Raw genomic sequence first — 72,089 nt, 5'->3', positions numbered from 1 at the left:
GTCAAAACAAATTTTCCACTTTCAAGCCTGCATGAAAACACGTTAGAGTTTTTACAAGACAAAATAGGCAATGGTATACTACCCATTATGATGGTAAGGACCCCCCCCCCCCTCTTTTCCCTTATGTTTGTGTTTTTGACAAGACAAAATAGGCAATACTATACTAGCCATTATGATGGTAAGGCCCCCTCACCCCCCCCCCCCCCTCTTTTCCCTTATGTTTATGTTTTACACCATGCTTGATTGCATTGAAGAGGGAGATGAAGGAAAATTGGAGGAGAAAGAAGGAGAGAAAAATGTGATTTTTCATTGTTTGGTTGGAATGAAGATGGAGGAAATAAAATAAGGTAGATAGAGTTTTCCACGTAGACCTACCCTTTTTTTTTTCTTTTCAAAATTGGGGAGAAAAGATTAAAGAAATTGGCAATAAGAAGAAAAGTACAAAAATTATCCCACTTTTTCATCCTACTACTTCTAATAATAAAGAACTAAGTGAACATTTGGATAGCAATGAAATCCCTAGCGTCTGTGTTTTCCTCTTTTTATTTTTTAATTTTTATATATTTTTTTATAATACCAGAAGTGCATTTCACGTGGGACACAGACCTACTAGTGGGTCCCGTGCACAGCTACCACTTTAAACGTCCACACATTTCACTCGAACGGCACTGTTTGTGGGTCCCATGCGTTGTTCACGGGACCCACAAACATCTTTTTTCACCAAAACTTTAATTAAAAATGGGTTCCACAATACTATTCACACATTTAAAAATTATTTTGCTACAGTATTTTCAGTTTTCAGCAAAATAAACAGTATCTAAACGCACCATAATAGTAATTTACTTTTTATACTTCTTTTTTTACTAAGCATGCACGATGAAAAAACACAAATATTTTATATTAAGAGTCTGTTTTGTAATAAATTTTTAGTAATATTGTTTAAGTTTTGTGGAAATATATGTGGGTAAAAAAATGTGTGAAAATACGTGTTGTGGTGTTTAAACAACAGTTTTAATTTTTTAAAAATGTTACCAAATGGGCCTAAGTTTTAGGAGAAATTATATCGTCCTCGTGGTGGACTACGTCTCTTATTTACCATTCAACTAAAAGACTTTCACTTGTTTAAAATTGCTGAGTCAGTAATAAGTTTTTGTTTAAAAAAAATTTTTGACTTAGTAATTTTAAACAAGTGAAAATCTTTTAGTAAAATAGTGGATAAGTGACGCATTACACATGAACAACTTATAATTTCTCTAGTGTCAGAGTGCCTTGCTAAATTTTGGACTGTAGTTCTCCGTTTCACACTCTTCTAGTAAATATATGTTAGAAGAATTCTGTGAGGGAGGATCCCAAGATATACACTAAAAAAACATAAACCCAAGATCTCATGAATGACCTCATGGGTGACTAGAACCCCAAGTCCCAACTTAACTCACAATCCTGAGTAGGGTAACCAAAAATGTCCCATTTTTGGGGGGTGGTAAACAGTAAAAGACAATGAACTAACCCATCTCTAGGCAAATCCAGCCTGTACCATTAAAGGCTCATGGAAGACTTCTTTATAAACCAAACCAACCAAACTGGTTCGTTACAGTTTATACACCTTCTGAGCTTGTTTGAGCTCCATTAAACATCATTCATTAGACACTGAACATTTATGGAGCTCCATGGATCATGACAGCAACCTGATATGGACCATGTTTAAACACTTGTACCATACCTTATAGGACCACTGGCATGAAATAAGAAGAATCATATAAATGGGTACAGCATATACTTCAAATTCTACGGGCTTCAAACTCTAACAGCCTGCCAATACCCATTGTGTAAAGCACATTGCTACAGCATCCACCACAGCAGTCAACATAAGTTCAATTGCAATTTTGAGCCACACAGACCGACCTTAATTTGCACCTACATTGCTCAGTTGACAGAGGAAGGAGACGATGGACCTTTTGAATAATGTAACTCTCCAACTTTATTGCAGTGTAACAATGAAGCAGCCTAGCTACTAATAGGTTGCTTTTTTTCGACAACAACAATGAACAACCTACAAATGCATATATCATCAACAATGAAAACTACCGTGAGGCCTTCTAGTAGTGGTCCAAAAGCTTAAGAATTATCCTTATGAAGCAACCTAAATATTAATCAGTGTACTAATGTAAATAAACAGTGGGAACAGAATCAAGTGGCGCCCCTTGTTTGATAATTTATTACCACCAGATAATTAGTTAGTAGTTACAATGTGTTTTGGATATAACTTATTGAAATTTAATTTATCATCTATGGCCTATCAGTCAAACTCAGATATGGACAAGGTGTCTTCAAATTTATGGATTTTCTTTTCTTTCTTTCTTTTTCCCCGTAGTTTCTTCCAATGTGAAAACTTTTAGTAAAAGTCTAGATATAGATACACTGAATATGGTGAGCATATTCTTGTTGAAGCTTTTTTTTTTTAAAGTTTTGGCATTTCATGGAAATTGAAACGAGTCCAATCATGTATGCTCCTCAACGTGGAACTCCACTCACACGTGACATCCAAGCATTCTAATTAGGTCTTAATAAGGCAAGCTCCAGGTTTTCTTACAGTTACGTTCAATGCTTAAACTCTTTGTTATCTTTACAATTTAAAGTTTGAGAACCAAAAAGAAGTAAAAGTTAAATGAGTACTATATCTTAGCAAAACTACAAAGAGACCACTACCTAAATTTTAAGATTGCCAATATCCTTGCTGAGGTTCAAAAGGGCTTAGATTGAGGGACATGAATTTGATTCCAAGGTTTGTTCTAGCTAAACTGTACTTTTCTTACCAACCGCTAACCATTTGAGTTCACGTCACCTTGCTCATTTCCTTTGCAATTTACTTTCATCCAATATAACCCCAAAAAATAGCTAAACACAAAAATGAAATACAACATGTAAGGGGAAAAAATAAAAGGGAAAAGAGAAGAAAGAAACAAAATTTGGCCTTATGAAACCGTGATGATGATCATTGGGATTTAGCTTCGATCACAAAGTTAGAGTTACATGCATGAGTGACCCTCTTAATAAAACTCAGACACTCAAAATCCACAGGAAAATAAGTAAAAAACAAAAGGAAAATAAAAAATAACAAGAAGCTTAAATTAGTCCTCCGGGAAAAGATCATAAGAGATCGAAAAGAGTGAGACTTGACCTTAATTTCTGGCCTAACAAAATACCCAACAATTCTAATCTCTCCTTAATTACTCTATTAACTGCATGAACCAAGTCCTTCTCTAGCTATAGCCTGTACTAACCTTCAAACCCAACTTTCTCCCAAATTGCATTCCTCACACGGCGCAAGTCCATGCCTTTCAAAGTCCTACCTTTCCCTTCATGAACAGAAAAAGAAGCACCTCGAGTCCTTGCTAAATACTCATGAGGAGGAAACCTGTAATCTTGATCTTCATGCTCATCATCATCAACAACATCTTCATCGCTGTCTCTCTTTCTATGGTCTCTATAGTCATCTTTAAGAATCTTCGACCAGTCTGGTATGTCCATAGGCAATGATGTTGATGCCACCATGGTCCTGTCCCCTATGTCCCTCTTCCTAGTCACTTTCTTAAGTTGCCGAGGTGTTGGCAATGTTTTCTTGGTCTCAAGTGGTGAGACATGATTGGAATTCCAAACATCAGCTTCATCAAACTCGAAGAGACTGTCGGAGGCAACTGGGTTGTGGTTGTTGTTGTTGTCACTCTCTGAACTGGTTGATGAGTAGATGTTGTAACTGGATTTTGCATGGAAATTTTTCCTAGTTGCCATTGATGAAAACTTTGAAATGGGATTGCAATACTTGCAAATGTTATATGGGTTTTCGTTTGTTTTTCTTTCTAGCTATAGTCTGTGTTTGCTTTGTTGTAATCCTTGAATTGTTCAGTATTTTATAATGGTGTAACGGATAAGCTCATTTCTCTTTGCACAGAGTTCAAACAAGTAAGTTACTAAAAAGCCAAGCAGAAAAATTATAGAAAGTGGGTGCCCTCATGTGTTTAGTATGAGCCCTTTTTATTTTTTAATCAGTTACTTAATCTTTACTGTCTGCTTTAAATTACAAAGGGATCATGCAGCATGGGGTCCAATCCCTTTGGGTTCTGGTCACATATCTATCTTTTCAATTTTATGGGATATGTCCTCGAAAGAACTGTAATCAAGCCAATCTCACTTCTTTCATTTTGGCCCTATATATATGATTGAGAGGCAAGTGGGAGATGAACAAATCAAATGGAGTTTCAATTGTAATTTTCTAGTGGCTCCTCTAACATAGGACTTTACGAAATTAAAAAAAAGGGTTTTGATTAACAAATTTAATTCTTAGGTACATTGTTATGTAAATACCATTTTATCCATAAATTTTAAGTTTGAATGATTAATCATTTGGACATCATTGATTATGCATCACTTTGTTGCATCATTCATTCGTATTTCTCTAATGATATATTATCTATTATTTAAGTTAAAAGATTTGGTTAACAATTTCTTTTAAAGCATTTGTTAATGAGTTATTTTAAGAAAATTTTAATATTATTTTCATAAAAAAAATAAAATTGTTAATTTTTTTTTCTTTTTCTTATAAAAAGTTTTTAAAAATATTTTATAAGTAAATTCTTAAAGATATTTGTTAATTTTTCCTTAAATTAAAAAAATGAAAAATGAAAAAAGAAAAAAGAAAAAGAAAAGGTGGGGTGCAAAATTGATTGGTTAAATTACAATGAACTATAGAATACCCAAAAAAAAAAAATCCCACTAATATACAAAATTAATTGACACAAAAACATAGTAAGTGCAAAACTAAAAAATTGATTAACCCAAGTCCTAACCCAAAAGTCCCATGAAATTCTGAAGAAGTGGTTTATAAAAATCTCAAAATTTTTCTCAAGAAAAAAAAAAAAAAGAAAGAAAAATCTCGAAGTAAAATCCCTAAAATACCCTTCAAATGACACGCGTATGATGTTTGTCGATTTTCAACTACTAAAGTACAAAAATGTCATGTCTAGTTATGACGTGGGCATAATTGATTAGGAAATTTCAAAAAATAGATAACGTAATTAGGCAAATTTCCATTAATCATAAGAATGGAAATAGATAGCAACGAATTTTTATCCATTTCGGAGCGAGTGCACACGTGGGCCAATCAGGTCATTCCTCCAATCAACCACACAAATTCATAATTCATTGGCAGTTAAGAGCTCTATGACACACTTTTTCGTCTAGTCTTTCACCTACTGCAGGTCAAGTTTTTGTGGGCCCACACCCATCACCTTTCCAATTCAGATCAGAATGTCCATATCGTGACACGTCAGGTACGAAAATATTTTCCACTTAGTGAAATGAGTGCATCTTTTGTCGTCACATGTCGAAATTGTCCATATTCTCCCATTCGATAAATCTGATCACACCATTTATAGGCCAAAAGGATTTAAAACTTTTTGTCGTAATTGGTTTAGGTGGCATGTTGTGAGTGGTACAATAAGAATAGTAAATTTATATAGGTTTATAATTTCAGAACTTATAACTCGTGACATGAATAAATGGTAGTAAAATTGTGGTGAAAAATATGGCGAAAAAGATTACAACTTTTTGTCGTGACTTGTTTACGTTGCATGTTGCGAGTAGTACAGTAAAAATGATAAATTTATTGAGAAATTTTAATAAATACTCTTAAGGTATTGGTTAACTATTTATTTAAAGAAAATTTTTATGAAAAAAAAAAGTAATTAATGTTTTGAAAATTTTTTTCATTTCTCATAAAAGTGGTATCAAAACTTTTTAAAAATAGATTGTTAACCAATACGGTATTCATTAGCATAACTCAAATTTATATGGATTTATAATTTTATTATTCACAACTCATCCCATGGATAAATTATAGAAAAATTATGACAAAAATTATGATTCTAGTAATACAATTTTTTTTAAGTGGGGCTAGTAATACTATTTTAACGGCTATTGTAGGTAACAAATTATGACTAATTGAATATTACTTTCATTTTAATTAGAGCAATATTAACTGGTTCAAAATTCCTATTTATTTGAGTATAAAAACTTACTTTTTTCTTCTTATTTTATATTCTTACATTTCTTAATATTCATACCAGATTATTTATTATATATTATATTTTATTAAAATATTATATTTTTAAAAAATTACTTATCTTGTTTTCTCATACAATAATCATCTTTATTTTGAGACATGTAAAGAAATTATAAAAAACTAGATGATAAATCAATAATACTTGTGTAAATTTATACAATTAATTATTGTAACAACCATATATTTTTACACATTTTAATATAATTTTGTTTGAGTAAACTTTGAACTTAATTAACTAAAATATAGTCATTTTTCTTATTATACAAATTGTTGCCCCATCAAAATTGTCACAAAGTAGTATGGTTCTATTTTTTTTTTTTTAATCTTCCTTTGTGGGCCTGGCAGAAACTATAGATCAGTACGGTTCAGTGAGGTTTGCCAGCTGGTGTGTTCTAGGGATGTGTGTTATTTATTGAATATATATTAATTATATATTCATGGTGATGAAATCATCCTAGGACAGTACATGGAAAATTATTAGTCACACTCACGCGTAAATTCCAAAAATAATGCATATAATTGAAATTTTAGAGCGTGCAATGTCGTGTAAGAGAGAGCAGCTATTAATTAACTTAGCAACAGTTGCTACCTTACAATTCCCACAGTGTATATATACAGGATTGATTGATTATTCAGTATAGGATGATCGTAGATTTCGATATATTAGCGTAGCATTCCAAGGTCAATGATTTTTTTCTTTTTAAGGAAACAGGAAAAATACATTAGAAACTAAACAGCAAAGGTCAATAATGGATTAGCAACTGTGGAATTCTATTATTATTAGTCCTCGATTCACATAAACAACTCCAACTCGTGTTTCATGCTGAGTGAGAGTTGCTGTCCAAGCATGGGTTTATATAATTTTTAACAAACCTTTCATTATGTCTACTTACTACTACCTTGTTTTGAGGTTTCTTTTTCTCCATTTTATCGGGAGATGTATGATTTTATAATCATAATTGTTTTTAAAATAAAAAATATGGGCTCGTAAGTATGTGGGGGCGGCTACGCAGATATTGTCCACGCATTACGTTATAGCGTGAGATAACTTGAATGATAATAGAGTTTATAACTACTCAAATTCATAACTCCTGAATTTGCAAATATAATGAGTTATAATAACTTCCTACTACCAGGTCATATTATAATCATGAGTGAATTAGAGTTTTTGGTTCTTGAATTATATGTCATAATTTAATTTTATCCATGAATTATTGTTTGTTGAATTTAATTAGTCCATAAGGTTTATAAACTTGTTAACATCTTTACTCCTATTTCCATTTTAGAAATGATTTTCATGAAATTGCTTTACAAGTTAAGTGTTTCAAATTGTAATTTAACTTAATTCTTACTATAATGGCAACAAAGAGTGCAAATCATGCACAATTTTGTACGATTTCAACAATAAACTTTGATGACAAGCAAGAGCAAAGGTAACATGAAATCTTATTTAAGAATTTTAAAGGTGGGTTACAGTTAGCTCAATTGATAAAGTTTTTGATAGTTGAATAAGAGATCTGGGGTTCAATCCCTACCTACACTAAAAATGATTGGTGTCTTAGTTTGATGATAAAGAGCTATCATTAGGAGCGAATACCATAGGTTAAAACTCTCTCTAAAAAAAAAGAATTTCAAGGACTAACTTAACATAATTGACACTCTTGGCAATAATTTTTTAGGTTTATAGGTGAAATTCTTTTTTTTGGGGGGGGGGGGAGTGGAAATAATATTGTTCATTGTATTTTCTTTGTAGCTTTGTTCAAAGCTATTATCATAAAAGTGTACTTTTTTTTTCTTTTTTATACCATATCATAAAAGTGTCCATAGTCAAAAAGAGTTAGATATGCTCTATACAGTTGTCAATAATATATACATATAATGTACGGTCATTTACTATTAAAGGGCACGCATTGTCCTTAGAGTGTTTTTTTTTTTTTTTTAAAGTCTCTTATAAGACAACTTTTACTATGCATAGCTATACCCATTTTGTAAGAGGGCAATGAATAGTAATATAACTCTTTCTTCAAGTTTTTTGAAATCTATATATCCAACCCCTAAGGGTAGGAAATCCAATTAAATTTTCCACATGTCTTGAAATTTGATAATCTTATTGCTCGAGTATGATAGACTATTTACTCATTAACTTTCCAAGCTTCAATTTGGCTAATGGTTGTTGATAAGTTGGTTTGTTATAGTGTAAAAAAAAAATCAATTTTTTTTCCATGAGAAGTGTCTCATTTTATACTAGATTTATTACGCTATACCATATGTTTGATTATTTTCCTATTTTGATAATTCTAGTAAAAAAATGACATATGTCATGTTGTGCTATTGTGGTTGGTGAAATATAAAGGAGAGTACTAATAATTATGTATGGTTGAGGAAAAAAGTCCGACCATTTAATTTGGAAAAAAAAGGAAACGAAAAGACAAGGAAGGTAACTTTTAACTTTTTTTAGAAAACTTTTTACCTTTTGACGTTTTAACTTTTCTATGTAGTGATCCATAGCTATTGCACTCATTGCAATATCTTAGACATTGCTCCTAATTTGAATACAGATTGAGACACATGAATTTTTTTTTTCTGAAAATCCAATTTAGTTTTTATTGAGTCATACTAGTGACACAATAAAAGTTTATAATAATTTTACAATATTTTTCAAAAAGTTAAAAAAAATTGTACATTAATGTACAATTTTTTTTTAAGAATGTTATGAAATTGTTATAATTTTTTTTGTTGTTTTTATAATTTTATCTATTGCATGTTCTCTTTTTTCCTTTTCCTTGAAGGATATTCCGTGTTAGTTTATTGCCAGTGTCAGATTTATTCCAAGCATCACTTCCCATCAAATTTGTTATCTTAATAATGTGCAACATAATCAAACAAAGAGAATAGACATATTTTTCTTCTAGATTTGACATGATGATGCTTCCATTTACCTCTCATATTTTGAGCTTATGGACAAATTTTTGAGAAAAAGTAAATATAAATAATGATATCATTAATAATTTCTTAGACCACCCCATGCGACCATTTTGCATTATTTTGACTTCTTAATTGCTTAGGCCCTAGGTACGTACGTATCATTGGGTAAAATATAATAAAATACTCTCGAGGGACTCAAAAACCATTTAGAACAAAAAAGAACATGGTTTGCGCCAATAATAGTGTTCTTGATAGTCATTTTAAAGTCCATGTATAATGCAATTCTGCTCATTAGTGTGGGGCACGTGGCACATAAGTTAATTAGAGAGTAGAATAAAGGCAACTAGGGGTTGGAAAAATGAAATTGTAATTGATCTTGATTGTTAGAAATTATAGGATAGCAAGGTTACTATGGATCATGTTTTATATAATATCATAGCTACCGTGAATTTCTAATTTTATATGTTACAATGACTTTTGGGTTGTTATATCTGTCATATTGTATACCTAACATGTTTCATTCAATTAATGAGTGCATTATAGGGCAAATATGAATTTTGAGGATTTGGTTGTTTATGGCCTGTTTGGATGTTTAAAAAAGGAGGGGGAGTAGAGTAGAGGAAAGGGGAGTAATTCAATTACTTTATTTGGGAGTTTTTTAAGGAAGGAGGGGGAGGGGTTTGGAGGGGTTTGAAGGGGTTTCAACTACTTCCAACCCCCTCATTTTTAATTCCCCAAAATTGGAGAGATTTGGAAGGAGAGTGGAGCACATAAAATTATTGATAAAGTAAATTACCTAATTTACCCTTATTATATTTATAAAATTACAATGTTAAAAACAAGGGGAAAGGCTAATTACTCCCTTCCCCCTTACTAATTATAAAAACATCCAAACAAGGTGGAGGGTAATCATTCTCCTCTACTCTCCTCCCCACTACTCCCTTCCCCTCTACTCCCCTCTACTCTCCTCCCTCTCTAAACTCCCAAACAGGCCATTAAGGTTTTATAAGACACATGTATAACTAGTAAACAACTTACAAGAGAAACTCTTTACTGCTCTTAAGTATTTGACTCTTCAACCATAAGGATGTTTTCACAAATTACACACTCACGGTAGGATTGCAACCTCCAACTGACTCCAAGAACTTCTTAGAGTGTCTTTCCCCCCATGGCAACAAGTTTGTGGTAACACATTGACTTCAACTTATTCACCAATTGATTTCTAGATCTACGTTGATATCTTTAATATGGTGAAATCAAGAGTGTGGGGGCAGAAGGGTCAGAATATGTTTTTGGGTCTTGGGCTTGATCCGAGGGTATTAACTTGTTTCAAGAAAGTCTTAAAAGCCCACAGTTGGACTATTAAGGAAGAAGTTGATGGGAGTGGTCCGAAGAGGGGCATCTCCTCAGCTAAATGAAGTGAAGATCATATGATGCACCGTGATGTTTAGAAGGAACTTCTGGAAGGCCTGGTGGATGCAGATATGTTCCACAAGGGCACAGAGAGGAAGAAAGAATGAGAAATATCTTAGAAAAAAGCTGTTATCACCGCATTAAAGACTCAGCATCTACTTCTCTGGCCACATTAACGAGGAAATGACATCTGAACAGTGAGAATCAGCCCTACAGCTATTGTTTGAAGACTTCAAGAGGGCGATGGATGGGACAAGTATCTGTTTTGGGGTGATCTGATCTATACGTGGAAGATGGTGGGAGGAAGGAAGATGGTATAAAAGGGAAAGGAAGGCCCTCAAAGTGGGGGGATAAAGAAAGAAAGAGAAAAACTACTGTACACACCACCTACAATTGTAATCTATCTTTAGAACAAGGAAAGACAATACAAATCATCATTGGCTTACGTCCGAGGAGAGTTTTTTTTACCTAGACAGTTCTTTGCATGTAAATTGGGAATCTAGCCCGTCACTTTTGTTATCCAACATCCATTGAATCTAGGCTTCAAGCCCACACTCTACAAATTTCATTGCATAGGGCTTTTGGGGCCTGCACCTTTCATACTGTTGGGCTCAGGTACGAATTGTGACCTTACAAAGAGGATTAGGGCTTGGAATCTTTTTATGTAACACACTTCTTTATCTTTGTTAAAAGTACCAAAAAATGCCAATTAAGTTATAATTTTTTTTTTGGCATCTCTCATTTCTTTAGTAGATCATAATGCGTCCTTATGTAATCTAGCAAGTAGGGCGTGAATTACTATTGAAGTATACGTCTTAATGGGCTTGATTAAAAATCAGATTTCGGCACGTGTGTGGAGTCTCTTATCAGGCAGGTAAGGTTCTCATAATGCATTTCCATGTGCCTGAAGTCTTCCGACATGTTCACGTCCAAATTCATCCCCTATCAAGTTGATAAAGACTTTTCATTTTTGAGCTGATATTGAATCCTCTTCTTGATCTCAAATTACAAGTTACAACTCTAAGTCGCAGAAAGATTCACTATTTAACACAAATTTGTCAACACGAATACATATAGACCTCATAATGCATTTCCATGGGCGTGAAGTCTTCCAACGTGTTCACGTCCAAATTCATCCCCCTATCAAGTTGTCAAATACTTTTCATTTTTGAGCTGATATTAAATCCTTTTCTTGATCTCAATTTACAACTCTAAGATGCAAAAAGATTCACTATTTGACACAATTTGTCAACACGAATACACATGTAGACCTAATACGGTGAGGCCACATTTATCTTATTTTTTTGTCCCTCTCATTTTTTATTATTATATAATATTTCAACATTCATGCATTTAGAAATAGATTTGTTTTGATAGAATGACTTAAAAAGAAAAAGAAAAAGACCCGACCTATACAATGATATCCTAAAATTATCCTAAAAGCTCTTTTCAAACAAGATTTATTTCATTTTCCGAATCCTTTACACCGCTACACTTATACACACGACACATGCCAATTATGATGCTCTTAGTAAGATTACTTTTATTCTTCAATGCTCATTTGTGGTATATATTAAAATATAAAGAAATATGTTAATAAAGTTTAGGCATCTTATTGTGTTGTTATGGATCACTCACTGCTTCGTGAGGTTTAAAATATGCATTTTTTGCGTGAAAGTCTCTTATCAGGTAGGTAAGATTCTCACAATGACTTATCCAGAAGAACATTCCTGTTAAATTATTGACCACAAGAATTGCAGCTTTTATGTTTTTGTTCATTTCACGTTTAGTCCATGATGGTTTGAGATTGTGGGGGCCAAACATGCATGCTTTTTGTGAGTTGTGTGTGAGTTTAGGGTTCATAGGTTTTTTTTCTAGGTTCTGGTTGCCTAACAGATATATGTCAAAGTATACATATCAAACTGTGTAAATGAAGTGAGAATTACGTGTGGGTGTTTATATGGCTGTTAGGTGGGTCAGATTGGAGTGGAAAAATGAACTTTTGAGTTCAAGTTCTTTCTTTAATCCAGGTAGAGGAGAAGTTCGAAGCCGTTTGATTAGTTTAATCATTGCTTTCCAAAAAAGTTTTAGTTTTAAACAGAGGATAATGAATTATATTGAAGGTGGTGCAGCATCCATATTGGCAATTAATTAAGGAAGCGATAAAGAATATGGATTTTGATAAAATGAACTAAAAAGAATACATTTAGTCGATCTTAAATATTTGGATTAAAGTTTGGTTATTGTTTGTTTGTTTAAAACCCCTACAAATCCAAGCACTTAGTGACGACGGAAGCGCCAACTTGTCCAACCAGGCAGTGGTCCTGATCTGTTTTTTAGTTGGCCATACTTATGAACCATTTTTAGAGTGATGGAACTTAATTAACTACAGATTCTGAATTTGGTATAAATAATGTGTAAAATTCATGTTTTATATCATTCAATAAGAGATTGTCATATCTATTTTTTATTTAAAACTTAATATAACTTATCACACCAAATAATATCTCCATAAACTTCTAATTGGTTTAGATTTTTACATGAGTATTTGAATTAATTAAGTGTAGTTATGCATATTCTTTAATATGCGATGAGATGAGGTGGCATGTTAGGACTGGAGGGTGTAAAAGTAAAACTTTTGTAATGATTGCTCTTTACCTATAAGTCGAAATTAAAAATACTAATAAGCTTCTTTTTAGTTTTTAGTGTCGGCGAGATTCAATTCTAAAGTTCTTTATTCAAGTAAATCTAGTTCTCCCAATGGATTGAACTTTCTAAAATATGATTGTATGATTGACAATGGTATGTATCCATTGTAGATTGAAATGTAGAACGGCTAACAACTCATACAAAAATGCATCCTTATCATGATCTTGCTCTTTTTTATTCTTTTTTCTAATGTCATGTGAAGTGTCGCACCATTGTTCATCCCTATCTCTTATCCAAATAATTTCATGTACTTGTCACCCATCCAAAAAAATAAAATAAAAATTCATGCATTGTCACCTTATTCATTGCACTAAACTTTCAATCCAACCCATTAGCCACAACCCAATGGTCCCCAAAGGTCCACTGAAAATTCATGGGCCTATTTGGGCCTAAACAAAAAAGCCCAATAAAACCAAGGACAGTTTGGTCATTTCACAAAACCCTACTTGCAAAACCCTAGCATATATGAACCCTAGAAAACCTCACAGTTTCCTCTGACTCACTTTCACAGCGCCCCCCATAGCTATTTCATACAAGCTCCTCAAACCCTAAGCTCCACCAGCAGAGACCCCAAAAGATGCCTCCAAAGCTCGATCCCTCACAGGTGGTGGACGTGTACGTCCGAGTCACCGGAGGTGAGGTCGGAGCGGCGAGTTCACTCGCTCCGAAGATCGGTCCGCTGGGTCTCTCCCCAAAGAAGATCGGAGAAGACATAGCCAAGGAAACCGCGAAGGACTGGAAGGGCCTCCGCGTAACGGTCAAGCTAACGGTCCAGAACCGTCAGGCCAAGGTGTCCGTTGTGCCCTCCGCCGCCGCACTGGTCATCAAGGCGCTGAAGGAGCCGGAGCGCGACCGGAAGAAGACGAAGAACATCAAGCACAACGGTAACATCTCGCTCGACGACGTCGTCGAGATCGCTAAGGTGATGAAGCCTAGGTCTATGGCGAAGGATCTTAGTGGGACTGTGAAGGAGATTCTGGGAACTTGTGTCTCTGTTGGGTGTACTGTTGATGGTAAGGACCCTAAGGATTTGCAGCAAGAGATCACTGATGGTGATGTTGAGGTTCCTTTAGATTGAAAAATCAGCTATTTTAGGGGTTTGAAAACCTTGAATTTACCTTTTTGTTTTTTGTTTTTGTTGTTTTGGGTTTTGTTGTTTAATCAGTTTTGAGGCATGGAAAGAAAATTTTATCGTTTTTTTTTTTTTTTTTGGTTATGATTTAATGGTTATGTCTTTGAATTTTTAGGGGTTAATGTTAAAATGTTTGGAAACAGAGTAGAGCGGATTTTAATATCATAATGCATTTGCTAATGCAACCACAATAAGAAAATGTGGTTATGATTTAGTTTCATTTTTGTTTTTTTTTTTTAAATTTTTTTAATAGTTTCTATGCTTGTTATTGAATGCTTTTAAGAATCTAATTTGGGAAATGTAGATAGGCTCAAAATGAAATCTTACAAAGAGATTATTATCAAGTAGTTTTGAATGGGTCTTTCGACGATATTGAGATGCATAGTTGAGCTGAATGTTTTGACAACGTAACTTTTAGTTTAGTTTGCTAAGCAACAACAAAGAAAATGTGGTTGGATTTTGTTTCATTTCTGATTTTTGGTTTCTGTGCTTGTTGATGAATTTCTTGAGAATATAATGACATTGAAATGCTCAATTGAGAAGTATTATGAAATAATTCTAATCAAGTAGTTTTTAATGGGTTTGGACGATATTGAAATGATTGAGCTGAATGGATACATTCTTTCTGGTAGGTAGATTGTGATATTTGTAGGTCAATTGTGTCGCACTTTTAGTTTAGTTTGCTAAAGAAAGAAAATGTAGTTATGATTTAGTTTCATTTCTTGGTTTTAGATTCTATGCTTGTTGATGAACGTCTTTTGAATTTAATGACTTTGAAATGATCAATGTGGGTAATGTAAATACCTTGGGTATGTCCTTGGGTACTTGGAAGTATTGCTGAAATGAGAAATGTGAATGGTTTGAAATGGATTCTGATAAACTTTATTAAATAATTCTAATCAAGTAGTTTTGGATGGGACTTTTGAGGTATTGAAATGCATAAAATATCATTTGAGCTGAATGGATACATTGCCTCGTAAATTAAGGTGTTTGTAGTCTCAATTGTGTAGCTTGATAGATTCGTTTCTGGTTGCATTTTGTTTTGGTTATGGTATTTACTCATCAGTTATAGAAATTTGTTTCGTTTGTCTTAGAATTCTTAGGATCTCAAGGAGTTTTATGCAGTATGCTGATTAGGGAGCCCTGAGTAGTCACATTCATTTCCTTCGAATTTTTTAGCATCTCAAGATGCTGGAGAATTCTTTGTTTGTTGCCATGATCTTGAATAAACCAGGTTTTTGCCATGATCTGGAATAAACCAGGTTGTTTTATTGGTTTATGTGAACTGATTTTAGTTTTTAGGTGTAATCTACCATGGTAGCACTGTCTATCACATTGCCTAAGGGTTGACAATGGGGGTGCCTAGAGCTTACTGGTAATGTTTGTATGGTGTTTGTATTTTGGTTTGAAGTTGTTTAATTGATTTTAAATATATAGGGCTCATAATTCTGGTTCACTTGGTATATGCATGTAAATGTACATGTCCTTTTTCTCAACATGTTTATATTCTGAGGATTACTATGTCAAATGTCAATACATGAGCTTGCCTGGCTGGTTGTAGAAATATAGAAAACAAAAATGATCCCTATCACCTGTTCGAAACAAAATTCTGTAAGTCAGAACAGAAGCTATGTTGTCAAACTGTATCTAACAAGCTACACAATTGGATTACAAACTGGATTGCTTTTCCAACCACTTGAAAAGGTCCAAGAAATGGTCTTGTAAACTATTGTGCTTTTTACCCCAAAATGCTTAATTTTGTCAGATTCATTCCCGTCACATCCATGGTTGTCAAAATCGCGATCCGGATCGTAGGATCGTACGATTTTACAATCTCACCTCATTAAAATGTTTAAGATCGCATTAGGATCGTAAAAATGCTAGGATCGTATGTAGGATCGTAGATCCTACCAACAACATAAATTTTTGGTTTTTTTTTTTTTTATCTAAATTTTTTTTTATTAAGTTTGTTTGATCATTTTATAGTTGCTGATTAGTGATAAAATATTTAGACTTCTATAATAATGAGTCTTTATATACTTTCTTTGGAAAGTTCCATACTGTTTAGAAATAGCGAGCAACAATTTTGAGTTTAATCTTTCAAGCAATTTCTCTAGCGGTTGCAAACTCTAACATGAATATATGTGGCTCCCCTTCTGCAACCAAACACTAGAGTTTTATAGAAGACTTGTGAGGTGTGAACTATTATCTTAAATCATCAAAAGCAATAATGTTCATGGCGTGAGAGTTGGGTTTTAGATATATTTACTAGGAAACTGATTCTACATTTGTCATTCATCTCCTAATATTACTAAAATATATATATATATATATATATATATATATATATATATATATATATATATATAATTTTATCAGCTATGCTTGTATTTGTATATTGATCGATTGATTTTTTTGAGTATGCTCTTTAATTGTTATTGAGTGGTATAACTTGAATAGTTGAGTGTGACATTGTATCTTGATGTCTTTTGTAGTTCTAGTATACAAATATATAATGTCTATATAGATGATGAAATGGGTGATGATGATTAGGAATTTAAGACGGTAGTTATAAGAACCTTGGAATGAAAATAATTAAATGTTCACTTCACCTTAATATTCATTTTACTTTTGGATTTCATATTGTAGTTAGTTAGTTTTCATTTGTTAACTTATTTTGGATTTCAAACTTGGAACTTAGAACTTAGAAAATATTTTCCATATGTTTTGATAAATATTTTGATATTTGGTTGCTTATTAAACATTTATTGAAATTTTTAAATACATTAGGTCAAAACTTAAATATATTTATTTCGTTAGTATAGACTTAGTGACGTATGACATGCAAATAATATTATATGATGCAAATCTTAGTTTTTTTGTGGATGAATTTATAATTTATGTGATTATTCAACATACAAAGTCATTATCAATGTGTTTTTTGCTTTAAATCTGAAAATATGTAGATCTTATGATTTACGATTCGATCCTACGATTTACGATCCTACCTACCTTCAACGATTTCACGTAGGATCCCGATTTTGACAACCTTGGTCACATCCCAACCTCATTGAATCTCTCCCGGTGTTCACTTGGTGTTGATATCCGCCTAAAATCAAATCTGCGAAAAAAAAGTTCCTAGCTTTCTAATTTGAAGTATATGGAGCATCTTTTATAATCACTAGAGCTTTTGCTGTGGCTTTGTTCTAGTGCATTGAGCTAATTAAAAGACTAATACTTTCGAATCCAAAAAACAAAGAAAGAAAGAAACTAACACCCAAATGGAGTTATACCAACCCACACTCGAGACCCTCCCAAGTGAATTGAAATTCCAGTTTGGCGATTTCCGAAAGCTATACCAACCCACACTTCAGTTTCCATAGATTTGAAAAATCAATCAATTGATCCATACTTTCTAGTGCAATGAACGTGAAAGACTGACCTCATACTACAAAGTGATCCAAACATCTATTGCTCCAAATACCCATTAAATCACTAGGTACCACTGATCATCACTTTAGTTGCTATAAGATAAATTCCCCGTAATGCAGCTCCAAATTAAAGACTTTCAACGTTGCCTCCGCCTAATATATCTGGAACTCCTGGCAGTTAATTGGGTTATACATAATTTATGTGCAGAGTATCAACAAGAGATAAATAACCCATATTAATAGCATTTGAAAAGACAAACTAGAAAATATCATATGAAAGATGATGAAAAAAATCTATAATTTATAAGGTTCAGTTACACAGTCCACATCATTTGAAGAAACATTACAAAAAGTGAGAGCTATCTAGATGCAATGATTAATACAATAACCCGAACTCCCAATTATAAAGAATGTGTTGCTTACAACTTCTATTGCACAATCAAATGCAAATTCTTAGGGTGTACTTTTGGTTTGCTTTTAAAGCGATCACAAATGCATATGTATTAGACTACCAGGTAGCCTTAAGAGCATCTACATCAGCCTACTCAATTTTTTAACTAAATTAATCCGAAAAACTTCACTTTTTCTAGTTTAACTATCTATTTTTATAGATATACATCAACCTCAATTCTCTATCACTATTCAAATTTTATAAATATTATTTTATTTTATTTTTTATCCATTCACATTTACAATCCAAAAAAAAATACAACCCTCCCCAACCACCCAACAAATCCCTTTCACCATGTCTTGCATCATCCACAAATAATTTTATATAATTAAGATTTCAAAACATATAGTATCGTCTTTATTTTTCCTTTGCAATATCAATTGATATATACAAACAAAACAAAACAAGATTAAGACATTTTTTTTTTATAAAAAATGACTAGTTTATAAAACTTGCAAAGTCTACAAGCTTTTTTCTTTGTTTAATTTTTTATACTTAATAGTAGCATAACTAAAGACCAAAAGAAACAAGGCATGACAAGCTACAAACAAAACAATAAGAGGACCAAGAACAAGAAAAAGAGAACTCCAATCACAATATTATCATTCACTTTTTACTTAATACCAAAAAATGGTGCACACATTTCTATACAACAAAATTTGACAAGTTTAGAAACACCCTAACAACAAAATCCATGCATTGTACAAAAACGTTGCATGACTAGCTTGCTACATTGCAACAATATTCACCAATTACTGTTCTCTTGACGTTGAATGATTTCTTGGTGGAGTTGGCTAATGTATTGTTACTGCTTTGGATCCAAGTTTGTAGTATCCATCATGGTAATTTCTAATTCTTTCGTCATTCGTTTCAATTGAGGCTTCTCTCTTAACATGAATCAACTCTTCAATCTCCATTTTCTTGATCTCCACAAGTTCTTGATGCTTCATTTTCTTAATCTCTATGAGTTCTTGAGTTTGAGAAATTTCCCTCTCAAGAGGCATTTTTTTTCTCAATAGATTTTTTGCTCTTCTTTTCTGCCATGTCATTCAATATCCCTTCAAGATTCAAAATCAAACTATCATTACTTTTTAGTTTATTTAATCGTTCCTTTTCAGCCTTCCTACCGGTGGTCTCTCCAAGTCTACAAAGAAAGCATAGGAGACCTCACCCTCCCCTAGATGTATCAATTGCAAAGTAGAAAAAAGATGTTGTGGTTGATATTCATATTGTTTGAGGCTTATGAGGCTTCCCAATAAATTCCAACCATTTTGGTTGAGGCCTCAAGATATTTCAACAATGATCAAATCGGAATGCGGTATTTTGGACCTTTAAGATACGCTTCCTTTGCCTTATTAATCTGAAAAATTGACAAATAAAAATTGAATTTAATGAATAAATAGTATTGGTGCATTAATTCTTTGATACTACTTTGAGCAACAATTTTTTACCTTGTTTTGCTCGTTTTGCTCATTCACACCACTTGGATTAGTCATCTCAATTGAAGCTAAGAACCCAACAAACTTATTAGTATGGAGTTGAATTGTTGACCAACTATTCATTAGAGAGTTTGCATTACGAGTAGATGCAAATGTCTTCTCTTTATTGAAGCACTCTAAAACTCTATTCCAATATGTTTTGTGTTTTTGTTCATTCCCTCGCACCGCATCTACTGAAATATTGAGCCACGCTGACACAATGAGACAGTCTTCTTATACCGTGAAATTACCACCTGTTGTGTCTTCTTAGTAATGGATTCCATTTGAACTTTAGGTGGAAACTGTAGGGTATGGACTTCATCTTGTGGAGAGTCCATCATAAGTTCATTATTCATGTTAGACCCTTCTTCTAAGAGCTGTGTGAAGTTCCAATCCCCCCTGCATTTGTGAATCCATTCCTTAATAACAAAAACATAATAAGCAGCACTATGATGAGAAGTTAGGCAAATCAACTTTACATACAGCAACAAAATTACAAAAAGATCACAAGATTACCAACAAGTAAGGCAAATCAACTTGTTTATATAAAACCACCCACAAATGACGATTTGGTTATTAAGAATAAGGAAGCTCAGCCTAGTCTTTTAGCTTTATCCTAAGCAAAACTTGGGCACAGCCGCACAAATTAGAATGAAACAATTACAACTACTGTCCCAAATCATATTTCTTGCTAATCATACACAGATGACGCGATCCAAACTATGATCATATTAAGTTTATTGATTCATACTAATAAAGCGGCTAAATTTCAGAATGGCCACTAACCTACCGCTACTCTCCTTTTTCTGGGTTTGTAACAGACCGTGAACAAAATATATAATACTAAGCACAGAAACAGGTAGAGTTATACTAAATTATTGATTCCCTACCTTAAAAACAAAAACGGACATATAAAAGGTAAAACTGCAAACACTACAAATATGAGTAAACAATGAAGAAGAAAACTGGATTGCTCTCCTCGATTGCTACGGATAACTACTAATAAGCAATAATAAAAAAGACAAATAAAAGACTGAACTATATTATCAACACTCAACAGACAAAGATGGAATCCAAAAACCAGAGAGTGAAAATCCACATTATATTAAACCCCAAAAAATCATATTACCTTGTTTGTTTTGGATGGAAAACTATAAACCACCAAGATTTCTGAGCTTTTTTCAAAAAGTAAAAAGAAGTAATCTAGCAATATTGTGCACTTTCATGATTCAGACTAGCAATATTGTTTAGTAGGTTGTTTACAAAGAACAGAAAGTACAAAGCTTATGACTGCTCATCCTGCATTTCAATGAATTGAAAAGAGCTTTGCAGTTGAAGCTCTACTTCCTACATGGCACTATTTTTCCTTCCTTTTCCTTTTGTTTACATTTACTTCTATTCCCCATTTATCAGTTATCAAACAGAGCATAGAGTATGAAATCTATTCATGTTGCACAGCAGTAACAAGTATCAAAACACACAAAACTTATCCATGCCAATTCACACCTACAAGAAAGTGGGTTGTAGTATTCTATTTTATAGTATTCAATTTTATCCTAGGATCTTCCTCATTGACTGTTCTTTATTTAGGTCTGGATCTGAGCAGAGAAGAATGAATATATAAAAAAGAAAAAAAGAAAGTGAAATAGAATCTAATGAAACAGATACTCTAATCAGATGTGAAAATGGGTAATGAAAAATAAGTCATAATAATGGCCTTCAACTTATTTTTACCACCAAAGGACTACTTGGTACCAACTATATGCCTAGGATTATATTAAACACTATGACTTAACTTGCTGCCATAGCCTCTTTCAGAAAGGAAGGATACTCAAGGATTCTGAGTCTATAGTTTAGTGCAAAGTTAATTTTTATTTCTCTCGGTAATATGTTTGATGCATTCTTGTTCTGTTGTCACTTACCTCTCAATAAAATAATGAAAAATCTAAGTAATATTATTCAGCAAATCAATACAAGTTAAGAAACAAAATTATTTTTAGAAATTAACAATAAAACATTAACAATTGGCTTGATGAATAGCATGGGTCAGAAACATCTAGCAAACAGGTTCAATATCCTGAAAAAGCATTTTGTCGAACAGCTTGTGTGCTTGACTTAAATTTAAATTTGAAACAATCAGCAAGCATACTCATTATTTGGTCAAATTGAAGTTTAGAAAATCTTGTACGAAGAAATTATGCACTAGAAGCAGACAAATCAAATGAATTAAAGACATATATTATAAGAAATGAAAATCAAATTGCAAGGTGGAAATGAATATTGGACCTACCAATTACTTCAACAGCAACAGCAATAGCAACTGCATTAAAATAAATTAATAAATTAAATTAAATACTTATTTTATAAATAATAAATACAAAGCCTAGCAGCTTCATGTCCCTATAAATACAGCCAAAGATGTGAATCCAATAATGCAACTAAAGTAGGCATACCTTGGCATCAAGGTTGATTTCAGGTGGAAGAGTAATTATTTGAACTGCAATCAAGATGTTCTTGTCTTCTTTGATGGTGGAAACTGAATGAAGTCAGTCATTGTTGTCAAAGGCATGGGCCACTGAAGAGGAACCCAGATCAAACCCATCACTAAATCCCAAATTTTGCCAACCCAAGCCTGATTTGGACCCATTTGTGGTATCCACTGGAAGCACATCTGATGGCAAAGAATGGTGAATGGTGTCTTCAGGAACCGAAGGAGACCAATGTTCTCCTACTTCTAAGTCACTGCTTAGATTTGGATCATACACACTACTATAATCTGTTGAGTCAGATGTATTAGATGACAAAGAATGGTCATCAGGGACCGAGGAAGACCCACAACCATCTCTACAAGCATTTGAGTCATTATATCAATATTCTGAGCACAACAGATGCAGTCTACATGAACTCCCAACCATGTAATTTTGGGGTCATCAGAAGAAGAGATTATGCGACAATACCTGATTTCAACTGTAATCATAATGCGACTCTGTTCAGAATCATCAAATGTTCCACACATAATGGCCATTTTAGCCATCATGAATCTTCAATCCAAGTGATGCAAATATGTCATCAATTATTTAAGGATTGCCCTTGTGGTAATCAAACACAGTAGTTAAGACCTGAAAGAAAATTTTAAAAAGAAACTATGTGAATATTTATTCGTAGATGAACTTTATTGCAATCATGTTCAAAGTAGGATGACTATTAAATTCCTAAAGAATTTCATTAAGTGAAGAGAAGCAGCATTAGTGACCAAATTTGCTAGTAATTGTTTTCAAAAATATTCGAAGAATGTCATATGCTAAGTTGTAGTTCTAATTGGAGCTGATTCATCATCTAGAACTATATAAAATAAATTAAGAATCATTAGTTGCAATTATTGTTTGGGCTGCTTACCTAAAACGGAAAGGCACGCCAATTCTCCATCTTGAGCAACACTTTACGCACCATTGAGATAGGCGCAAACAATGCAATTACTGGAAATCTGTTATGAGTATTAAAGCTCTTTGGAAACCACAATCAAACCAAGATGAAACCTATGAAGCCAGAAAATTTTGAGGAGGACGAAACTTCAATAGCAACTCGTATTATGAATGACCCAAATATACATATCATAATATGACTAAGGTTCATGTCAAATATAGCAATTTTATTAACCATAAGATAACTCAAGCAAGTGACAAACATCTTTGGCTCTAGGAATTTCAAAGATTGCTCTTGGTCATTTGTCTTTTGTTAATTGGTATGGCATATAAAAAAAGGGGGGCCAAAATAGAGCTATTGAAAAAGATTTGTCTAATATAGACATTGACACATTAGAGCTGCCAAGGAGGAATTAAACTATAGCATTAAAAAACCCAAACAAAGGTTCTCTTTTTACCTTGACAAGTCAATCATTAATCTTCTGTGTTAGTCCTATATATCTGGAAACATTGAAAACATTAAAAGACAACAGAGAATACAGTGGTATCTTTCTGAGGTGCTACTTATTCATTTTCCATTTAGTTTTGGTAGGAAAATTTTTAATAAAAATTTCTGAGGTGCTAACAAACAGAGAATACAAGTAGGAGTACATATGGATAAAACAAAAGTGACTTGATGCACTCAGTTGGAGCCAGAGTTTCAAGGGCTGGCCAGCAAAGCCTTCCCCTACAGAATCCCTAAGATTCTCAAAGAAGAGAAAATTGAAAATTAAGAATGGAAGTACAATTAGTAAAACCCCATGTTTGAGATCATTCAAACAAAGTACGAAGTAGTAAGGGCTTCAATTTCTCAATAGAGCTCATGCCCTCCTCAAAAATACAGTTATTACGCTCTTTCCACACTAACCACATCACTCATGCCACCACCAAGTTCCATACATTTGAAAATTAATTTGACATAATATAAACATTTTTTAATAAAAAAATAATATATAAACAACTACACGGTTCATGATATCACATTGAATGATGGGGGCAAATACACACCCATTCAACCAATGCACTTTAGATAATCTTAAGAAACTGCTCTCTTTTACCCAAAAAACGGAAATCAAGAAATGGACCCATCATATGAGTTTCCAATTATGAAAGATCTAATGGAGCTAAACCATTAGCTTTTCATCTTCATACATGCCTCATATAATACATAGAACCGTAAGAAGCATCCTACAATAATTTTATTTACCAAATTCTCAATAGGTTTTACAGCATCATATAGACATATAATGAAAAGAGAGAGAGATCCACACCTCCAATATCTGATCATGTGCTAAACTTCCAAGAAAAATTGCTGAAAAGTACAGCAGGTGGTTTAAATGCACTGTCCACTTCCCATGTGTTTGCTGCATCCCTACAAATAGAACAGTTATTCCTTCATGCACTACTTTGTTTCTATGTATTAAAATATCCCAAAGAGTGTTGGCAAAGATGACACTGAAGTGATTGCACTGGTCTTGTGACTGATAAACTCTTTCCAGCCACGAAGAAATTTAATTTTGACTTGACTTTGGCTCTAGGACCTAAGTTCTAATGGTGAGTGGTGATGTGAACCAAATTGCACGAGCTAAGTCATTGGAAATAAATAGATGGTCTAGGCATTCCTCTTCTGTAGCACATAAAAGGGCAAGAAACATCAATGATGAGATTCCTAATTGCTAACTCCCTTCTCACTAGAAAACAAACATGTAATAGTTCCCATAGAAAAAATAATGGCTTTGAAATGGGGTTAAATCTTTCACAAGGAAGCCCACATATGAGAACTATATCATCTTCCACAGGGCAGCCCACTTCCAAGAACTATATGTCTGTATCTCTTAATTATGCTACTTCCATCTAAGTATTCATTATGGAGAAACTAATAGGCTCTCTTGATTGTAAAGAGACTTGACTGATCATGGGGCCAAATCAGTTTCCCCATACTTCTGAATCAGTTATAATATTGTATTCCAATGGCAAACGTCGGAACTACTTTGAGAATCGTCTATCAGATGTGAACAGAGGAACCTAAAAGATAGAAAATTCATTTTTAAGCATGAAAATGAACTTAAGGGATGAATCAATTATATCAGCAAGTACAGTTGCGATCCCAACAATGATGAAGTTGTAGCCCTGTCCATCCTCATTAATTCAAATATTCCTACTTAACAAAAAAAATAACAAGTAAATAAAAACACATGATTTTATATTATGTTTCTAAAAATAACTCCTCAACCAATAATATATAAATAATATTCTTCCACCGATCCCAACCAAAGGTTTTTAGACAGCATATATTAAATGATCAATCATGAATCTGAGGGGTTGAAGGGATACTCTAGTGGTTCCAACACCTTTTACAACGTCCAGTATTGGGGTTCCAACCCCCTCCCTAATTTATGATCAGGAAACATGCTCTGGTACATATTAAAGTAAAACAAATGAACTAAATAAATGAATAAGCCAATCTATGACTCCTTATCCTAATTAAACACTCCTTATTGGATTTGCTACCTGAGTAATCTTATGAACGGACTCCATAATCCCAATTCTTCTCAACTGCAAATACCTTCCTTTGGAAGCCCATTCCAAATTTGTAGCTTTCAGAACCTCTAAAATTATTGTATAGCTGTTTGAATAGTCTTATGACAACTTTATACCAAACTCTTTTAAAGTGCAAATCATTTAGTATTATACAAAACCAAAATCTCAACAAACACTTGTTTTTTTTTTTTGGCAACAAAACTAACCGAAGATCATTATTTTGATTAACAATCAACTCATTATCTTAATATGTGATCCAAAAGTTTTACTTAATTTTTAGAACATTAAGAAGAAGGTGCACTTTCAAAGATGCCTTTCCAAAAGTATTTAAATGATTTACCTACCTTTTTAGCTATAAAGAGTACCTCTTGGTGACCTTTAATGACTGCTGCACATTCCTAGACAAAATTTGAAACAATTAATTTGCATAAAAACTATTTAAATCTCTAAATCATAAGTGATAGCAAATAAAAAAAATTTAGTACATGCCATAGCAAAGTAGTCTACTCTTTACTTCCCGTCTTAGCTCTTTTTTTTTTTGGCTATACTCTCCCATCTTTGCTCCTGAAACTGAATCTAGGCATAAAATAAATAAATAAAAAATTATGTATTTTTTAAGAAAATGAATGAAAGGGGAAATTGGTTTATTATATTTTCAAAGAAAATGAGAGAGTTCAGTACCACTTAACAATTATGAAGGGGTTGCAATTTAACTCATCGACCTTGTACGATCCTCCCATCCAAGAATATTCAACAAAACATCGATCACTAAAGTAGGAGACCCACAAAATAACATTTCCATGGTCTTACCTCAGAGGTTTTGAATTCCTGCAAACACTACAAACTAAAAAGTAAAAGGAATCAATACAGATAATCCTTTAGACTAATAGGACCTTTCAACATTTTACTACACTAACCATTACATGATTTTAGCTTGGCTGGATGGATCTAAAGCATTTTCATCTCTGAGAGTTGAACTTGAAAAATCTAAATATGTTTTACAGCAAATTTAATATCTTAAAAATAAGTAGAAAGAAAATATACAAATTGACCCCCAATTAGGGGGAAAAAGAGGAATGCATAGTGCATAGAAACTTCTCAAACGTTGCATATTCTTACGTTTTTCATCCAAATCTAGAAGTTCTTAATAATTAAACCACATTAAAGAACTACTTGGTATCAACCATATGCCTAGGACTATATTAGACACTATGACTTAACTTGCTGCCATAGCCTCTTTGTGAAAGGAAGGCTACTCAAGGATTCTGAGTCCATAGTCTAGTGCAAAGTTAATTTTTATTTCTCTAGGTAATATGTTTGATGCGTTCTTGTTCAGTTGTCAATAAAATAATGAAAAATCTAAGTAATATTATTCAGTGAATCAATAAAGTAAAGTAATATTATTCAGTGAATCAGTCTTGTAAGAGGAAATTATGCACTAGAAGCAGAAAAATAAAATGAATAAAGTACAAATATTACAATAAATGAAAATCAAATTGCAAGGTGGAAAAGGATCTTGGACCTACCAATTACTTCAACAGCAACAGCAACAGCAACTGCATTAAAATAAAATAAAATAAATACTTATTTTATAACTAATAAATACAAAGCCTAGCAGCCTGATTTCCTATAAATACTTGAGCAGATGACCAACAACGTGAATCCAATAATGCAACTAAAGCAGGCATACCTTGGCATCGAGTTTGCTTTCAGGTGGAAGCATAATTCTTTAAAGTTTGATCAAGATGTTCTTGCCTTCTTTGATGGTGGAAACAGATTGAAGTCAAAATTATTGTTGTCAAAGGCATGGGCCACTGAAGAAGAACCCTGATCAAACCCATCACTAAATCTTAAATCTTGCCGACCCAAGCTTAATTCAGACCCATTTGTGGTATCCACTGGACGCATATCAGATGGCAAAGAATGGTGCTCAATGTCATCAAGGACTAGGGGAGAGCAACCATCTATACTAGCATTTGAGTCGAGATATCCACTCCTTGCAAAGGGATAGGCAATTGATAATGAATCCAAATTGTGCACTTCACCAGGAAACGTTGATTCATATCCTTCAAATCCCAAATATGACCCAGCCAAACCTGAGTTTGGTCCGATCAAAGGCCATGAAACCCCTCCACTGTTTAAAACCCCATGATCTAAATCTGAACCATAAGGAGTGGAGAAAATAGCTGGTAAAGGCGGTGGCTCAGTGTTATCACAAATCCGGGCAATTGTAGATGAATCCTGATCATCCAACCCATAAGTAAATCCCAAACTTGGGTGACCCATGGGTAAGTCGAGCCCATTTGTGGTGTCCATTTGAAGCCCCACATCAGATGGAAAAGAATGGTGATCAATATCATCAGGAACCGATGAAGACCCACAGCAGATGCAGTCTACATGGACTCCCCACCATGTCATTTTGGGGTCATCAGAAGAAGAGGTTATGTCCCCATACTTCAATAATTTTTCAACTGTAATCGTAACGTGATTCTGTTCAGATGGATTTGATTCATTCCATTCCCAAAGAATTACAGGACGTAATAAGAGATGCTCTCCTGATATAGTGTCTACCCATGCTTCATCTTTTACTGAAAAACCTTTGGTGGAAACAACGAAACAAGTTGTTACTATAGTTTCGACCTTCGCCGATTGAAAAGCAAAACAGACACTTAATTTTTTAAATTCACGGCCAACCACGAATGATACAGAATTTCCAACGCTCTGATGGTTCAATTTGAACCACTTCGGAATCTCAATTCTTGGTAGCATAAGATTACAACAAAGATCGTCATCAGAAAACGAGGGATCCATGGATATTTCTAGAAACTGCTTGCATTTAGCAAAAACAAGAAATTATAAATTTAGAGATTCTTGTAATATATATCACTTAAACTTAAATATATAGAGAGAAGGGGAGAGAGCGCACCTGATTAAATAGTCTGCATGATGATGGTAGATCCAACGACACGCAGTCTGCTACGTCCACTATTCTTATAGACTGTGGAAACCTTGGAATTTCTCGTAGGTTCTTGCAATTACGAATGGTAAGTATCTGTAATCTAGTAAATCTGATAATGCTTTCCGGGATTGTAACAATATTAGAGCCATCTATTCTTAGATCGTATAATGAGGGGAAGGAATCGGGCTTCATCAAAATATGTGATTCAATTATATGTCTGTCACAATTGTAGACTTCCAGTTTTCTCAAGTTCGTAAACTTACATCCCGAAGTGCTAACAAGAAAATCCCTAGCGTTTTGACAATAACCTAGGTTTAAGTGAATAAGCCCACTACTTAGATACTTCAATGACAAAGGCCATTCTCCAATATTACTACATTGAATATGTAACGTGTCACATTTCATTTTTGGGTGAATATTGGGAAACTTTTCAAGGCTTACGCAGCCGTATAGACTAATATATTCTAAAGATTTCAACCTAAGGGTGCTGGGAAGAATTTGAAGTTTTTTGCAATTCCCGATAAACCACCTCTCAAGCTTATCAAGAGATCCAATGGCCTCATGAACCTCAATTAAATTTTTACACTTATCCATGGTCAAATTCTCTAAGTTTGGAGCACCCAAGTCAGGTAATTTTTCAAGACTTACGCAGCCACCTAGATCGATATCTTTAAGAGATTTCAACCCAAGGGTGCTGGGAAGAATTTGAAGTTTTTTGCAATCCTTGAGTTTCCATCTCTTAAGCTTATCAAGAGATCCAATGGCCTCATGAACCTCAATTAAATTTTCACAATTATCCATGGTCAAATTCTCTAAGTTTGGGGCACCCAAGTTAGGTAATTTTTCAAGACTTACACAGCCATCTAGATAAATATATTCAAGAGATTTCAACCTAAAGCTGCTAGGAAGAATTTTAAGTTTTTTGCAACCCTCGAGTTTCCATCTCTTAAGCTTATCAAGAGATCCAATGGCCTCATGAATCTCAATTAAATTTTCACAATATTCCATGGTCAAATTCTCTAAGTTTGGAGCACCCAAGTCAGGTAATTTTTCAAGACTTACGCAGTCACCTAGATCGATATCTTCAAGAGATTTCAACCTAAAGATGCTAGGAAGAATTTTAAGTTTTTTGCAATAGCTGAGATCCCACATTTTGAGCTTATCAAGAGATCCAATGGCCTCATGAACTTCAATTAAATTTTCACAACCATTAATGTTCAATCTCTCTAAGTTTGGGGCACACAAGTCAGGTAATTTTCTAATGGATATACACCTTCCCAAATTGATACTTTTCAAATTATTATACTGGCGCCCCTACAAGTAAAAAAAAAACACCCCAAAAATTGTTCATCAACAAAATTTTAGAAATAATATTCAGAGAAATCAAAATTCATTAATGCTAATACTCATACCTTCTTGAATAGCTTCTCCAATCTAATGCAACTATGCGGCATCTCGAGTACAACAAGTTGTTGAGGACAATAATTGGATGGCAAAGAAAAAGGATATTTGTGCCATTCAAGTATCTTTAACTCATTGGGAAGATATTTCAGTTCTTTAGAAACGAGTACATTGTGAACCATAAGAAATTTTAGATTTTTCATCTTTTTGAAAGCTTTAGCATGTAATTGCACTGTTATTGGATTAGGTGAATGCCACAGTATACCTCGAATTTTGTCTGACCCCTGATTGGATAAAGAATTAAGTGAAACATATAACACAATAAAATTTGCCAAATCTATAATAATCATGAAATTTTAAGCAAAAATGATATTGTTAAACTTATATTTGCTATAATATTAAAGAGAAAAAATTATCAAAGAAGAAAAAATTATCGCTTCTACTTGATAAAAAAAGAAGTTAAAATCTAAAGAAAAAGAAGTTATACCTTACTTCTGGTTAGTACTTCACGTGCATCCTTATAATACCATAACCTGCTACGTGTTTCGAGGATATTTGGTGATTCTTGCCGAACAATTTCCCTACCCATTTGTTGTACCAAGTCATGCATCCACAATATGCCATCACTAATAGTTATGAGACATTTATTAACAAGGTTTGGAATATCACATGTTGGATATAAATTGCAAGCATCTAATATATTTACAACATTATCCTTGTCCCATCCCTTGAAGAAACATGCAATATTGAGGAAAATATCCTTTTCTGTTTCTTCCAATCCATCATAACTTACTTTAAGTATTTTATGAATATCTCCTATAGGAATTTTTCCATATTTTTGTACTGCACTTTCCCATTCAGATTTTGGTCTTCCACACAAATCAGAACCTATTATTTCTAAAACTAAGGGTAGGCCTTTGGCATATTGGATGACTTGGTTTGCAAGTTTAAAATAATCTTTCTCATGTTTATTTCCTTGGAAGGCATGTTGATTAAAGAGTTCAAGAGCATCATGTTTGGCCAATTCCTTCACCTCATAAGTTGCATAAACTTTAAGAGTAGCTAGCAAGTGATTGTCTCTTGTTGTTACAAGGACTCTACTTCCTAAAGCAAACCAATCACAATTTCCAAACAAATTTTCTATCTGTTTTGATTTATTTACGTCATCAAGAATTAAAAGAATTCTTTTACCATGAAGCACTTCCTTTATCATATTGATTCCACGGGCTACACTCTCCACCTTCATATGTTTGCCCCTTAAGAAATTAAAAAGGAGTTTCTCTTGTAGTTGGATCATACCATCATTTGTCTCAGACTTTTCTCTAACATTTTCTAGAAAGCAACTTCCTTCAAAATGCTTAAAAATTCTGTTATAAACAGCTTTTGCAATAGTTGTTTTACCTATTCCCCCAAGACCATGAACCCCTACCATCCGAACATCTTTTTCCTTAATATCTAAAAGTGATTCTATGGCCTTGGCACGAGAATCTACTCCAACTGGGTATTTAGCAACAAATAACTGTATGCCATTTAATTTGGTATACAATATATCTTCAATAATTTGTTGGATGAATTTGTATTCAGGGCCGCTGCCAATCACAAAGTATATGAGACATTAAATGAGTTGGACTAGTTGAAAATATGAATATGAAAATAAAAGAATCACGATGTCTAGTTTTGTGCATTACATCCTACACTTTGACATATTATCAATTGAATTGAAGGACATAATTCAAGTATTTGAGAAGTATCATTTATTATATTTTTTATTCTTTGGGTATAAGATTTTGGCTTTCCATACTTGACCAAAATAATCAAGAAATTTTGGATTTTAAAAAAATGGTGGGAGAAACTATAACATTATCAAGTCTTCGAAAGGTATATTTTGTTTCTTTGCCAAACCGAAATGACATTCTATACTTTATTCACAACTTTGATTTTGATTCATTCTATTATTTCACTAGTAAGAAATTGTTTTAGGTTTTTAGCAAATAGTTGTATGGAAACTTCACCTAGGTGAGATAAAAGCCTATTGAAAACCCATTTATAACACATTGAACGAAATGATTAAGAAAATTAGAGAAATTTTTTTAAAGGATTATGTGGATGAGGCTTGATTCAAACAACACTTCCTCTTATCACAAGTGTGAGTGAAAGGTGAGGTCATGGGATTAAAGCTCATTAGATGTGTTTGCAACTTACTAATAGGGGGAGAAAAACTCAAAAATATGTTAGACAAACTCTTTAATTAGAATGATTAAATTCTTCTATTTCTACTAACCTAACTGACTTAGTAATTGAAGTGATAATCATAATATATATATATATATATATATATATTTTTTTTTTTTCATATTTAGCATTTGTGGTTGGAACTAAACCATTAGAAGTCTAAAAGTCATAAAAGCACATAACATTAATTATTAGATACATACCCATCCTCATAATGCCATCCCGCCAAACTAGCCGCTTCATTTAGGGCTGCCCTCCACCTTTGCACCTTCTCTATGTTATTCTTGAACTTGATTTCTTGTTTAGCCAGTGCTACTTTAAAATTACCTTCTTGCTTACATACTTCAGATGGATCCACTTTGTAAAAAACAGGTAGAACCAATTGTCCATTTTGCTTACAGTTAAGAATCTCAACAAGTTCATCCAAGCACCAAGTCGAAAATGCGTAGTTTTGAGAGAATATGATAACTGAAATCCTTGATGATCTAATAGCTTTGAGAAGTTCCTCTGAAATTTCTTCTCCTCTTTGGAGATCATTATCAATGAAGGTCTTGATGCATTTCTCACACAAATCATGATATAAATGGCCAGTAAAACCATTGCGAGTATCTTCCAGGGTGGTCGATACCGTACCGGTACCGGCCGTACCGGCCGGTACGTACCGTACCGGTGCCGTCGGTACCGTACACTTCTATTTTGTCCCGGAAAAAATACCGGCCGGACCGGTCGCGTACCGGCCATACCGGCCAATTTCGGGCAATACCGGCCGATACCGGGCGTACCGGCCGGTATAGAAAAAAACCATTTTTTTTTTTTTTTAGTTTTATAATTTTTGAATTTTTGTAAGGACATAATAATAACTTATTTACACTAACTTATTAGTATTATTTGTTTTCTTAATATGCAATGAACAACTAAGCTTTCTATTTTTTTATATTGTGTTTTTTTTTTTCCTTTTAATTGATACTAAAGTTTAAAACTATGAATAATTTATTCTGAATTGAGGTAATATTTTATGATAAACTTTTATATTTACTATAATATAAGTGAAATATTATACGCTTTATAACCAATGGTTAGAGATTTTAGTTTGTGTATATAATATATACATATATATATGTATATATAAAATAACAGAACCCGATATTGACGGTATCCGAAATATATCGTACCAGTGGACAAACCGGTACAGCCTCCGGTACGGTATTGACTTCCTTGGTATCTTCACCTCTAAAACTCAAAAAAACATCATAGTTCCACTGGAGAGTGGAAGAAGAAAAGGAGTCTCCTTGATTGATCGGGAAAGCCATTAGAATCTACAGGCAGAAAATTGAGAAGAAGAAAGATGTGATGAAATGAGAATTATGAGAGATGAGGAGTAAAGTTCCAAGTTTTTTGACAGAGCGATATTTGAATGGAAATGAAGGCCTGGAAAGAAGGGAAGTCCCACTTCCACGAAGATTCCATGGTGCAAACTTTTGACCAGAGGCTCTTTCATTTTTCAAAAAGTGAGTGAGAAAACAGTGAATAAAATGACTTTATCGACAACGCGGAATTGACTAAATAATTGAGTTTACTCGCGCATACATTGGCTCCAATCAACAAATTAGCCAAAAAAAAAAACACACCATACATTCTCTTACACACAAATGAATGAAAAAGAAGATGTGAAAGGAAAAGTAAATAGTAGAAATAAAGACAAGGAATCACGTGGAGGGTAGACTTTTCAATTTTTAAGTTGAAATGAAACTTCTTGGAAGGTGCCTTACTTACAAATGTATGACAAATGTGGACCGTGGAATGTGGTGGAATACAATATGTAAGGACAAATGTATGATGTATGCAATTAACCAATTTTTGCATTTAAAAAAAAAAATATCCATCAATTCAGTTCATTAGAAATTTTGTTTATTCTATTATCAATTTAAATAAGAGAAAATCTAAAAAAAAAAAAATTAAAAATATATTTTTCACTTACTTCTTTGTTGATTCATGTTACTATACTCGTCACTTTTCACTGTTTCAATTCCCTTAACTTAGGGCTATGCATCAATTTTTTCTGCTCTGAACATATTTCTTTCCAATTTCACATGGCCAATTAATAAGTAGGTATGAATATATCAATAAATGTTATATAATTTATTTCTTAAACCTTCTTTTTCTTATTTTGTTTATATTTTTTATGATTTATTTGTTTATATCTTTAAGTTTAAGCCTTTAACATTTTTTTTTCTCATCTTTTGTTTACTTAGTTTGAGATTTGCCTTTTTTTTTTCTTTGTTTAATATATATAATTTTAAAACATGTAACAAGATTTTATTTAGCAAAGATTTAGTTGCAATCTTATGACATTCGTTTATTTTGCTTGTGAATTTTATAGAATTTCTAATGCTATTACATACTTTTGAAACCTTGATTTTGAATTAAAATGGCAAGTTTAATTTAGACATATACTTACTTTTTTTTTTTAATTTACATATTTATGCTATAATTTTTCAAACTTACTTTTATTAGTTTATATATATTTAATTAAAAAAAAATATATTTGATCATGTGATTCGACAGATGAGCTAGTGGCTCATAAATCGAGTCAATTTCCATTTTGAGTGTAATAACTATTGTCTTACCAATAATGGTGATTCACAATTTTTTTTTATAGAAGAAATTGATAATTCACTTGGGAATTGAGGGTAATTTAAACACATCTTAAATAAGTGATAATAAAATGATTATTTTTACAAAAATCCTGCGAAAGATTTTTTTTTTGGTTGAATAATCCTAAGAAAGATAGAGATTGACAAAGGGACAGAGGGTGTATTATTTGTGGGCTCCCATGTCCCATCAAATTTCTCACATGTTAAAAGTTTTGTCTATTTTGTAAAGATTGTTAAGTAATTCTATCATGATACGAATTTTCCTCTGTTCCAACTTCCAAGCCATTCCATTGGCTGCATGGTCTACATGGACCCGTGTACAACCATCAATTAACTCCATGACTGAGAACTTTCTTTGTTTCTTCCTTCTAGATTTTTTTTTCCAATTTGTTTACTTCCTTCTCTTCCTATATTAATATCTACCTCCACTTTCAGAGAAAGAATAAGGTAGTACACAGTTCCATGTGGACAGCGTTGAATAAGGGACCGGACATTTGCCAAGGAAAAGACAAAAACGTTAAACGTGTGAGAAATTTTGTGGGACATGGGAGCCCACAAATAATACACCCTCACCAAAACTATCAAATTGTCAATCTAAATCTTTCTTGAGATATTTGTAAAAGTAATTATCACTATATTCATCACTTATTATATAAGACGTGTTTAAATTACTTTTAAAAAAATGATATAATTAATTTTCTTTTAAAGAAATGATAGAAAATTTTATACCACTAAAAAACAAAAGGTAAAAAGTTAAATGATTACAAAATTTTTAATCTCATTATGGCTAAGATTAAAAGTTTTTTTTTTTTTTGTAATTTTTAATCTCTTAAAAACTATTGCACAATGCAATAGCTCATAATCCCATCACAATTATTCCCCTTTTTCTTGTACAATTAGGACATTTACAAAGTGTCCTTTGCCATTTTAGGCTTCAATTCATAGCTAATATGCACGTATTCTCTCTATTTCACCAAACAAACTTTTGAAAGTCACTTCACCAAAAGGCCTCGTTACAAAGCAATTATTGAGTTGATAGATTATTATTGATTTTTATTTAGTTCCATCACTAATACTATTTTATTATTTATCATTAATAACTTGCCACCTCAAACAATTGTGAATTTTTTTATTGCTCTAGATTTATTGTTAATATAGAAACATGTTTATTTCACTAATTTCTTCTCTCCAAAGTGAAAGCATGGGTAGTATTAGACTATTAGTACCTAAAATTAGATAGCCACTAGTGGTATCTTGTTAGGTTAAGGAGCATCAAAATCTATTACAATTACTCAATTAGTACTTTAACCAAAATTAGTGAGTTTGAGAAATTTCCCTCTCAAGAGGCATTTTTTTTCTCATTAGATTTTTTGTTCTTCTTTTCTGCCATGTCATTCAATATCTCTTCAAGATTCAAAATCAAACTATCATTACTTTTTAGTTTATTTAATCGTTCCTTTCAGCCTTCCTACCGGTGGTCTCTCCAAGTCTACAAAGAAAGCATAGGAGACCTCACCTTCCCCTAGATGTATCAATTGCAAAGTAGAAGAAAAAGATGTTGTGGTTGATATTCATATTGTTTGAGGCTTATGAGGCTTCACAATAAATTCCAATCATTTTGGTTGATGCCTCAAGATATTTCAACAATGATCAAATCGGAATGCGGTATTTTGGACCTTTAGATATGCTTCCTTTGACTTATTAATCTGAAAAATTGACAAATAAAAATTGAATTTAATGAATAAATAGTATTGGTGCATTAATTCATTGACACTACTTTGAGCAACAATTTTTTACCTTGTTTTGTTCATTCACACCACTTGGATTAGTCATCTCAATTGAAGCTAAGAACCCAACAAACTTAGTAGTATGGAGTTGAATTGTTGACCAACTATTCATTAGAGAGTTTGCATTACGAGTAGATGCAAATGTCTTCTCTTTATTGAAGCCCTCCAAAACTCTATTCCAATATGTTCTATGTTTTTGTTCATTCCCTCGCACCGCATCTACTGAAATGTTGAGCCATGCTGACACAATGAGACAGTCTTCTTCTACTGTGAAATTACCACCCGTTGTGTCTTCTTAGTAATGGATTCCATTTGAACTTTAGGTGGAAGCTGTAGGGTATGGACTTCATCTTGTGGAGAGTCCATCATAAGTTCATTATTCATGCTAGACCCTTCTTCTAAGAGCTTAGTGAAGTTCCAATCCCCCCTGCATTTGTGAATCCATTCCTTAATAACAATAACATAATAAGCAGCACTATGATGAGAAGTTAGGCAAATCAACTTTACATACAGCAACAAAAAGATCACAAGATTACCAACAAGTAAGGAAAATCAACTTGTTTATATAAAACCACCCACAAATGACGATTTGGTTATTAAGAATAAGGAAGCTCAGCCTAGTCTTCTAGCTTTATCCTAAGCAAAACTTGGGCACAAATTAATATGAAACAATTACAACTACTGTCCCAAATCATATTTCTTGCTAATCATACACAGATGACATGATCCAAACAATGATCATATTAAGTTTATTGATTCATACTAATAAAGCAGCTAAATTTCAGAATGGCCACTAACCTACCGCTACTCTCCTTTTTCTGGGTTTGTAACAGACCGTGAACAAAATATATAATACTAAGCACAGAAGCAGGCAGAGTTATACTAAATTATTGGTTCCCAACCTTGAAAACAAAAATGGACATATAATAGGTAAAACTGCAAACACTACAAATATGAGAAAACAATGAAGAAGAAAACTGGATTGCTCTCCTCGATTGCTACAGATAACTACTAATAAGCAATAATAATAAAAAGACAAATAAAAGACTGAACTATATTATCAACACTCAACAGACAAAGATTGAATCCAAAAACCAGAGAGTGAAAATCCACATTATATTAAACCCCAAAAAATAATATTACCTCGTTTATTTTGGACGGAAAACTATAAACCACCAAGATTTCTGAGCTGTTTTCAAAAAGTAAAAAGAAGTAATCTAGCAATATTGTGCACTTTCATGATTCAGACTAGCAATATTGTTTAGTAGGTTGTTTACAAAGAACAGAAAGTACAAAGTTTATGACTATGCTCATCCTGCATTTCAATGAATTGAAAAGAGCTTTGCAGTTGAAGCTCTACTTCCTACATGGCACTATTTTTCCTTCCTTTTCCTTTTGTTTACATTTACTTCTATTCCCCATTTATCAGTCATCAAACAGAGCATAAAGTATGAAATCTATTCATGTTGCACAGCAGTATCAAGTATCAAAACACACAAAAGTCATCCATGTCAATTCACACCTACAAGAAAGTGGGTTGTAGTATTCTATTTATAGTATCCAATTTTATCCTAGGATCTTCCTCATTGACTGTTCTTTATTCAGGTCCAGATCTGAGCAGAGAAGAATGAATATATAGGGTCCGTTTAGATAGAACTTATTGCTGAAAATTGAAAACACTATAGCAAAATAATTTTTAAATATGTGAATAGTACTGCGGGACCCATTTTTAATAAAAAATTGTTTAAAAAGTACGTGAACAGTGCACGTACAGTGCGCGCACAGAACGCGCACTGCACGTTTGTCCCCCCCCCCCCCCCCCCCCCGGCAGCAGAAACAAAGAAAAAAAAAAAAAAGAAGCAAAACGCGCACAGCAAAACGTGGAAAAAAATAAGCTGGATCCAAACCCTCTCATAAAAAAGAAAAAAAAAGAAAGTGAAATAGAATCTACTAAAACAGATACTCTAATCAGATGTGAAAATGGGTAACGAAAAATAAGTCATAATAAATGAAGCTGACACCTTTTCTGAGCACACCCACACCACATGCCGCAGCCCCCCAAACCCACACACCCATAGACAAACAATCCCACAAGCCGCTGACCACTCGCAATATATGGTAGACATACCCACACTCAACTGGGCATCATACCCATCATCAAGCATTGGGGAAAAATCGATCAAAGCAAAAAGCAATAAAAATTGGGGAAGAGAGAGAGAAAGACATCATACCTGAGTCTGTGAGTTTCAATCTATGCCATGCAAAAGCCTCCTTCCTTGCACCGGTGATTTCGACCATCTCCCCCTTGCTGAAAATGGCACCAACTCGAGAGTGAGAGAAAAATTAACGCTTTATCATTTTTTTATTGTAAAGAGAAGAACAATGCAATGCCATTCGTAGTGAGGACACTTTACAATGTTAAAATTGAGGGAGAAAATAATGAGAATGATGCGTGATTGTTTTACTTGAGTTTCGCTAAAAAGAGCTGAAATGTTAATTTAAAGAGACTGATGCGAGTGCTCTAAGCACCATATCTCAATCGTAAGAACATCTTATCTGGCCATATTAATTTAAACAATGCCTAGGAATTTACCTGGCAATCCCTCATCTGGCAATTCATTGAGCATTCTATACAGCCTAAAGAATACTAGAGTCTACAAAGCTTTGAACTGCAGCCCCACCCCCCATCCCCACTAAATAGTAATCAGAACAGGATTATTGAAGAAAATCTTTTTTTCTTTAAACCAGACAAATAGTTTTAAACATATCTTCAAATGAATTGGACATTATTTAAGCAAGATATGTAATAGATGTTTCACTCATCTGATAATATAACTCAATAGGTGAAAGACTTTGGACATATTTTATCACATAAAATTCTACAAAAGACCAGCCTGACCAGGTATACCTTTGTTAATCTTTGGACTAATTTGCACATCCATCTCAAAACTATCATTGTTCCTTGGCAGCTGAACCTGTTCGAGCTTTTCCAGAACCTCGCAATAAATAATCTAAATACCAAAGTTGTATTAAAAAGAGAAATTTAGAGAGTTGATAGGATGCTCATAATAAAAAGAAGATACGGTTAATGTGTCAAATAATATATATTTATTCATTTACACCTGTATCCGGTGAGTCCTGAACCTACTATCCCAATCTTGACCTAATTCTTTCAAAGATATTTAGTTTTAATTATTTATTTATAAGTAAAGGAAATTTTAAGGTGCACTTTCAAAGATGCCTTTCCAAAATATTTAAATGATTTACCTACCTTTTTAGCTATAGAGAGTACCTCTTGATGACTTTTAATGACTGCTGCACATTCCTAAACAAAATTTGAAACAATTAATTTGCATAAAAACTACTTAAATCTCTAAATCATAAGTGATAGCAAATAAAAAAAAAATTATTACATGCCATAGCAAAGTAGTCTACTATTTACTTCCCGTCTTAGCTCTTTTTTTTTCTTTTTTTTTTTTGTTGCTATAATCTCCCATCTTTGCTCCTGAAGCTGAATCTAGGCATAAAAAAAAAAAAAGATTATGTATTTTTTAAGAAAATGAATGAAAGGGGAAATTGGTTTATTATATTTTCAAAGAAAATGAGAGTGTTCAGTACCACTTAACTATTATGAAAAGGTTGCAATTTAACTCATCGACCTTGTATGATCCTCCCATCCAAGAATATTCACCAAAACATCGATCACTAAAGTAGGAGATCCACAAAATAAAATTTCCGTGGTCTTACCTCAGAGGTTTTGAATTCCTGCAAACACTACAAACCTAAAAAGTAAAAAGAATCAATACAGATAAACCTTTAGACTAATAGGACCTTTCAACATTTTACTACACTAACCATGACATGATTTTAGCTTGGCAGGATAGATCTAAAGCATTTTCATCTCTGAGAGTTGAACTTGAAAAATCTAAATCTGTTTTACAGTAAATTTAATATCTTAAAAATAAGTAGAAAGAAAATATACAAATTGACCCCCAATTAGGGGGGAAAAGAGGAATGCATAGTGCATAGAAACTTCTCAAATGTTGCATATTCTTACGTTTTTCATCCAAATCTAGAAGTTCTTAATAATTAAACCACATTAAAGAAAAAAAAAAGCAGTAAATGGAAAAATGCAGTAACCATATGAGCCATGCAATCAATAAAAAAGAAATAGTTACTTTATTTAGAACATTAACATTTGGCTGCAACGGAATTCAGGTTTGAATTCACACTTTATTTGTAGTTTGTTCTTTGTTTGGCATTTGGCTCCTCAAACTTGACATTGCTGTAGAATACATTGGCATTTCTTTCAAGTCAAACATAATAAACCACTACAGACCTAGCAATTTTTTTGGGGGGGCTTTAAAACTTTTGGCCTTCAACTTATTTTTACCCTCAAAGAACTACTTGGTATCAACCATATGCCTAGGACTATATTAGACACTATGACTTAACTTGCTGCCATAGCCTCTTTGTGAAAGGAAGGCTACTCAAGGATTCTGAGTCCATAGTCTAGTGCAAAGTTGATTTTTATTTCTCTTGGTAATATGTTTGATGCGTTCTTGTTCAGTTGTCAATAAAATAATGAAAAATCTAAGTAATATTATTCAGTGAATCAATAAAAGTAAAGAGACACCTATGACAATTAATAATAACAAAATTTAAAACCCCCAAGATAAGAAAAATTAATCAAACAAAATTATTTTTTAGAAATAAACAATAAAACATTAACAATTGGCTTAGGGGATCTTGGACCTACCAAAACCAATTAGTTCAACAGCAGCAGCAACAGCAACTGCATTAAAATAAAATAAACTAAATACTTATTTTATAACTAAAAAATACAAAGCCTAGCAGCTTGATTTCCTTATAAATACTTGAGAAACAATCCTATGAATGATAAAGGCAGCCAAAGATGTGAATCCAATAATGCAACTAAAGCAGGCATACCTTGGAAGTATAATTCGTTGAAGTGTGATCAAGATGTTCTTGTCTTCTTTGATGGTGAGAACAGACTGAAGTTGGAATTGTTGTTGTCAAAGGCATGGGCCATTGAAGATGAACCCGGATCAAACCCATCACTAAATCCCAAATCTAGCGGACCCAAGCCTAATTCGGACCCATTTGTGGCATTCACTGGAAGCACTGACAAAGAATGGTGAATGGTGGTGCCTTCAGGAACCAAAGGAGCCAATGTTCTCCCTACATCTGAGTCATTATATCCAATGCTTGCAAATGATGATGAATCCAAATCGTGCACATCACCATGAAATGTTGATTCAAATCCTTCAAATCCCAAATATGACCCAGTTAAACCTGAGTTTGGTTCGATCAAAAGCCCTGAAACCCCTCCACTGTTTAAAACCCCATGATCTAAATCTGAACCATAAGAAGTGGAGAAAACAGCCGGCAAAGGTTGTAGCTCATTGTTGTCAAAGGCATGGGCCACTGAAGAAGAACCCAGATCAGACCCATTTTTGGTATCCACTGGAAGCACATCAGATGGCAAAGAATGGTGCTCAAAGTCATCAAGGACTGGGGGAGGGCAACCATCTCTACTAGCATTTGAGTCATGATGTCCAATGCTTGCAAAGGGATAGGCAAATGATGATGAATCCAAATCGTGCACATCACCATGAAATGTTGACTCAAATCCTTCAAATCCCAAATATGACCCAGCTAAACCTGAGTTTGGCTCGATCAAAAGCCCTGAAGCCCCTCCACTGTTTAAAACCCCATGATCTAAATCTGAACCATTAGAAGTGGAGAAAACAGCCGGCAAAGGTTGTAGCTCAGTGTTATCACAACTCCAGGCCCTTGAAGATGAACCCAGATCATCCAACACGTCACTAAATCCCAAACCTGGGTGAAACTTGAGTAAGTTGGTGTCGATTTGAAGCCCCACATCAGATGGAAAAGAATGGTGATCGATGTCATCAGAGACAGAAACGATGTCATCAAAGACAGAGGAAGACCCACAACCAGGGCAGATGCAGTCTACATGGACTCCCAACCATGTAATTTTGGGGTCATCAGAAGAAGAAGGGATTATTCCATCGTACTTGATTTCTTTAACTTCAATCGTAAGGAGATTCTCTTCAGATGGATTTGATTCTTCCCATTCCCAAAGATCTATAGGTCTTGAGAACAGATGCTCAGAACCTCCTTGTATCCGCGACAAAAATATTTCTTGTTCTTTTGAAAAACCATTGGTGGAAACAACAAAACAAGTTGCATCCATAATCACCGCCGACACTGATTGAAAAGCAAAACAGAGAACTAATTTTTGAAACTCAGGACCAACCCAGAATGATACAGAATTTCCATCACTCTGATGGTTCAATTTGAACCCCTTTAAAATTCTTGGTAGTAGAAGTCCACAACCACCGTATAATGATACAGATTCAGAGCCCTCACAAAAGTTGGGATCCATGAATATTTCTCCGAACTGCATTTAGCCAATACAAGAAATTAAAATTCAGAGATTCTCGTGATATATATCTCACCTGATTATTAACATAGAGAGAGCTCACCTGATTTAATAATCTACATGATGACGGTAGATCCAAAGACATGCAATTTGTTGCAAGCACAAGAGTCATAGACGGTGGAAGCCTTGAAATTTCTCGAAGCTTCTTGCAATTGCACACGTCAAGTTCTTGTAATCTAGTAAATCTACTAATACTTCTCGGGATTGTAACAATACTAGAATCACGTAGACCTAGATATATCAATGAGGGGAAGAATTCGGGCCTCGTCAAAATATGTGATTCAATTATATTTCCGTCACCGCACCGGGCTTCCAGTACACTCAAGTTCGTAAACTCATATCTCGAAAAGCTAACGAGAAAATCAAAGTTTTGACAACTACTTAACTCTAACCATGTAAGCCCACTAATGAGATTCCCCGGTGATGAAGGCCATTCTATAATATTAGTACGCACAAGACCTAAAAAGTTAGGTACCATTTCTGAGTGAATATTGGGAAACTTTTCAAGGCTTTTGCAGTTGTTTAGAGCAATAAATTCTAGAGATTTCAACCTAAGGGTGCTGGGAAGACTTTTAAGTTTTGTGCAACCCCCTAGGCTCAACTCTTTAAGCTTATCTAGTGATCCGATGGCCTCATCAATCTCAATTAAATTTCTACAATTATCAATGTCCAATTTCTCTAAGTTTGGGGTGCACAAATCAGATAATTTTGTAATGGATAAATTCCCCTTTAAATTGATACTTTTCAAATTTTGGAAAAATAACCCCTGCAAGGAAAAAAAGTAAATAAAAAATTGTTCTTTGACAAAATTTTAGAAATAACATTTAAAGAAATCAAAATTCATCAATACTAATGCTCATACCTGATTGAATAGCTTCTCCAATATATTGCAACTACTACTCGGCATCTCAAGTACAACAAGTTGTTGAGGACAATACTTGGATGGCAAGGAAAAAGGATATTGGTCCCATTCAAATAACTTTAATCCATTGGGGAGATATTTAAGTTCTTCAGAAATGAGTACATTTCTAACCATAAGAAATTTGAGATTTTTCATCTTTTTGAAAGCTTTAGCATGTAGTTGCACTTTTATTGGATTAGGTGAATGGAGCATTATACCTCGAATTTTGCATGACCCCTGTTTGGAAAATGAATTAAGTGAAACATATAACACAATAGAATTTGCCAAAATTATAATAATCTTGAAATTTTGTGCCAAAATGATACTATTTAAATTTATATTTTATATAATGTTAAAAAGAAAAATATATCAAAGGAAAAAAAAAAACTTATTACTTCTACCTAATGAAAAACTAAAGAAAAAGAAGTTATACCTTACTTCCGGTTAGTACTTCACGTGCATCCTCATAATACCATAACCTGCTACGTGTTTTGAGGATGTTTGGTGATCCTTGCCGAACAATTTCCCTACCCATTAGTTGTACCAAGTCATGCATCTGTAATATGCGATGGTTAATAGTTATGAGACATTTATCAACAATTTTGGGAATACCTTATGTTGGACATAAATTGCAAGCATCTAATATATTTCCAACATTATCCTTGTCCCATCCCTTGAAGAAACATGCAATATCAAGGAAAATATCCTTTTCCGTTTCTTCCAATCCATCATAACTTACTTTAAGTATTTTATTAATATTTCCTTTGGGAATTTTTCCATATTGTTGTATTGCACATTCCCATATAGATCTTGTTTTTCCACACAAATCAGAACCTATTATTGTTAGAGCTAATGGTAGGCCATTGACATATTGTAAGACTTGGTTTGCAAGTTCAGAATAATCTTCCTCAAGTTTATTTCCTCTGAAGGCATGTTGATTAAAGAGTTCAAGAGCTTCATGTGTGTCTAATTCCATCACCTTGTAAGTTGTATAAACTTTTCCAAGAGTATCAAGCAAGTGACTGTCTCTTGTTGTTATAAGGACTCTACTTCCTGAAGTAAACCAATCAACATTTCCAAACAAATTTTCTATTTGTTTTGATTTATCCACGTCATCAAGAATTATAAGAATTCTTTTACTATGAAGCATTTCCTTTATCATATTGGTTCCATGGGCTACACTCACCACCTTCAAATGTTTGCCCCTTAAGATATTAACAAGGAGTTTCTCTTGTAGTTCGATCATGCCATTATTTGTTTCAGAATTTTCTCTAACATCTTCTAAAAAGCAACTTCCTTCAAAATGCTTAAAAATTCTGTTATAAACAGCTTTTGCAATAGTTGTCTTACCTATTCCCCCAAGACCATGAATCCCTACCATTCGAAAATCATTTACCTTAATATCTAAAAGTGATTCTATGTCCTTGGCACGAGAATCTACTCCAACAGGATATTTAGCAACAAATAACTGTATTTCATTTAATTTGGTATACGATATATATTCAATAATTTGTTGGATGAATTTGTATTCAGGGCCGCTGCCAATCACAAAGCATACAAGACATTAAATGAGTTGGACTAGTTGAAAATATGAATGTGAAAATAAAATAATCAAAATGTCTAGTTTTGTGCATTACATCCTACACTTGATACATGATTAATTGAATTAAAGGACATAATTCAAGTATTTGAGAAGTATCATTTATTTTATTTTATTTCTTATTTGTTGGGAATAAGATTTTGGTTTTCCATACTTGACCCAAAAAAAAAAAAAATTGAGATTTAAAAAAAATGGTGGGAGAAACTATAACATTATAAAGTCTTCAAAAGGTATATTTTGTTTCTTTGCCAAACCGAAATGAAATTCTATACTTTATTCAAAACTTTGATTTTGATTCATTCTATTTTTTCTTCCCTAGTAAGACATTGTTTTAGGGTTTTGGCAAGTAGTTGCATGGAAACTTCACCTTAGGTGAGATAAACGCCTATTGAAATCCCATTCATAACACTTTGAACGAAATGATAAAGAAAATTAGAGAAATGTTTTTGAAAGGATTATGTGGATGAGCCTTGATTCAAACAACACTTGCTCTTCTCACAAGTGTGAGTGAAAGGTGAGGTCGTGAAATTAAATCTCATTGGATGTGTTTGCAACTTACTAATAGGGGAAGAAAAACTAAAAAATATGTTAGACAAACTCTTTAATTGGTATGATTAAATTCTTCTATTTCTATTAACCTAACTGACTTAGTAATTGAAGAGATAATCATAATATATATATATATGTGTGTGTGTGTGTGTGTGTGTGTGAGTGTGTGTGTGTGTATATATTTCATATTTGGCATTTGTGGTTGTAACAAAACCATTAGAAGTCTAAAAGTCATAAAAGCACATAACATTAGTTATTAGATACATACCCATCCTCATAATGCCATCCAGACAAACTAGCAACTTCATTTAGAGTTGCCCTCCACCTCAGCACCTTCTCCATGTCGTTCTTATATTTGTTTTCATGTTGATTTAGTGCTGCTTTAAAATTACCTTTTTGCTTACGTACTTCAGATGGATCCACTTTGTAAAAAATAGGTAGAACTAATTGTCCATTTTGCTTGCAGTTAAGAATCTCGACAAGTTCATCCAAGCACTAAGCCGAAAATGCGTAGTTTTGAGAGAATATAATTATTGAAATCCTTGAAGATTTAATAGCTTTGAGAAGTTCCCTTGAAATTTCTTCTCCTCTTTGGAGATCATTATCAATGAAGGTATTAATACCTTTGTCACACAAATCATGATATAAATGGCCAGTAAAACCATTGCGGGTATCTTCACCTCTAAAGCTCAAGAAAACATCGTAGTCCCATTGGCAAGTGGAAGAAGAAAAGGAGTCTCTCTGATTGATCGGGAAAGCCATTAGAATCTACAAGCAGAAGACTGAGAAGAAGAAAAATGGGACCAAATGAGAATTACAAGAGATGAGGAGTGAAGCTCTTAAGTGTTTTGCAAGAGCGATATCTGAATGGAAATGAAGGCCTTGACAATAGGGACGTCCCACTTCCACGAAGATTCCATGGTGCAAACTTTTGAACAGAGGCTCTTTCATTTGTCAAAAAGTGAGTGAGAAAACAATGAATAAAAAGAATTTTTTGAAAACGCAGGATGGACTAAATCATTGTGTTTACTCACACATAGATTCGCTCCTATCAACAAATTAACCAAAAAATAGGAAAACATACTATACATTCTCTCACACACAAATGAAAGAAAAAGAAGATGGGAAAGGAAAAGTAAAAAGTAGAAATAAAGACAAGGAATCACGTGGGGAGGGTAGACTTTTCAATTTTTGAGTTGAAATGAAACTTCTTGGAAGGTGTCTTACTTACAAATACCATTCCAGGCATATTTATTTACGAAAGTGCCATTTTTTTTCTTCCCTGTATCACCAATCGGTGTGGACTGTAGACCGGTGAATACAATATGTAAGGACAAACGTATGATGTGTGCAATTAACCAATTTAATTCATTAGAATTTTTGTTTATTCTATTATCGATTTAAATTTTAGCTCAATAGTAATAAGTAATAATACTTTTATCATATATTTATATAATTGTATAATGCACTAATTCCAAAATAGTAAACCGATATCTAGTGGTATGTAAACATTTGGTTCTTGTTACTAAAACCAAGATCAACCAACAGCCAATGGAGCTAAACATTGATTGCCCCCCAAATTTTTTTTTTTTTTTAAATATTAGTATTTGACTTCTCTATCTAAACTTAAGTTTATTATCTATATCTATACTATTATTTAAGGAGCTCTCCTGTTTAGATTCCATATTTTTTAGTTCAAAAATGTCCATATACTCTTATGTTTAAGTAGAGATAAAACTAAAGGACAATTAAGTAAAAATGCAACTCTAACTCCCACTAAAATATTGCCTAAAAATTAGGACCACTCTCTTATTAATTTTTAAATTGATTTATTCACTTTTAAATTAGATTTTCAAAATAAACATTATATATATATAATAAAAAAATACTGTTTTTTTCTGCAAAATAGGACCACTTTAAAAAAAAAAAAAAAAAAAAGGCCTCATCGCACGCGCAAAGCGCGTGTGATGAGGCTAGTCTATATACTACTATTTAAGGGGCTGTCCCTGTTTGGATTCCACATTTTGGATGCCTAAAGTATCCTCATCATATTCACTTACAAGTTTTCAACTGACAAAGATAAATATGTAAATTAAAACTCCTACACTTTAAAACCCACAAACTCACATACGCTTTGCAGTTTCTATAACACTTTCTATTTCTCATTCTTCTTCAAATTGAAGACATTTAGTTTAGCTCTACATCCTCATTTCTTTTTCTTCAGATTAAAGATATTTATTGTCAGGGGCTCCAACAAATTTTCAGGTTCTATTTTTTACAAATTCCTTTTTGTTTTCTTTTGTTTGGTTTATGATTGACTTTCTTTCAGCTCTACTTTTTAAATGTAATTTTGAAATGAATGCTTCCTTCATATGCTCTACTACTGTACTTCTTAATGAATTGTCATTTCATGTTGTAGGTATTGTGATTCAAAGACAAGGCTGCCTTATGCTACAAAAAAAGCAATCAACCAAAAAATTTTCAGGTTATATCTTTTGCAAGTTCCTCTTTATTTTCTTATCTTTAGTTTATGAATGAATTTCATTAAAGTTTTTAATTCTAAAAAAATCTTTATCTTCTAATTCCTCAACTTTTTTTTCCCCTCTACGTTTTTTTTCCATTTTTAAGAAATTTTTTTAGCTTTCTATTTAGTTTTTTAAGAAATCAATGACGTTAAATTTTTTTTTATTTTTTTTATTTTTTCCCTTCTACGTTTTCTTTTTCTTTTTAAGAAAAGCTTTCTATTTAGTCTTTTAGTTTTTTAAGAAAGGAATGGCGTTAAAAATTTTTTTTTTCCTTTTACGTTTTTTTTTTCTTTTTAAGAAATTTTTTTTAGCTTTCTATTTAGATTTTTAGTTTTTTTAAGAAATGAATGGCATTAAATTTTTTTATTTTTTTAATTTAGTTATTTATTTAAATAGTTAATGATGTGGTGATTAGATTTTAAAGAGTCCATAATAGAGTTAAATTCTAACTTTGATTTGTTGATTAAATTTTTTTTAAAATACTTGGTTTAACCCTAATTCTTTTATTTCTCTCAGGTTCACGTACACACAAATTTTTTGGATTGTATTGAGGAGTCATTGGAATGGAATATTAGATAAGTTCGGGTGAGAGACTTTACAAGAATTATTATATGTATTAAACCTCACATAAAGTGGTTGTTATCTAAGAAATTGTTGTAAAAAAATTTCTTTCGTAATAGAAACTATATTTATCATTTGTATAATTTTATGTCAAATTCAATTTAAATTTTTTTCCATAAGTACTAATTTACTACATAAAAAATGCTACGTACCTTTTTCTCAGTTTAAATGTTGTTGATGTCTTTCTCAAAAAAAAAATGTTGTTGATATATTTGAAATTTAAACTACCCACAGTCCTATCTTAAAAAAACTACCACACAACCAAAACTACCCCCACCATCTATCAAAAAAAAAAATCCCACACGTTCCCTGACAGTCCTATCTTAAAAAAACTACCACACAACCAAAATTACCTCCACCATCTATCCCCAAAAAAAAAAAAAAAAAATATATATATATATATATATATATATATATATATATATATATATATATATATATATATATATCCCACATGTTCCCTGACAGTCCTATCTTAAAAAAACTACCACACAACCAAAACTACCCCCACCTTCTATCCAATAAAAAAATCCCACATGTTCCCTGACAGTCCTATTTTAAAAAAACTACCACACAACCAAAACTACCCCCACCTTCTATCCAAAAAAAAAAATCCCACACATTCCCTAATAAGCCAACAATCTTGCCTACAACACAACTTTATCTACATCACCTATGTGGTGCGCATGAAGTCCACAATTGGACACACTGTCAACAAATCAAGCTTGAAACCATCCCACATTCTAAAAAAAAAAAAACTACCCAATTCTCATATCAAAAAAAAAAAAAAAATCTAAGCAAAAACCAATTTTAACTGCCTGTAAAATTATGAAACTAAATTTAGCCTTTTATTTTCTTTCAAAATCAGATATGTTAGTGCCTAAATATAAGGATAAGGATGGAGAAGTTATAGTAGTGATTTTATAGTAGAAGTCTTTTTTTTTTTTTTTTGTCAAAAATATGGAAGAGATTTAAAAAAAAAGAGATAGAGATAGAGAGAAAGCTATTTTACTTAACGGTCAGATCATGTTCATGGGTGTGCCGAACCTCCTTAGATCTCATTGGATTGCATACTCCATTAAGTGAAAGGAACAAATGCCAAATCTGCATGAACTATATTCCGCTTTCCAACTTTCAAGCCCATGCTTAAACTAACTTGGAGAATTGCATTGGTTTACAAAATATTTTTTGGAATTTTTTAATGAGAAAAGTTTAAAGAATTTTTTAGGAAATATCTTTAAAAATATTTATTGAAAACAAATTTTTAAACGTCAATTTAGATGTTGTTTCTACTGCTATGACCTTAAACTACATTTATTTATTTTTATTCTCAACAAACAATCATGATGTTTTTATACAATTTTTTTTCAAGATACTTCAATCATTAATTCCCAATTGTATTAGCCTTTTGTTAAGGTTAAAGCACCATTTAATACTTTATTTAAAAAAATCTCAAAATACAATTGTGGTTTTATACAATTAACATGTATCTCTTGCCATTAAATTTTCAATTTAAACTTTTATTTACTTATGTTATGGATATGTAGTAAATGACTAAATTTTAGGATTAAAAAAACTACATTTTAGGATTAGATAAAAAATGGTAATTGTCATACATAAAGTTTGAAAAAAAGAACAACATCAACAATACTTGAAAAAAAAAAAAAAAGTGGATGAATAGTTACTAAATTTTAGGATCTTTTTAGGAACATTTCCTTTAACAAAAAGCTGATTACTTTACTATTCCATAGAAAATGGTACGTACCTCATAAAATACAACATAAGTATGGATAATGATAGTCTGTCAGTTTAAAACTCATCAGATACTCACTAATATAAAAATTAGTAGAAGCATCCAAATCCCAATCCAAAAATGCAAGCCATGTATTTTTTTTATGGATAATTAATGATTTTGTGAAATAAAGTAAACATTTTGTAAATAATATTTTAGTCATATTGATCTTACAAATCATTACCTAAATTTAAATATATTCTCAAAACTTCTACCTCAAATAATAATTTAATAATTTTAAGAAGTGTAACTTATTTCTCCTATTTTACTAAAAACTTATTACAATTACACATATTATTACAATTCTTACATGTGATTAATTTGTTCAAAATTAGTTCACTTTTTTGAGGTTTTAATACACTCTATTGGTGACAAGGAAAAATCTATTCATTATTGTGTATGTATGTGCAACAACCACTATAAATTTTATTTAATTCTATGTAGGAATGAGTTCGCAAAATACATCGATGGTGGATACCGATGACATAGAATGTCGTCGAGAACAATGGAGATATTATGCTCGCTTGAGAATACAAAGAGAAGACAATGAAAGCAGAAATATTAGATTGGCAAGACGTCGTGCCAATTATGCAAGACAAAGACAACAAACTTTGGGTGGTGATCACATTTTAGTGGGAGGCCCAACAAATTTGAATGAAGAAGATGTTGTACATTCTAATTCAACATCAACAAACCCATCACTAATACCGCCTAATCATGAGGCTGGACAAAGTCGTTGTCTTACACATATTCGTAACTTGGCACGCAATATGCCAGTTGAGCATAGGGCTATGCAAGAAGTTAGTGGTGAGATTATACAAAATTCATATTTTTTGGCATGTTAGTTGTATGTCAATGTATACAAAATTACTAAGTTAATGTTTGTAATATTAAATTTAGGTCTCCCTCCAACCTATCCAACTATAATGGCAAATGACTTTGAGGCTGGACCGAGTCATATAAATTCTGATGTTAATAATGGTAAGTTTTATATAATATATTTATAAAGCTTTCACCATTATTTTTTATATATAATTAAACCAATTGACCATCTTATATTATTACATTGTAGTTACAGAAAGAACTGAAGGAGTTGAAAATATTGTTGAGCAAAACCAAGGGGATGCCTACAGAGAACAAGGTTTATTACTCAATGCCACCATTTTTATTTTCATTTTCATATCCTTCTATAGAGCTGTCACCATAATTTTCTATATATAATTACACCAATTGAGCATTTTCTATAATTACATTGTAGCTGTAGAGAGAACTGAAGAAGTTGAAAATATAAATGATCAAAATCATGGGGATGGCTATAGAGAACAAGGTTCGTCATTCAATGTCACCATTTTCATTTCAATTTACATGTTTATCATTATCAATTTTATTATTTGTTATCAAGTTGCATATTCGAAACATTATTAATATTTTGCTTTTTTCACAACATAATATTTGGTACAATTTTAATATTTTCTTTCACAACTATCATAACACTGTTTATTGCTAATTTTTTCCTCAAAATAAAAATTAGGTGTTGACAACACATTTGATGGTACTACACATGTAATAAATTGTATGCGAGGCAGATACAATTGTGCAAAGGATTTTAAAGAAGGTATAAAGACCATTAGATATCAATTACCACAACCAAAGACATGTCACTTTTGTAATGCCCGTTTGTTCCATTGAGAGACATCCTCAATGTGTTGCAAGGATGGAAAAATATCCTTCCCCAATATACCAATTTGTCCTAAATTTATGGAACTCATTTGTGAGCAAACACCACAGGGCAGACATTTCAGGCAATATATACGGTTTTACAACAACATGTTTGCATTTACCTCAATGGGTGTGCATGTGGATGAAAGTGTGGCCTCAAATAGTCGAGGAATATATACATTTCATGCCCAAGGTGCCATCTATCATAGAATTGGTAGTCTTTTACCACATACACCTCTAAGTGTGCGGCATCTACAATTGTATATCTATGACACCGATCTTGAAATACAACGTAGAATGTCTCAATCTGTAGAAGCTCATGAAGATATTGTGCGACTTATTCAAAGGATCTTAGACATGCACAATCCATTTGTGGAGAAATTTCGTCAATTATCTCGAAGTCCAAATTTACATCAATGTAAACTCCTCATTAAAGAACAACCTCTAAACCAACCTCAATATTGCCTTCCCAATGCTTCCCAAGTGGCAGCTATTATTGTAGGAGGAGAAGAAGCTGGTCATTTAAGTGGCAGAGAAATTTTGGTTCAAAAATTTGGTGGTAATTTGATCAATGTTCAAGATACAGCAGGATTTTATGATCCATTGCAGTACCCAATACTTTTTCCTTTTGGAACATATGGATGGGATATCAACACACGTGACGCTAATAGAAATAAAGTGTCATGTCGCGATTATTATGCATACATATTTCAGGTAACAGTTTTATTATTTTCAATCTATTACTTCGAAATGCCGCTTACATTATAAAATAACTAAACATACGTCTATTTTTACTAATGTCGAAGATTCGCAACGATGCTTTATCAATGATTTGGCTTGGAGGACGCCTTTCCCAACAGTATGTTGTTGATAATTATGTAAAAATTGAAACACATAAGCTTAGGTGGTTTGAGAACAATCAAGATTCTATTAGGGTAGATCTGTACCAAGGCTTACAAGATACTTTCAATGAAGGAGAGAGTGACACTGGTAGTGTAAACTTTACATTTGAAAGTTACATTACTTTATTAATGGCGAATTAGTATCAATATTTATTAGTGCCCCAACTTTTTCATCTTATATATAGGAAATGTTGGACATAGAACCATTCTACCTTTATCATTTGTGGGAAGCCCACGCGATATGATCCAATGATTTCAAGATGCAATGTCATTGGTTCAAAAGTTTGGGAAGCCAGATTTATTCATCACAATGACGTGCAATTCAGGATGGGAAGAAATCCAAAATGAGCTTTTACCTGCACAAACAGCACAAGATCGTCCAGACTTGCTTGCAAGAGTTTTCAAATCGAAATTTGAAGAATTGAAAGATGATATCGTGGTCAAGGGGGTTCTCGGAAGAGTTATTGTATATGTGCAGTTCTTTGAGTTCCAAAAAAGGGGTTTACCACATGCACACATGCTTATAATTCTTGACGAAGATGATAAATTGCATAATCCAGATGATTACGATCGGGTTGTTAAGGCAGAAATACCATGTAAAGAGGAACAACCTCAGTTACATAAAGTTGTACTGAAGCATATGATACATGGCCCTTGCGGGGTACAAAATCCAAGATCACCGTGCATGAAAAATGGGCGATGTAAAAAAGGATACCCAAAGCCTTTCTCATCAGAAACATACCAAGGCAATGACTTATATCCTGTTTACAAACGATATGATACTAATAATCCCGTGCCACTGAATGATCATTGTAGGATTATGGTAGACAACACTTGGGTTGTTCCATATAATCCTTGGTTATTGCTGAAATATAATTGTCATATTAATGTTGAAATATGTTGCAGTATCAAGAGTGTAAAGTACTTATATAAATATGTGTATAAAGGCCCAGATCGTGTTTCTATGGAAGTTAGGCCAAGCCCAAATTATGATGAGGTCCAACAGTACATTGATGCAAGATGGGTATGTGCTCCAGAGGCATATTAGAAGATATTTTCTTTTCCTATGTATCGAATGTACCCTGCCCTTTTTCGTTTGCAAATTCATCTTCCAGATAGACAACAGGTACGCTTTAGATCACATGAACCTATTGCTAATATTTTGGAGCGAAGTAAAAAGACAATGCTTACTGAATTTTTTTATATGAATATGATTGATCATGATGCACGAAATTATGTATATAGAGAGTTTCCTGAGCATTATTGTTCGGATTATAAAAACAATATATGGACACGAAGAAGATCTCATAAAAAAGTAGTGGGCAGGATATATAATGTTTCACCATTTGATGGAGAGAAATTCAATCTGCATGTTCTTCTTAATCATGTCAAAGGGCCAACAGGATTTGATGATTTATTGACTGTTAATGGGATAACCTATCCAACTTTTAAGCAAGCAGCTGAACAAAGGGGTTTACTAGAGAATGATAACAGCATACGACAGTATCTACTTGAAGCAAGAGACATTAGAATGCCGTTAGCTTTAAGAAGATTGTTTGCAACAATATTAGTATTTTGTCTACCAACTAGAGTAAGAGAATTGTGGAATGAGTTTTACCCATATATGGTAGAAGATTATCCATCAACATCTATTACAACAGAGACACGTCGTACAAATAAACTTCTCAAGGATTTAGGGGCGTTACTCCTGCAACATGGAAAGCACATTACAGAGTATGATTTGCCGATATCGACTGGAGAATGTGACAATGATTCAGCTGTACCTAGACTCATTCAAGATGAGCTAACTGTTCCAAATGTAGATGAAGAACTCACTTTAATTGAAAAGTTGAATAACGACTAGAGAATTGCATATGAGAAAATCATGACAGTTATTGATCGTAAGGAAAGCATGATATTCTTCGTTGATGGGCCAGTAGGAACTGGGAAAACATTTTTGTATCGCACAATATTGGCAACCTTGAGAAAAGCATGTCACATTACAATTGCCACAGTTACATCTGGCATAGCAACAACATTACTCCCTGGTGGAAGAACAGCGCATTCCAGGTTTAAGATTCCTTTAACTCCTGATGCTTCATCTACTTGCTCAATAAGTAAACAATCAGACTTAGCTGAACTTATTAGACGTGCCACCATAATTATTTGGGATGAAGCCCCAATGGTAAATAGACGTGCACTTGAATCTTTAGATAGAACATTTAAAGATATTATGGAAGTAAATTTACCTTTTGGTGGGAAGGTGCTAATTTTGGGTGGAGATTTTCGTCAAGTACTTTCGGTTGTTCCAAAAGGTACAAAGACAGAAATGATTGGTGCATGCATAGTTAAGTCTCCATTATGGAAAGATGTCGAAGTGTTACATTTGAAGCAGAATATGAGATCTATCAATGATGAAGATTTTTCTCAGTATATACAACGCATTGGTGATGGGAATGAACCATTTATAATGGATGATTTGATTAAACTACCCTCTTCAATGGCAATGCAATGGGAGGGTCAGCATTCTATATACAACTTGATTGATCAAGTTTTTCCAAATTTGCAAGAACATGCCAATGATGCAAGGTATATGGTTGATAGGGCTTTGCTAACACCTATCAATGATGATGTTGAGCAGCTTAATACAAAGATAATTTCTCAGTTCCCAGGAGATAAGTTTACGTTACATTCTTTTGATGAGGTTGAAGGAGATACGTAACATCTATATCAACAAGAATTTTTAAATTCTATATCTCCAGGGGGTTTACCACCACATATATTAAGGCTAAAAAATGGTGCTCCAATTATGTTGCTGCGCAATATAGATCCAAAAGCCGGATTATGTAATGGTACAAGATTGATATGCCGTGGATATTTTAACAACATAATTGATGCTGAAATTTTGATTGGACAATATGCGGGTACACGTGTTTTCTTGCCAAGAATCCCTTTGAAGACAACAGAAAATGTACACTTGCCATTTGTAATGATCAGACGACAATTTCCTGTACGTTTAAGCTTTGCACTTACAATAAACAAAACGCAAGGTCAGACAATTCCAACTGTTGGAATTTATCTTCCTGATCATGTTTTTAGTCATGGCCAATTATATGTGGCGTTGTCAAGGGGAGTCTCTCAATCCAACACAAAACTATTGGTGCAAAAAGGAACAGTACCTGAGGAGGAAGGTGTTCACACAAGAAATATTGTGTATAAGGATGTTTTGTTCCCTTCCTCATAGGTATTAATTAACAATTGGAAATAATTGTCTTACATATAAATTTATTTTAATAATTTACAAATTTTAATGGTTATGCGGTCTACGTTTTAATATTTTATTTCTTGATCTTTTTTATGTATACAATTAATTGGTAATAGGAAGGATGCCCAACTCAAATGTGAGGATTGAGTCCACTATGCTAAGTAATGGAGTGCATGCTGTTCTTACTACTCATTGGGAAAATTAGAAGGATGATCAATCATAATTAAACATGGAGGCCATTGATAACAAGGTATATTTCTTTTTAATGAAATCTTTAATCAGCATCCCTTTCTATTGTTTTATCAAAATTAATATTAAAAATGTCATGCTGCGTATGGGTTTGGTTCGCAAATTGGAAATTTATTCATCTAGTTGGGGATTCACTATTCGAGCTAACGAGAAAGAGTTTTGGAAAGAAGTGAAACAAGTTTTAAAGTCACAAAAATTGGAAAGGTTTGTTACAGTATTTTTTAAAATAGGAAAATAACTAATTGATAGTTTTAATACACAAACAATTTTTTTCTTCATTTTGAAGTTCCAAGAACAAAGACAAAAAACAAATCAATGTGAAGAAGAGCAATGAGGTGCACAACATCCATAAGAAAAAAGACAAAGGAAAAATTAAGGACGATGTGATCTCTAACACTCATGCCAACAGAGACAAACGAAGAATGAAAATCAAGGACAATGTGGTTTCCAACATCCAGGAGAAAAAAAAGATACGAAGAAAAAAAACCAAGGCAGATGCAATTTTCAAGACCCAAAATAGTAAAGAAAAACAGAAAATGAGAGTCAAGGACGATGAGATAATAAAGCAGGTACAAATCATTACCACATCTACTTAAAAAAAAAAAAACTTAATTACATAGTTTTTATATAATTTTTTTTAAATTTTTGGTAATTAAATGATAGTTCTTCAAGTCCCAAACTGAAGTAGACTATTTCACATACATGGAGCTATGCAATATCATCACAAGGTCAATTCAAATATTTCATTTTACAAGTTTATACTTGATATTTATTGTGCTTATTATTATTATGTACGTTTTAAACTCTTTATTAATAACACAAGCTAACACATTTTGTATCATAGGTTCATGGCAAATGCTGCTGGAAAGCAATAAGAATGTGGAACAAATAGCATTGCTCCACCAACTTCTCTACCGTAGTCGGCATAATATTAATAAGTTTATATATTCATATTTCAGATGTAGTGCATTATTTTACAATTTTACCTAATATAAATATTTCAGTTTTCTACATTGATCCATCAACTTCTTCATAATTGCTTTTGTAAAGGTCATCACATGTATTTTATAAGTAGTTTTATTGTTACAATTTTATTATGCGTTTTTAATATATGCATTATTTATAAGATTTATTCAGAGGATCTTTTTTTCCTCCCCTAAAGGTTAATACTAAATTATTGCATCATCTTCCAATCAATAACATGTTGATTACTGCATAAATAAAATTGGCAAAAATGAATAATAGTTACGGAATACTAGCATGCGCGTGCTCAGAGGCTCTTCTATTTTTTAGGTAAGGATTAATTTAGAGCATTTATTATAATTTGGGATTACTAACGCGCGTGCTCAGAGTCTCTTCTATTTTTTGGGTAAGGATTAATTTAGAGCATTTATTATAATTTGGGATTACTAAATTTTTCAATCACAAAAAAAAACCTAGGGGTGTGATGAAAAATTATTTGAATAGTCTCATCACACGCGCTTCGGGCATGCGATGAGACTTTTCTTTTTTAGTGGTCCTATTTTGTAGAAAAAAACTGTATTTAATTATTATATATATATGATTTTTATTTTAAAAATCTAATTTATAAATGAATAAATAAATTTAAAAATTAATAGGAGAGTGGTCCTATTTTTTAGGCAATATTTTAGTGGGAGTTGGAGTTGCATTTTTACCGAATTGTCCTTTAGTTTTGTCTTTACTTAAACATAAGCCTGTAGGGGCATCTTTGACTAAAAAAATGAGTTTTTACCGGATTGTTCTTTAGTTTTGTCTCTATTTAAACATAAGACTGTAGGGGCATTTTTGAACTAAAAGAAAAGTCTCATCGCACGCCCGAAGCGCGTGTGATGAGACTATTCAAATAATTTTTCATCACACCCCTAGGTTTTTTTTGTGATTGAAAAATTTAGTAATCTCAAATTATAATAAATGCTCTAAATTAACTCTTACCCAAAAAATAGAAGAGCCTCTGAGCACGCGCGTGAGCGCGTGCTGAGAGGCTAGTCTATATTATTGTTTAAGGAGCTTCTCCTGTTTGGATTCCTCATTTTTTAGTTAAAAAATATCCTTGTATCCCTATGTTTAAGTAGAGATAAAACTGTAGGACAATCTGGTAAAAATGCAATTTTAACTCCTACTAAAACATTGCCTAAAAAATAGGACCACTTTCCTGTTAATTTTTAAATTCACTTGTAAATTAGATTTTCAAAATAAAAATTATATATATAAAATAAATAAAAAACACTATTTTTTTTCTACAAAATAGGACCACTAAAAAAAAGCTTCATCTGTTAATTTTCAAATTGCTTTATCTACTTATAAATTAGATTTTCAAAATAAAAATTATATATATAAAATTAATAAAAAAACACAGTTTTTTTTCTACAAAATAGGACCGTTAAAAAAAAAAAAACCTCACTGCACGCACTTTGCGCGTGTGATGAGACTAGTCTAAACTTAAGAGCCTTTTGTGCATAAGTTTCTTCTTTGTCTAAACTTCTCTTTCTTATCTTACAATACTTATACATTAACACATTATATAGTTAAAGTGCTACATTATTCTTTTTGTCAATTGACACCTCGTGATTTTACAAGTTTTAGGTGGAGAGTAAAGTTGTGGGTTCAAGACCTATTTAGTGCATGTTTACCAATAATATATATATATATATATATATATATATATATATATATATATATATATATATATATTTTAAAGCATCTCCTCATTGACTGATTGCACCTACAGGTTGCTTGCCTCAGCAAGCAAATCTAGCCACCCATTAGCAACCTCTTTTATAGTATAATGGAGAATGCATTTATAGTGTCCAATCTTGGTGATCAATTGGATCAAACATGCACAAGACCAAGTCAAAACTAGTAAAATCCAATCGGATTTAAACAAACCATGTGATCTAGCTGGGTTTATGAATTGTGTAAAATTATACTAATAGGTCCACCTCAAAGACTTTTTACTGTTTAATGTGTGATAATATGATAATTTTAAATAAGTTAAAATCTAAAGAAAAAAAAAGCATTTTTCTCTCACTCCTTTGCCGATTCATGCTACTGTACCCATCACTTTTCACTGTTTAATTCCCCAAACCTAGGGCTACACATCAATTTTTTCTGGTCTAAACATATCACTTTTTAGTTTCACATGGCCAGTTAATAAGTAGGTATGAATATATCAATATATGTTATATAGTTTATTGCTTAAACCTTCTTTTTCTTATTTTGTTTATATTTTATGCTTTATTTGTTTATATCTTCAAATTTAAGCCTTTAACATTTTTTTTTTCTCTTCTTTTGTTTACTTAGTTTGAGATTTGCCTTTTTTTCTTTGTTTAATATATATAATTTTAAAACATGTAACAAGATTTTATTTAGCAAAGATTTAGTTGCAATCTTATGATATTCATTTATTTTGCTTGTGAATTTTATAGAATTTCTAATGCTATAACTTTTGAAACCTTGATTTTGAATTATAATGGCAAATTTAATTTAGACATATGCCTATTTTTTTTAATTTACATATTCATGTTATGATTTCTCAAACTTAGTTTTATTAGTTTATATATATATTTAATTTTTTTTTTTTAAAAATTTGATCATGCAATTCGATAGATGAGCTAGTGGCTCATAAATCAGGTCAATGACCTGAATTTAATAACTATTGTCTTATCATAATGGTGATTCACATTTTTTTTTTAATAGAAGAAATTGGTAATTCACTTGGGTGAGAAGAAATTAATGAAATAAATGTAAGTCAACTTATTTCTATATTAATTGAGGGTAATTTAAACACATCTTAAATAAGTGATAATAAAATGATTATTTTTACAAAAATCCCAAGAAAGATATATATATATATTTTTTTTTTTGCTGAATAATCCCAAGAAATATTAAGATTGACAAAGGGTCAGTGGGTGTATTATTTGTGGGCTCCCATGTCCCATCAAATTTCTCACACGTTAAAAGTTTTGTCTATTCCGTGAAGATTGTTCAGTAATTCTATCGTGATACGAATTTTCCTCTGTTCCAAGCCATTCCATTTTCTGCATTGTCTACATGGACCCGTGTACAACCATCAATTAACTCCATGACTGAGAACTTTCTTTGTTTCTTCCTTCTAGATTTTTTTTTCCAATTTGTTTTCTTCCTTCTCTTCCTATATTAATATCTGCCTCCACTTTCACACTCATCACAATCAATTTCTTGTGCTCTGCGTTATACAAAGCCTATTATAGAACAATTCTAAGGAAAATCCTATCTCTCTAATCTTTTTTTTGATACAAGGAAGAGAAAAAATCATCTACATTATTTGTTTTTCGTTATATCAAGCTTCAATTGCCATGGTGTTCATAAACTTGAGTTCTGGGATTGAGGTAGCCCCAGCTCCTATTATTTACCCTCAGAAGCCTTCCAATTCACCAAAGCTTGAGCCAATAACTGAAGAGGATGCCGAGGAATACGATGATGATTCATAATCTGGGTTGTTTTCTTTTCATCTTCTTCTGTCTTGGATTCTTGAAGAGCTGCTTGCATTTCAGACTATATGTGGCTCTAATCCGGAGCCCTTTTGCTTGTATTAAAATGATTTACAGCTCTCATAAAAAATAAAAAAAAAGATTTACAGCTTTATTTTTTTTGTGTGGTAAATTTGTGCAAAAAGTGAAATTTCAAGCAGGTTTTTCCATTTTGGTTAATTAAACCAGTAAAAGTTTTTTTGTCATTCAATAAAAGATTTGGTGTAAATTTAATTTATAAAAAAAAATAATTTAATGATATATAAAAACCATCATGGGCTGAACAATTAAGTTCAAATCTTATTATATCAATTAAAAAAAAAATACCTATAGAGGGGCAAGTGTCATAAGTTTGGATTATTAGGCATAAAGAACAAAGTTTGATTCCAAACTAGTTTGGAACTATATTCCAACTCATTACATAGTGAATAATGTAATTATTTATGTGTATTATATAAACAAACCACATGATTCATTACAAAAGTACAATTCCTTTAAGTGTCATAGAGTAAGTTGAAGTAAGATAACTTCAAATTAGTTTGAAACTAAATTTTTTGGAATTTGGGCTCAGATCTTCAAAATTTAATCAAAATTTAAAAATGAATTTGAAATTGAGCCTAAAATCATATTTGCAGAAGTAATTGAGCACATAAATTCATATGGAGAATCATTCTCCTAACATTCCTCATGTGACAAAATATTGGTACAAAATGGATCTTAATTTCTAATCCTACTTCTTAGCAAGAGCTACAGAAACATTCAACAGTTGTTGATAAAATTATTGTACTTATTGATAAAGGGTCCGATTAATGTGTACCCTAAAGGCACACATTAAGCTATCCATTTTTAGAAACATTTTCTCAGGAATCAAAAAAGTTATCAATATTTTTTCAATTTTCAAGAAAAGTTTTTCCAAAAATGAAAATTATTGTGTGCCCTTATAGCATACATTGTGTTCTGTGTTCATCTTCATTGCAAGCGTCTCTACCTGTTTGCTCCACATGGTTGAAATTTTGGGTCTTTGGCTTATTAGCTGGACAAAGCGATTCTCTTACTACAATGGCAAAATAGATCAGAGATTTGAGTTCTTGGATTGAGATTGCACTAGCCCTTCTCATTTCTCCTAGTAAAGTTACCATTTTCCCCTATATTGGAGACAATTACTGAAGAGAAGGTTGAAGAATGCAACGAAGACTCCTAAGATATTGCAGTGCTTTTTCTTTTTCTTTTTTTTTTGACCGTGTGACTAATTGTATCCTAGCACATTGATTTTTTTTTCTTCTTTTCCTTGTGTTTTATTTTCTTTATATTTAAGTAGGAAATTTAATTGTATTCTTTAAGCACCAAAGTCGAGATGCTTATAACGAATCTCTTATGACTCTTGGACATTATCTTGACAATTTTTTTTTATAACTTCTGTAGTTCTGTTTGCCCTTTAATTTTGGTAAGGTACTAATTGAGTAATTGTAATAGGTTTTGGTGCTCCTTAACCTAACAAGATACCACTAGTGAATATCTAATCTTAGGTACTAATAGGCTAATACTACCCATGCTTTCACTTCAGTGAGAAGAAATTAATGAAATAAACATGTTTCTATTTAACAATAAATCTAGAGCAACAACAAAATTCATGACAAATTTCACAATTGTTTGAGGTGGCTAGTTATTAATGATAGATAATGAAATAGTGTTAATAGTGGGACCATATGAAAATCAATAATAATCTATTAACTCAACAAACTTTGTTTAGTGAAATGGAGAGAATACATGCAAAGTAGTTACAAATTGAAGGAATAAAATGGGAAACGGCGCTTTGTAAATGTCCTAATTGTACAAGAAATGGGGAATAATTGTGAAAGGATTATGAGCTATTGCATTGTACAATAGTTTTTAAGAGATTAAAAATTAAAGAGTTTACTTTTAATCTCAGTCTTAAGATTATAAATTTTGTAATCTTTTAACTTTTTACCTTTCAAGTTGAATAAAATTTTCTATCATTTCTTTAAAAAAAAATTAATTATACCATTTTTAAAAAAAAGTAATTTAAACACTTCTTATATAATCAGTGATTAACAAAGCGATAATTACTTTTATAAATATATCAAGAAAGATTAGATTGACAAAATTTCTCAAAAAAAAAAAAAAAAAAGATTGACAATTTTGGTGAGGGTGTATTATTTGTGGGCTCCCATGTCCCATCAAATTTCTCAAACGCCTAACGTTTTTGTCTTTTCTATGGCAAATGTTCGGTCCCTTATTCTATCATTATACGAACTTTCCTCTGTTCCAAGCCATTATCAACATTGTCCACATGGAACTGCGTAATACCGTCAATTAACAATGACTGAGAACTTTCTCTGTTTCTTCCTTCAAGATATTCTTTTCCATTTTTGTTTTGCACTTTCCTCCTCTTCCTATATTAATATGTGCCTCCACGTTCATATTCATCACAGTCAATTTCTTGTTCTCTGCTTTGTACAAAGCCTCCTAGAACGATTCTAAGGTTATCCCATATCTCTCATCTTTCTTTAGATACAAGGAAGAGAAAAAAATCATCTACAGAAATTTACCCACAGAATTTGTTTCTCTTTATATCAAGCTTCAATGGCTAAGGAGATCATAAACTTGAATTCTTGGATTGAGGTAGCCCCAGCTCCTATTATGTACCCTCGGAAGAAGCCTTCCAATTCACCAAGGCTTGAGCCTATTGCTGAAGAGGGTGCTGAGGAATACGATGATGATTCATAATCTGGGTTGTTTTCTTTTCAGCTTCTTCTGTCTTGGATACTTGAAGAACTGCTTGCACTTCAATTTTGGCTACCTGTATCCAGATTTATATAAATTGTTATGTTGAGCTGAAGTTTAAAAATCGAAGTAGAGCAACCATTTATAGTTTCAGACTATAGGTGGCTCTGATCCGGAGTCCTTTTGCTGTTGTAATAGGGTCATTTCATGAACATATTATTGTAAAGAACAACGCTTCCAATTTGCAAATTACGCTCCGTTTGTTTCGAAGGAAAATATTTTCCATAAAATATTTTCCTATTTTCAAGTGTTTGTTTACATGTAAAATATAGTCAAAGTTGTAAAATATTTTCAGTTTGACCAAAGTTTGTGCATAAAAACTTGTAAAATATTTTACCAAAAAATCAGAGGTAAAACATTTTACAAAACGCTCACTACCTCTCACCCAATCCTATCTCCCTCTTCTTCTCAGTTCTTCACTCCCTCTCTCAAACTCTCTCCCCAGCCGAACCTGTGAGACCAGCGACAACACCCACCAGCCACAACACCCACCAAACCATTGGTGGCACCATTCCCTACCGAATCCGACCCAGTTCTTCAGCTTCGAAAATCGCCCTTCAAGACCCAGATTGAAGAGATTAAAACCATTCATCTTGTTGAGTTGAGTTTCTGGAGGTCGGATTGTGGCGGAGCTGCTTTTGGTGGGTCGGATTACGGTGGATTTGCTGAGTGGATGATTTTTGTGCTGATGGATTTTGGGTATGGTTTGTGTTTGTCGGCAGTGGCGAAGGCGGAATGATGGTGCCTTGACGGACGGCATGGGTTGTTTGATGGGTTTCAGGTATGGGTTTTATTTGTCACGGTGGTGGGTTGACGGTGGCTTCACGGATGACTTGGGTTGTTTGATGGGTTTCATGTATACTATATAGCTTGGTGAGATCTGATGATTGTTGCAGTTTTGCATTGGGTTGTGCTTTGGATTTGCTGGTGATGCTTCAATAGCTCCAACTAGAGAAAATTTTTCTTTGATTTGCTCTATTCTAGTTGGACTTTGCAGCAATCCAGTGGGTTGTGTGATTAGAAAATTTTTACAAAATGATTTCCAGAATATTTTCACAAATGTTACCAAACACTGTAAAATGAAAATATTTTACGGAAAATATTCTAAATGTAAAATATTTTACACCTGAAAATATTTTACATCAAAACAAACAGAGCGTTAGTTTCTTTTGATGTAAATTTTATCTCCCTCTATGGAAAATTACAAGTCATTTTTTTAGAGGAGAATAGATATTTCAGTTAAATTACTTCCAGCTCGTGAAGCAATTTAATTGGTCACATGAATTTTTCAACACCAACTACTTCCTTAATTGGCATATCATTTTTTTTAATTGATGTTATTTTTGGTTTTCTTATACCTCTTTTCATTCCTTCAACTTGAATTTACTTTTCATTGCTGCATCAATCACACTCTTCTAAATATGCTACATTCAACTCATAATTACTGAAAAAAAATTACTAAAACCATTTAGCAAAAATGCAATTCAAGGGTGTAATTCTGTTTGCAATGTCCCTTTTGCTTGTATTAAAATGATTTGCAGCATTTTATTGTAAATTTGTGCAAGATATGAAAATTCAAATGGCATACCTATGTTGGGTTTTGGTTAATTAACTCAACCAATATTGAATAAGGGATTTTGGTTTGAATTCAACCTACACCAAAAAAATAGTTGATGTTTTAATCGGTTGATAAAAAGCAGCTATCATAAAGTACGTAGATGCATAGATTAAAATTCTATTATATCAATTAAAAAAAACACACATATAGGCTATAGATGTATGTAGGGGGATAATTGCCTCTCAACCTCCCCTAAAAGCTCCTTTATTGTAGGAAAAAATTAGTTGGCCCCCCTATAAATTCTTGACAAGTCTCACATAAGTAACACCATCCACATAATACACAGCTTCTACTTGCAATTGTCACTACACAAGCTGATTGAGAATTTTCCATAGAAGGGGAAGTTTGTGTGGAATTTTAATAGAGCATAATTATTAATGTTGGAAATAATTTCCCCAAAGAGATAAATATAACATTTTTAAACAACATAACTAAAATGCAATTCAGGGGTTTAATTATGTTTTGCATTGTCCCTTTTGCATTAAAATGATTTGCAGCATTTTATTGTAAATTTGTGCAAGATGTGAAAATTCAAATAGCATATCAATGTTGGTTTTGGTTAACTCAACCGATATTTAATAAAGGATTTTGGTTTAAATTCGATCTACACCAAAAAATCAGTTAATGTCATGATTAGTTGATAAAAAGCAATTATCATGATGCTTAGGTTTAAATCCTATTATATCAATTAAAAAAAGACACCTATAGCCTATAGATGTATATAGGGGTGTAGCCAAGGACGATGAGGGAGGGGGTGTGAGGGTCCTTTTTTGAACAGTATCCAGGCCCAAGCTTAAACAAGGACCTTGGACCCTCAAGTTGTAGTTTGAAGGGACTGGGCTTGGTTTACCGCAGCTAAATGGGCAGTTTAAAGACCAAGTAATGCACAAGGCAAAACTCCTGCAATACACATACACTAGCAGGTGAGAACATATGTATTGACTAACAAGGGAAAACAACAAAGGCAGACAAAACGTAATAAAGAAGAATGCTTGGGATCCTCAAAGTCAGTAGGAAATATTTTATTAGTTTTTCTTAGTTGTGGATTACAATGAGCACACCAAGACTTAGTGCAAGGTTTAAATAAGCTCAAAAATTACAGACTTAGATGACTCTCTAGGCCTCTAAAACTTGCAAAATTTGAATCCTTTTGAATCCAAGCATGTGCTATAGTGGCTGTTTCTGAGATACCGGGAGATATTTCTCTGTTTTCTTTGAGTTTTACAAAGCTGTTTTCTTAATAATTCTATCTGATTCTATCTTGCTGAATGACCTTAACGTTGGCTACTTCTACTCTTTTATAGTGTCACATTAGGGTTTCGAGGTACCATTGATTCTTCCCCCTTGGCCCCTTGGGTACTAGAGCCCCCTGTTTGTCTCAACCCTTCTGACAACTGCTCATTTCCTTATTTTCCATAGCCCCCTTCTTTTGGTGTTCTTTTCTTGAAAGTGTCTTGCTGACCTTCCGTTCCGAGGTGCCTTTAGGGGAGCTGAACCTTTAGCTCTTCTCTCTCCCCAAGCTCCTTTTTCTCTGTCTTCCCTTTTCGGGCTTACCCCTTTTTGGCCGCCCTTTCCCTTTTGTCATTTTTCCCAGTAAGTGGAATTTTCTTCTGTTAAACCGAAGGTTTTCCTAGCCATTTCCTTTCGTGGATTCCTTATTCTGGGTTCCCCGAGGCACTGGCTTCTTACTCCTAAGCCGTTGCTTTCCAAGTCCTCTGGCCTTGCGCTGCATCGCTAGGTGCTTCGAGAAAGGTCCATCTACTTCTTGTTCCTAGTGCCTTTTGAGCTGTCTCAGTTCTCCTTTAGCCGTGCCGTTCACATAGAGGTCCCAAGCAGCCACCAGCGTCCTTGCCCAGCTCTTTTCTTTCTTTTGTCTTTCCTTGTTTTGTTTTGTTTTTTTTCTTAAAGTCTAGGTAGGCTGAATTTTTTTTTTCCTCCCCCTTTTTCCTATGGACTTTTTACCCCTTTTCTTCTTTTTTGGGCCTCAGGTCCATCATCCCTCTTTCTTTTGTAGCCCCAACCTCTCTCTTTTTTATTTCAACTTTATTTCCCACGGATTGGCCCAATGTACCATCTCTTTGGGCCTTTTATCATGTTCTCTTATTATATATTTTATTAGACCTCAACAGGGGGTAATTACTTCCCAACCTCCCCTAAAAGCTCCTCTATTATAGGAAAATTTTAGTTTGCCCCTATAATTTTTTGACAAGTCTCGCACAAATAACACCGTCCACATATATAATACAGCTTCTACTTGCAATTGTCGCTACACAAGTTGATTGTAAGTTTTGTATAGAAGGCTAAGAAGGGGAAGTTTGTTTAGAATTTTGATAGAGAGGAATTATTAATGTTGGAAATAATTTCCCCCAAAGAGATAAGTATAAAATTAAAAAAAAAAAAAAACATAACAAAAAAAATACAGTAGATATCATAAAAATTGCTCCACAATGCTTTGGCCTTTTACAACAATTGAAATTCAAAATCCCCATACCACCATACTTATTAAGTTTGAAATCTATTTCATCTTCCAAAATAATCAAACATGCATCAATTGGTCCATATTTTAAACTTAAGATTACTTAAAAAAAAAAAAAAACTACTTATTTCTTATTTTCTAACGATGCTAAATCCCTAATGTCTTCATTTCCTAAGTTTGAAGTCAAGCTTAGTCTAAAAATTCAATGTATTTTTTTTTTCTTTCTCAAAAAAAAAAAAAAAAAAAAAACATTGATTTTTTGTACTAAGTTTGGCTTCAAACATATTTGGACCCAAAGACTACAACATACCTTATGTTAGGTTCTAAGATTTTAGGATCTAAATGTATTAGAACCTCAATATGTAATGTTGACAAATCATGATCAAAACTTATAGTCTAGATTTAGGTTGCTCAAAGTGTGTTTGATAGGCCAAAAACGTATTGACCCCTTGTGATGGACTAAGTTGATTAATTAGCCAAGTTCAATTAATTAATCAAATTAACATGCAAACGTTTGGTAGCACAAACAAATCACCAATTAAACTAAGTATGTAGTGGAAAATAAATAACACGGTGATTTGTTTACGAATGGGAAAAACCAACATGGCAAAAACCCCACCGGGTGAATTTAAGGTCACCACTCCCGAAACTCCACTATTATCACAACAAGCGGTTACAAGTAAAGGAATTTCAAGTACCTTACCAACCTACAGTTGAACCCTTACCCCAATACACAATTGGACTTGTTCTGTAGTGACAATTTCTCCTTTGATGCACGGCTCCCAAGTACGTGACTAACCAATTGCGCGGATCCCAGTACGCGACTTCAATCACCAACTAGAGAAGATTTGTTGGCTGCAAAGTTCTTCAATTCATCCACACGATGAAGATCAAGAAGATGCTTGGTTACAAAACCCTATGGTGCAAAGACACAGCAACTTCTTCACAAGAAAGATGAACTAGGGCAAGAATTTTGTCTCAAGTTACAATTTGCATGAACAAGGAATTCTCAATGCTTATGCAACTTGCCACACTTTGACGGCCCTTAAAATAATCCTTTTATATGTCTAGGGTTAAGAGAAAAGAAGGCCCAAAGACACATTCACGGATTAGAGTTAAAACAGAACTAGGAATTTGTTTTTCTTAAATCTCGACAGCTACAGGTGTCGAGGTGCTGTTGAGCAGCTGTCGAGCCTCGGGGCTAGAACAGCTTCTTAAAGCTCGATAGATGCAGCTGTCGAGCCAGCTGTCGAGCTTTAATGAAGAGCACTTCTCAACTTGTTTCTTAGATAGGCTTGCATGGTTTTAACACTTGATCTTGAAACCTTATTTCTTGAAGCATTAACCTTATCCTAAATCTACCCAATTACAAGTAAAGTACGTTTTGACAAAGGATTCGCCAATTATATAAATAATGAATGACATATGTTCTTAACAAGTGAAACACATATATCCTAACGGTGTTTATGTGTAAAGTTAGAATCGAGTACTTGCAAGAAATTACTATTCAATTTCTGCAAGGCTCAATCGATCGAAAATTAGACTTGATCGATCGAAGCTCATGCAGATTATTTTCCTACAGAATTTTCCAACTCAGCCCAAGCCTGTTTGACGTGTAGGGTTTTATGTTTTATGTCTCATATAAATAGAAAAACTCTAGCATTAGGATGTTAGTGGTCTAAGTCCTTTTGTAAAACTTCAATTCTTTTATAGTGGATCTTGTTTTACCTTAAGGATAGCTAGGTTAAATCCTCCCCAAGTTTGTTACCGGTTTGGTTTTTCTAGGTAATCATATCGTGTGTTATTTACTTTTCCGCGCTGCTTTATATGATATGACTTGTTTTTGTTAACCTAGATCTAAATAATTTATCTAAGTAATCACTTGGTTAAATAACTAGGTTAAACCACTTGTATTTTAAGGGGTCTAAAAACATACAAGTGGTATCAGAACGGGTTTGCTCTAGTGTTTAGATCTTTTGATCTAAGAGTTGATCCTTGACCCCTATTGTCATGGAACACGCTCACTCTTTTGGGATCCCACCTCACTTTGATGGGAATAACTATGCCTATTGGAAAGTAAGAATGAAAGCAATCCTGAAATCAATTGATGAGAGAGTCTAAAATTCCGTTAAATATGGATGGGAGAAGCTGACTACTCCTGTAAGCGAGTAGCAAACTTCTCAGAAAGAAGCAGCCGCTTTTAATAGCAAAGCCATAAATGCCATTTTTAATGCTGTTTCTATGGAGTAATTCAAAAGGATCTCAAATGTTGAGGTTGCTCATACTGCATAGAATATTCTTCACACTATGCATGAAGGCACAAAAGCAGTTAAGATCAATAAGTTACAGTAGTTAACAACTAGATTTGAAAGCATTAGGATGTCTAATGATGAAAGTTTTGATGAATTCTATGTTAAGCTTAATGATATTGTTAGTTATACTTATAATTTGGGTGAAATTTATGATCAACCTAAAATTGTTAAGAAGATCCTTAGATCCTTGACTGAGAATTTTAGACCCAAAGTAACTTCCATTACTGAGAGCAAGGATATGGACTTCATTCTTGTTGATGAGCTTGTAGGATTTCTCCACTCCTATGAGTTAGACCTACCCAAGATAAACAAATCCAAATCAATGGCTCTTAAGTCAGTTGATGATGTTGATGAGAATGGATTTAATGATGAACTCTCTTCTACAAAGATTGCATATCTTGCCAAGAACTTTAGAAACTTTCTTAGGAACAATAACAGAAGGGCAAGAGACAAAAACAATACTGAACCTAGGAAATTTAAGAGAAATGAACCCACTAAAGTGAACAATACTGATAAATCTAAAAAGAAAGTAGGTCAAACCTCTAATAATTCTTTGGGTCAACAATGTTTTGATTGTCAAGGGTGTGGTCATGTGAAATTAGAATGTCCTGTATTCTTGAGATCAAAGGGTAAGGCTATGGCTATAACCCTTAGTGATGATGAAGTTTCTGATTATGAATCTGGTAGTGATGAGGATGGAAATTTCATTGTTTTCACAACTACTGTTGTAGTTGATGAAAATATTGTTGTTGAAGAAAGGCCTTCTGATAGGGAACTCTCTAAATGTGTTGATTTATAAGAAGCTTACAATAAGTTATAAAAAGTTGCTGCAAAAGATGCAATGAATGTTGAAAAAGGTTTAAAGAAAATTACTTCTCTTGAACTTGATAAGAAAGATTTGTTGTTGAAATTGCTTGATGCTAGCACTTTAATTGATAGAGTGAAGACTGAGAACATGATGTTGACTAACAAGATTAAGAAATTGGAATTAAAATTATCTATTGTTAGAGAACAAGCTAATAGGTCTGCTAGTTCTAAACTTGA

General features: G+C 32.9%; 4 protein-coding genes and 2 pseudogenes across 4 annotated transcripts; 3 read left to right on the top strand and 3 right to left on the bottom strand.

Annotated features, from left to right (window-relative positions):
• Positions 1–2,965: 2,965 nt before the first annotated feature.
• LOC142610802 (protein S40-4-like) lies at positions 2,966–3,905 on the bottom strand. Its single transcript, XM_075782744.1, has one exon. The coding sequence runs from the start codon at positions 3,787–3,789 to the stop codon at positions 3,277–3,279; it is 513 nt and encodes a 170-aa protein (XP_075638859.1). The 5' UTR covers positions 3,790–3,905; the 3' UTR covers positions 2,966–3,276.
• A 9,739-nt stretch (positions 3,906–13,644) lies between these two features.
• On the top strand, positions 13,645–14,517 carry LOC142610395 (large ribosomal subunit protein uL11). Its single transcript, XM_075782206.1, has one exon. The coding sequence runs from the start codon at positions 13,743–13,745 to the stop codon at positions 14,241–14,243; it is 501 nt and encodes a 166-aa protein (XP_075638321.1). The 5' UTR covers positions 13,645–13,742; the 3' UTR covers positions 14,244–14,517.
• A 4,248-nt stretch (positions 14,518–18,765) lies between these two features.
• LOC142610501 (TMV resistance protein N-like) lies at positions 18,766–33,795 on the bottom strand. Its single transcript, XM_075782314.1, has 17 exons — positions 33,479–33,795; positions 32,455–32,865; positions 30,507–31,608; positions 30,031–30,303; positions 28,586–29,932; positions 27,350–28,485; positions 27,186–27,215; positions 26,341–26,504; positions 26,149–26,235; positions 26,004–26,057; positions 24,390–24,490; positions 23,054–23,193; positions 22,615–22,776; positions 22,111–22,501; positions 21,948–21,977; positions 19,631–20,056; positions 18,766–19,539 (listed from the first exon to the last, which is right to left on the bottom strand). Exons 1-6 carry the CDS (start codon positions 33,559–33,561, stop codon positions 27,400–27,402), a joined length of 4,302 nt encoding a protein of 1,433 aa, XP_075638429.1. The 5' UTR covers positions 33,562–33,795; the 3' UTR covers positions 18,766–19,539; positions 19,631–20,056; positions 21,948–21,977; positions 22,111–22,501; positions 22,615–22,776; positions 23,054–23,193; positions 24,390–24,490; positions 26,004–26,057; positions 26,149–26,235; positions 26,341–26,504; positions 27,186–27,215; positions 27,350–27,399.
• Positions 33,796–36,450: 2,655 nt separating this feature from the next.
• LOC142610503 (TMV resistance protein N-like) lies at positions 36,451–47,212 on the bottom strand (annotated as a pseudogene).
• Positions 47,213–54,056: 6,844 nt separating this feature from the next.
• LOC142610518 (uncharacterized) lies at positions 54,057–54,839 on the top strand. The gene has a single exon (XM_075782329.1). The coding sequence runs from the start codon at positions 54,057–54,059 to the stop codon at positions 54,837–54,839; it is 783 nt and encodes a 260-aa protein (XP_075638444.1).
• A 27-nt stretch (positions 54,840–54,866) lies between these two features.
• Positions 54,867–57,035, top strand: LOC142610517 (uncharacterized; annotated as a pseudogene).
• The last annotated feature ends 15,054 nt before the right edge of the window (positions 57,036–72,089 follow it).

This window comes from Castanea sativa, chromosome 9 (genome assembly GCF_040712315.1).
Source record: "Castanea sativa cultivar Marrone di Chiusa Pesio chromosome 9, ASM4071231v1".
Lineage (NCBI taxonomy): Eukaryota > Viridiplantae > Streptophyta > Magnoliopsida > Fagales > Fagaceae > Castanea > Castanea sativa.
The sequence above is the reverse complement of the archived record's forward strand: the minus strand, read 5'-3'. Positions and strand labels throughout refer to the sequence as shown.

Bases quoted from the DNA above. Each gene is read 5' to 3' on its own strand.
- LOC142610802 (XM_075782744.1), bottom strand. From the start codon at position 3,789: ATGGCAACTAGGAAAAATTTCCATGCAAAATCCAGTTACAACATCTAC.
- LOC142610395 (XM_075782206.1), top strand. From the start codon at position 13,743: ATGCCTCCAAAGCTCGATCCCTCACAGGTGGTGGACGTGTACGTCCGA.
- LOC142610501 (XM_075782314.1), bottom strand. From the start codon at position 33,561: ATGGCTTTCCCGATCAATCAAGGAGACTCCTTTTCTTCTTCCACTCTC. The intron at 32,866-33,478 runs TGAAGATACCAA...ATCGACCACCCT, and splicing joins GTTTTTTTGAGTTTTAGAGG to GGAAGATACTCGCAATGGTT. The intron at 30,304-30,506 runs GTATAACTTCTT...TTATCCAATCAG, and splicing joins AAGTACTAACCAGAAGTAAG to GGGTCAGACAAAATTCGAGG.
- LOC142610518 (XM_075782329.1), top strand. From the start codon at position 54,057: ATGTCATTGGTTCAAAAGTTTGGGAAGCCAGATTTATTCATCACAATG.